At 45.4% G+C, this 67,423-nt stretch overlaps 6 protein-coding genes and 2 long non-coding RNA genes across 26 annotated transcripts; 3 read left to right on the forward strand and 5 right to left on the reverse strand.

The window, feature by feature from the left end:
- Positions 1–5,616: 5,616 nt before the first annotated feature.
- On the forward strand, positions 5,617–8,232 carry Slc16a11 (solute carrier family 16 member 11). Of its 7 annotated transcripts, none has more exons than XM_047545464.1 (6): positions 5,633–5,706; positions 5,979–6,072; positions 6,313–6,520; positions 6,784–6,927; positions 7,094–7,861; positions 7,949–8,232. In XM_047545464.1, exons 3-6 carry the CDS (start codon positions 6,319–6,321, stop codon positions 8,176–8,178), a joined length of 1,344 nt encoding a protein of 447 aa, XP_047401420.1. In that variant the 5' UTR covers positions 5,633–5,706; positions 5,979–6,072; positions 6,313–6,318; the 3' UTR covers positions 8,179–8,232. The 7 variants fall into 7 exon arrangements, with proteins under 7 accessions (XP_047401418.1, XP_047401420.1, XP_047401421.1 ...); XM_047545465.1 differs by lacking the exon at positions 6,313–6,520 and adding an exon at positions 6,174–6,292 and having other exon boundaries at positions 5,635–5,706; positions 5,979–6,077; XM_047545460.1 differs by having other exon boundaries at positions 5,688–5,706; positions 5,979–6,077.
- On the reverse strand, positions 5,938–12,370 carry Slc16a13 (solute carrier family 16 member 13). Of its 2 annotated transcripts, none has more exons than XM_047545468.1 (4): positions 11,793–12,370; positions 11,567–11,644; positions 10,117–10,854; positions 5,938–9,421 (listed from the first exon to the last, which is right to left on the reverse strand). In XM_047545468.1, exons 1-4 carry the CDS (start codon positions 11,989–11,991, stop codon positions 9,213–9,215), a joined length of 1,224 nt encoding a protein of 407 aa, XP_047401424.1. In that variant the 5' UTR covers positions 11,992–12,370; the 3' UTR covers positions 5,938–9,212. The 2 variants fall into 2 exon arrangements, with proteins under 2 accessions (XP_047401424.1, XP_047401423.1); XM_047545467.1 differs by having other exon boundaries at positions 5,947–9,421; positions 11,501–11,644; positions 11,793–12,368.
- A 1,888-nt stretch (positions 12,371–14,258) lies between these two features.
- On the reverse strand, positions 14,259–20,908 carry Bcl6b (BCL6B transcription repressor). 2 transcript variants are annotated; one of them, XM_047545080.1, is made up of 9 exons: positions 20,804–20,908; positions 20,058–20,248; positions 19,618–19,839; positions 19,162–19,509; positions 18,749–18,873; positions 17,937–18,101; positions 17,722–17,852; positions 17,487–17,624; positions 14,259–17,125 (listed from the first exon to the last, which is right to left on the reverse strand). In XM_047545080.1, the coding sequence occupies exons 2-9, from the start codon at positions 20,234–20,236 to the stop codon at positions 17,009–17,011; spliced, it is 1,425 nt and encodes a 474-aa protein (XP_047401036.1). In that variant the 5' UTR covers positions 20,237–20,248; positions 20,804–20,908; the 3' UTR covers positions 14,259–17,008. The 2 variants fall into 2 exon arrangements, with proteins under 2 accessions (XP_047401036.1, XP_047401035.1); XM_047545079.1 differs by having other exon boundaries at positions 20,739–20,829.
- Positions 20,909–24,205: 3,297 nt separating this feature from the next.
- LOC124979060 (uncharacterized) lies at positions 24,206–30,025 on the forward strand. The gene is made up of 3 exons (XR_007107623.1): positions 24,206–24,450; positions 27,797–27,878; positions 28,559–30,025. It is a non-coding gene; the product is annotated as an uncharacterized LOC124979060 (long non-coding RNA).
- Positions 26,285–29,112, reverse strand: C3H17orf49 (chromosome 3 C17orf49 homolog). 4 transcript variants are annotated; one of them, XM_047543247.1, is made up of 6 exons: positions 28,896–29,112; positions 28,612–28,706; positions 27,934–28,035; positions 27,087–27,277; positions 26,775–26,879; positions 26,285–26,538 (listed from the first exon to the last, which is right to left on the reverse strand). In XM_047543247.1, the coding sequence occupies exons 1-6, from the start codon at positions 28,914–28,916 to the stop codon at positions 26,534–26,536; spliced, it is 519 nt and encodes a 172-aa protein (XP_047399203.1). In that variant the 5' UTR covers positions 28,917–29,112; the 3' UTR covers positions 26,285–26,533. The 4 variants fall into 4 exon arrangements, with proteins under 4 accessions (XP_047399203.1, XP_047399202.1, XP_047399204.1 ...); XM_047543246.1 differs by having other exon boundaries at positions 26,285–26,542; XM_047543248.1 differs by lacking the exon at positions 27,934–28,035 and having other exon boundaries at positions 26,285–26,542.
- Positions 29,272–31,041, reverse strand: Rnasek (ribonuclease K). Its single transcript, XM_047543250.1, has 3 exons — positions 30,849–31,041; positions 30,076–30,152; positions 29,272–29,561 (listed from the first exon to the last, which is right to left on the reverse strand). Exons 1-3 carry the CDS (start codon positions 30,924–30,926, stop codon positions 29,420–29,422), a joined length of 297 nt encoding a protein of 98 aa, XP_047399206.1. The 5' UTR covers positions 30,927–31,041; the 3' UTR covers positions 29,272–29,419.
- Positions 31,042–31,295: 254 nt separating this feature from the next.
- LOC124979059 (uncharacterized) lies at positions 31,296–39,714 on the forward strand. The gene is made up of 3 exons (XR_007107622.1): positions 31,296–31,792; positions 33,336–33,417; positions 36,787–39,714. It is a non-coding gene; the product is annotated as an uncharacterized LOC124979059 (long non-coding RNA).
- Alox12 (arachidonate 12-lipoxygenase, 12S type) lies at positions 32,088–45,189 on the reverse strand. Of its 8 annotated transcripts, none has more exons than XM_047543237.1 (14): positions 44,989–45,189; positions 44,226–44,427; positions 43,024–43,105; positions 42,799–42,921; positions 42,580–42,683; positions 42,187–42,347; positions 39,405–39,548; positions 38,409–38,618; positions 35,609–35,695; positions 35,207–35,397; positions 34,552–34,673; positions 33,643–33,743; positions 33,350–33,520; positions 32,107–33,230 (listed from the first exon to the last, which is right to left on the reverse strand). In XM_047543237.1, the coding sequence occupies exons 1-14, from the start codon at positions 45,121–45,123 to the stop codon at positions 33,051–33,053; spliced, it is 2,013 nt and encodes a 670-aa protein (XP_047399193.1). In that variant the 5' UTR covers positions 45,124–45,189; the 3' UTR covers positions 32,107–33,050. The 8 variants fall into 8 exon arrangements, with proteins under 8 accessions (XP_047399196.1, XP_047399198.1, XP_047399199.1 ...); XM_047543238.1 differs by having other exon boundaries at positions 32,122–33,230; positions 35,207–35,376; XM_047543240.1 differs by lacking the exon at positions 39,405–39,548 and having other exon boundaries at positions 32,088–33,230.
- Positions 45,190–67,423: the final 22,234 nt, after the last annotated feature.

Genomic DNA, 67,423 nt, shown 5'->3' on the forward strand with positions numbered 1-67,423 from the left:
GATGAGGGGATGATGGATGACCTGTGACCAGAAAATGGGCTGAAATGAAATGGTAGGGAACGTACACTGGTAGAATGTCAACCATGTGCCTGGATTTGTGCTGGGTCCTTTCTAAGTGTTATTTCACTGAAGTCTCACCAATAATCTCTGGAAGTATTATCCCATTTTTACAGATGCATAGGGCCTAGTGGAGTTGGAACTCAAGAATGATGCTTTTAATAATTCATCAGGTCCCAGTTGCTTTTGTAGGATGCATGCACACTTCTGCCAAAATTTGAATCCCATTCTCAATGTGTTTTACTTGGACTAAGACAGTTTTAGGACATTTTGAGCTGCCTTGCGTCTGAACTTGTTCTTTGAGAAATTTCCCACCTTGCTGGTATGGTGGTACATGCCTATCTACAATCCCAGCAACTCAGGAGGCTGAGGCAGGAGAAGGGCAAGTTTAAGGCCAGTTATAGCAACTTAGTGAGACCTTGTCTTGAAACAAAAATAAAAAGGGTAGAGTGCCCCTGGGTTTGATCCCCAGTACCTCCCTCCCCCACCCCCCCAAAAAAAAAGTAAAAGAAAAAAGATAAAGAAATTAATTTCCCATATTATTACTTTTTAAAGTTTAATTTTTAAAGACAGGAGGACCTCATTATGTTGCTTAGGCTATCCTTAAACTCCTGGTCTCAAGCAATCCTCCTTCTCAGCCTCCCAGTAGCTGGAACTTCAGAACTTCAGGCATGTGCAATCAGGCCTGGCTGCACCTTGTTATTTTTGAGGCGGAACTCATTTGCCTGTAGTCAGTGAAAACACCAGGTGCTTGCTTTTCTGCTGTCCACTCCAGCGAGGATGAGAGAGGTCCAAGATTCAGGTGGTTAGGATCACTGCCCTGGACTTGGATTTGGGAGCTAGTGGTGCAAAGAAGAGAACATTTCTGAGCAGTAACAGCAGTTTCTAGGCCTAGGGGGTGTGGAGGGCTTGCAGCAGCGACATCTAGTGTCCTGGCAGTGGCTTTAGCAGCCCACGTAGGGTTGTGACAGTTTATGCTTCTACCAAACCTAGTTCTGGTGCTTTCTTGGTAATTTCGTGAGCTAACCAATATCCTGTAATAAATCATTTCTTTCCTTAAATAAATCAGAGTTACTTCCTATGGATTCCAACTGAGAAATTTGACATAGACATTGGCCAAATTCCCATAATAATTTAGATAATGCATTTGTATAGAGACTGGGTTTTCATGAGAGATCTAGATCTAGATCTAGATCAGAGCCTCTAGACAGCCCCCTCAGTATGTATGGGAGGATAGTGGTAGGGTGAAGAGGGGAAGGATGGGAATTGGATAGAAGGTGGCCGTGGAGAGATTTGATAGAGGGGGTAGTGGGGAATAACATGGGGTAGGACCTCCATCCTATCTTAGGCATCGGCTCCAACCTAGTTCCACCCTCAGCTGCCTCATCTGTGCCAACCTCACTCCTATCACCAGCTTCCTACAGTCCCAGGTTCAGCCAAGTCCTTACCCCTGTCCCAGTCCCAGGTCAAGGCTCAGGGAATTCAGCTTGGTTCTCCATCCAGTCAATTGGTGTGGCCATACAAATGGACTTGTTCCTATACACAATGAGCCCCACCACTTCCCTGCTTCATTACCCATCCCAACAATGGCCCTGGATTACCCATTACCCATCTCCCCTGACCATGAATCATACACACAGACTTTTATGTCCTTATACCCTTCCAAGATTATGTTCTTTTCCACTTTTCCAGGCTCTGGGTCTGGGCTTTGAGATCTGTGCTGACTTCCTTTGGAGGTCTCTGGGTGAACTGGGAAGGAGAGGGTCCTGGGAAGTGACAGAGTGAGAGGCAGTTCTATATGATCTTAGAAGCCTAAGATCAACCAGCCAAACACTGGAATAAAGGACCTCAAGTATGGCAATGTTTCCTGTGGGTGATGCTATTCAACCTTGCCTGTTCCCACCCCTTTTCCTATCCACATTATGCAGAGAGAGCTCCCTGGTGGGTGTACCCAGGAATAGTTAAACTCAGCACAGAGCTTGCCTGAGGTTGCAGGCCCCAGAAATCCCAAGAGCCTCCTGCAGGAGCTCCCATGGGAAGCCTCAGAGTCATTTTAGAGTTGACAAACACACACACGCTCCCAGATCTCATGTCTCCAAAACAAATCATGTCCATACATTCCTTGATCCTCTCTTATGATCTTCCTAAAGACTCCTCTGGTTCGGCATCTGCTTCTGGGGTTTTCTTCACTTGAGCAGGCATTACTAATTTGGTCTATCAGCAATTCTTTTGTATAATATTGCCACATGTTGTTGGAACACAGGGCACAAACAAAGTGCACTCATTCAAAGATTCTTTTTCTCCGTGTTTCTCTCATTCAACAATTTATCACTCAACTTTGTTAAATCATTGAACAATTTATCATTCAGCAATTTATCTTTGGATGTGAAATATCCAGAGACTTATAATATAATGTCCCACCTCCAGGGCCTGATGAGATAGGAATGATATGGGGAGTGAAATAAGCAATTTCACTGCACACTATAAGTTTTCAGATGGAGGTTAACAAGGAAGATTAGGTACAGTCATAATTGGAGTTACTTCCCAGGGAAGGTCTTCTGCCCCACCAGTCAACCCTAATGGCAGGATACCAGGAGAAACAAAATCTTGGAACAAATATGTACATCTTCCTGAAGAATTATATTTTTACTTAAAGATTTAAGGAGAAAATAGTAAATTTATCTGGTCATTTAAAGGATTATTTTCCTATGAAAACATGTATCAAAGATTGTTATACATAAAATGCAAAATTTCACATGAGTTTTTAACATAAAACAAGATATTTCAAAGAAATTTCCCATACACAAAAGCCTTGTCATGGAAGTTCTCCTTTCCCCTCCAACTATGGCTAAGTCCTCTCTCTTTTGCATCCAGCTTTCAATATTTGTGAATGCTACTTCAGTGGAAATTTGTGGGAAGTAGCAGTCTTTAGAAAAACATCTAAATTCTTTTATTTGGCCTTCAAGGCCTTTCAGACAGGACCTCTGCCCCTATATCTTCATCCTACAGTTTTCTCCTACACACTGTCTGATTTCTACAGCAGCTATTTAAAGCTCCCTAAACAATAAACAATGTGCCAAGCTACTTCATGCCTTTGTGATTTTCCACAGGCTGCACCCTTTGCCTGGAATGCCCCTGCCCACACATCCATCTGGCAAACTCCTACTCATCCTTCAATACCCAGCTCAAGGGCTCCTTTTCTGTGAGACCTCCAAGCAGCCCCAAGCTGAGTGAGTCAGTTCCTCCCATGCACCACTCTGCAGTGTCTATGTCCCTCTCCTGATGCTGGCATTTCTTTTCTTTATGTGACTCTTTCTCTGATTTGATTTGGCAGCTGGGAGAGGAGAGATTGTATCTTATATGTGTCCCCAGTTTTAAAGCACAGCACAGGCATGCTAGGTGTCTATAAATACATTGTATAAAATAATAAGTAAAACTTTTAACTCTTTGTTGTTGTTGTTGTTTATAGAGTTGTGATAAGGAGACCAGCAATTTCTCAGAAACTTTGAGAAACACCACAAAGAAAAAAAAAAACAAAACACATTTCCTGTATTCTTAGCTAAAATTGCCATCTGTTGTTCATGGAGATAATTAATATAGCTTAGAAATTGGAAGAGTGGACTCCCAATTTAGATGTCCTGGGTTTGTATCAGGTTCTGCCACTTCTTAGCTATGTGGTTGTAAGCAAGTTACTTGGCCTCTCTGTGCTTGTTTCCTCATTTCTAAAAAAGGCATAGTAATAGTAGCTACCTAATAGGGTTGTTACGAAGATTAAACAAAATCTTGGGGGCCTAGCTTAGTGACAGGAGCACTTGCCTAGCATGTGCAAGGTCCTGGGTCCAGTCCTCAGTGCCATACACACACACAAAATTCAAGGAAAATTATGTGAGTCACTGTATATACATGTATAAGTGAATGACATAGTACTTGAAAATATGTTAGCCCCCAGTGCTGCTGCTGTGACTCAGGGGAACTGAGTTAGACTCTCCTGGAACTCCTGCTTTTCCCACCTGACTGCTTCTATCAATGGCTCCAGGTCAAGGAACCACACTGGTCTGGTGAGTTATCAATAGAACCATGTGGTTTAAAAAATGCGAATGTCTAATAAGAGTTTAGATGGAAATGTGAGGTAAAAGAGGAATGTGCCTTTTCATAACAAATCACCCCACTCCTAGGTTCTGGGATGTCCTTCTGGGTTCATAAGCATCTTGCAAAAGTGTTTAGCATTCCTCCCAGACTCAGAGGTCCCAATTTTCTTTCTACATCACCACGGGGAGACAATGATTTGTTTCAGTTGGCCTCATTCAGCTTACTGTAGAATCTTCACAAGCATTCTTAGGAAGCAAGCTCCCTGGGTGGCTTGAGGACTTGCAGGCTCCACCACCCTGGTGGCTTTCATAACAGCACTCCCAGCTGGGGAAACCGGTGGGGCCACTTTCCCAAAATATATGTGGAAGGACTTTAAACCTTTGTGGACTCCTGTACCCCATTCAGAACATTTCAAACAGATGCATGACATATGCCAAAATCCAGAAGTGAGAAAAAGCAAGGCAAGTCCACAGAGCAGTTAAGTAACTAAGGGCTGGTGGGAGCATGTAAGGCATGAGGAGTGAGATGGAATGGAAAGGTAGCTTAGATCTACCTTTGATTATTATGAAAAGTCCTAGACATAAAGTAGAGAAATTTGATTTTTCCCCTTATAAGTAATGGTGAGTCATTGAAGGTTATTCTGTTTTGAAGGTTTACAGTCTTGCAACTTAAGCAGTTGTTTTTCTTTTTCTTACAGGCACTTTCTCAGCAATTAGGAAACACTGCCACCATGTGGTTGTCGGTTGATACAGGCTCCAACCTGCAAGTTGCTGAATTTTCAATGGTATTGTTTAATAATTAAACCAAAGAAAACATCTTTTGATTCAAACAGCTGAAGTAATACAATGCTGACCTGTTAAAAAAAAAAGATGCTTATAAAATTTTTCAAGAAATCAATAGTTGGGTTCAATTCTCTCATCTCTTTGCTTTTGAAATTCTAGGCGGTCTTTAGAGCTCCTGGTGGCAAAGATCTCTTCTATTCCCAGACACCTCTATTTTAGAATCATAAATTCTCTGGTCCTGCGAAGGTTCTGCTCTTTCCAGGGTAGTTTGCATCAAACTGTCTTCAGGCTATTTCTCTCAATTGTTGACGGCTGTGTTTCACTCCTACGTCTGTTCTTCCTGTATAGTCCCACAATTTTGGACAGACCCAAATTCAAATATTTCCACTTTTTTCTTTTTTAGTTGAGTGGTTTGGGACGAATCACCTAACCTCTCTAAGCCTCAGTTACTGCAGCCGTAGAAAGGGGACCACGGCTTTTTCATAGAGTTATCGTAAGGATGAAATGATAACGTGTAAAAAGTGCCGGGCACATCCCTCGTCCTCATCTCAGGGAGTCCTCTCCTTTCCCTTCCTCTTTGAGGGCAAGCCGCAGGCGCCCATTGGAGGTCAGTGATTTGCTATCCCAGATTTACCAGATCCTCAGTCACGTTCGGGTGAACAGAACTACTCATTCCTTAGCTTCCGGGACCATCCCTATTTTTCACCTGTGAGCAGCCGCCCCTGAGTTTGCGAAGGATTGCAATTCACGCATCTCTTCCGTGCACAGCTGGCGGCAGGTGCGTGGGCGTGAGCCGGGCGGGGCGAGGCCAGGCGACAACCATTCCTCGCCGCTCCCTATCTGGGGCTGGGGGTTGTGTGTGGATAATTCAATCCCCGTGGGACTCAGCGTCTGGCCTCACCCGCGGCTTGGCGGATTGGCTGACAGTTTCGGCCTGCCTCCGCCCTCGGTACCCCCCCCCCCCCCCCCCCGCATCCCAGGTGGCTCAGGCCCCTGTGGTGATCTCTGTTTACGAAGAGAACCCGTCCAAGTTGGGCTCCATCTCCGCAGTAGCTCCATTCCGGGGCCCCGCCCGCCCGGGAAGCGAGGAGAAACCCCGGCCGAGCCCTTCCTCGCCCTTCCCTTTCCCTCACCGCCCAGAGAGGTCGGGTAAGGCGAAAGGGGTGTGTGGGAGGGGAGCCCGCGGCTTGGGGGATCCAGCTGTCCCCCATCCACCCCGCGAGCACCCAGGAGTTCTGTCCCTAGGCCTGGTTCCCTCGCCCACGCTCTGGGTGACGTGCCCGCCCTGGGAGAGAAGCCCGAGAATGGATCTCAGGAACGCCAGCTCCTTAGCGGAGGCTCAGGAGTGGAGACCTCACTCACAGGTGTTTCCCCATCCCCGCAGACGGTGATGACCCCCAAGCCAGCCGGACCCCCGGACGGGGGCTGGGGCTGGGTGGTGGCGGCCGCAGCCTTCGCGGTGAATGGGCTCTCCTACGGGCTCTTACGGTCCCTGGGCCTTGCCCTCCCTGACCTCGCCGAGCACTTTGACCGAAGCGCCCAGGACACTGCGTGGGTCAGCGCCCTGGCCTTGGCCATGCAGCAGGCAGCCAGTGAGGGAGGGCCCGAGGTGGGGGGCGGGAAAGGGGTGTAGGGGACCATGAATATAGTGATGGCAGATCCACTTAATTACTAGACAACCCGAGAAAAAGTGACTGACTGGTGAAACCAAGTTCTAGAAAAGAGTGGGTCTTGAGGTCAAGGGGAGGAGCTAATAGACCCAGGGAGTAGTTTGAGGCCAAACAACTAATGAGAAGTGTTGAAGAGAGTTTGGGGGTCCAGGAGCGTGTCTTCCGTTGATTTCGACCCCTTCTAGGCCCAGTGGGCAGCGCCTTGAGCACACGCTGGGGGGCGCGCCCGGTGGTGATGGTTGGGGGAGTCCTTACTTCGCTGGGCTTCGTCTTCTCGGCTTTCGCCCAAAGCCTGCTGCACCTCTACCTCGGCCTGGGCCTCCTCGCGGGTGAGGGGAGTGGCATGCCCCAGTCCTTCAGGGGTGAGGGGGTGGGGATAGGAATTTGTTGGGAGTTGGGGTATGGAGGTGGGGGGCCTTCTGCGAGAAGCAGGGCTGGGAATGCTGGGGCAGGCATCCCTGGAACCTGCCTTTAACCCACCCTATCCATTCGCAGGCTCCGGCTGGGCTCTGGTGTTTGCCCCTGCCCTTGGTACCCTCTCCCGTTATTTCTCTCGCCGTCGGGTCTTGGCTGTGGGGCTGGCACTCACTGGCAACGGGGCTTCCTCCCTGCTTCTGGCGCCTGCCTTGCAGCTCCTCCTTGACACTTTCGGTTGGAGGGGCGCCCTGCTCCTCCTTGGCGCTGTCACACTCCACCTCACCCCTTGTGGCGCCCTGCTGCGACCCCTGGCCCTTCCTGGTGACCCCGCGGCTCCACCCCGCAACCCCTTAGCTGCCCTTGGCCTGGGTCTTTTCAAGCGCCGGGCCTTCTCTGTCTTTGCTCTGGGCACAGCTCTGGTTGGGGGTGGGTACTTTGTTCCCTACGTGCACCTGGCCCCACATGCTTTAGACCGGGGCCTGGGGGGATACGGGGCAGCTTTGGTGGTGGCTGTGGCTGCAGTGGGGGATGCGGGAGCCCGGCTGGTCTGTGGGTGGCTGGCGGACCAGGGCTGGGTGCCCCTTCCGCGGCTGTTGACAGTGTTTGGAGCACTGACAGGGCTGGGACTGCTGGCAGTGGGACTGGTGCCGGCGGTGGGGAGCGAGGACGACTGGGGGGGTGCCCTGCTGGCTGCATCTGGGGCCTACGGGCTTAGCGCTGGAAGTTACGCCCCACTGGTTTTTGGTGTGCTCCCGGGGCTGGTGGGCATCGGAGGTGTGGTGCAGGCTACTGGGCTGGTGATGATGCTGATGAGCCTCGGGGGACTCCTGGGCCCGCCCCTGTCAGGTAAGGGTCTGAACCAGCAGATCCTCTCACAACTGTCCTCTGTCTGTGGGGTACAAGACCTCTAAATTCCTTTACCCCTCCTTTCAGGCTTCCTAAGGGACGAGACAGGAGATTTCACTGCCTCTTTCCTCGTGTGTGGCTCTTTCATCCTCTCTGGCAGCTTCATCTACATGGGACTGCCCAGGGCCCTCCCCTCCTGCCGTCCAGCCTCACCTACAGCTACCCCTCCACTTGAAACAGGAGAGCTGCTTCGGGTGCCCCAGGTTGCTCTACTGCCCCCAGGAGGCCCTCACTCCACTCTGGACACCACTTGTTGATCCTTTTCTTGTTTAAGCCCCTCCCCCAAATAAAGAATTTTTATCTGATTTTTCTGAAAGCTCCAACTGTCGTCATTCTAGAACCCCCAAAATATTCTACTTTAAGATATTCCAAAAGTCTGGTTGAAATAAACAGGACTGCAGTAATCCTGGGGGTGGGGAAGGGTGTCTAGCTGTCCAGTTAGTCCATTTCTCTTTGCCCAAGTCCTTGCCATAACAGGAAGTCTTTGAAAAATTGTCTGCAGTTTCACTTTGTTGGGGGTGAGGGAAGAGATGCTTATGGATGCCACCTGCTTCATCATCATTTACCTTAAGTATCCAGACCTTGCAGAATCTTTCTGGCATTTCAATTTCCCTCTATTTTTCTGAGGGAGAATTCTAGGTCTAGACCAAAGTTCTATCAAGTCCTTATCTCCCTCCTAAACAAGGTACCCACCCATATATATACACTCTGTGATCTCACCATTCTCTTAATTTCTAAGTCACAGGTGAGGAAGTGGGAGACAAGTGGACAGGAGGGAGGAACTCAGGGTCATCAGAGCTCCTGGACACCTCCCCTCCCCTGCCCAGCCATAATTCCAACCCACACATGGGCCCGCCTCTTTTTGAGGTTACAATTATTGTCCAGTTTCCTTATTCAGTTTTATCTGAGACAGACATCCTTGCTTCTCAAACATCTGTCTTCAGAAAGGACACTTAGGAGGACACTAGAGATCACATGTAAAACATGAGAAGTCTCTTGGTCTTTGATTTTCACAGTTGATTCACAGCTCAGTGAAACAGGATCTCCTGGATCCTTCAGAAAAGGTTGGGAGAGCAAATGAGAAGAAATGTGAGTCCTTAACAAAGGTTGGCACACACGTCGGAAGACTGAGTCCTCAAAGGGTTGGCACACACATCGGAAGAGACCCAGGCCTACTCTGGGGGGAGAAAGATCAAGAATCTTAAGGCACTGTGGTTCTGTGGATACCTCCTTCAGGCAGGAGAAAACCTGGAGCTGTCAAGATCTGGCTTTTGGGTACTCTTAGTGGAATTCAGTCCTCTCCCAGCCCCTCCTCCTTCTTGGGCAGGGGGACTTTGGTATCCACTGCCTCTATCACAAGGTCCTGGGGCCTGGAAGTAGGAGCTGAAAAGCAGGAGAAGAAGTGGGGCAGGGTGATGAGAACTCCACTCCCTGCAAGAAGGAAGGCCCCAGCCACCACAAATGAAGCTGTGTAGTTGCCTGTCACATCCCGGAGGTAGCCTAGGTCCAAGAGAAAAAAAGAATACACATGGGTGATCTGTTCACTGGGGCTGAGAGCTCAGACTCCTTTTGTGGGTGAAGGGAAGGCCCACTATATTGGAGGAATTAAAACTCTCAAGCAGGCAGGATGAATGTAAGAATTCTACTTTCCCAAAGGTCCTCAAAGGCAATTTGAACCACATTTGAGCCTTCAGAAAGGATCTCCAAACCATCCCATGAAGATTTGGCAAGCCAGATTAAATCAGGTATACCTGTAGGCTTCTTTCTGGCAACTGTGGCCCTTTGACACCTTCAGTTAATAGTTAAGAGGGAAATGTTAAAGATCAGAAGGTTCCTGAAGCTTGAGCCTGGAGTACTTTGACCAGACTGCTCAGATACCTGGGCTGGGGCCCAGTGAGTCAAAGGAAAATAGAAGACACTGGAATGTTATATAGGTCCAGGTCTGGTCATGTCCTCTGAAAATCCAGGCTGTTGGCTCCCTGCCAAGGTGTCCACTTAACTCTTCTTTGTCTTTCCACTTAGAACTTCCCAGTCCCACCTTCTCTGCACATTAGGGCTGCTATGACTGATCATGCAGTCTGTGTACTGTACCATACCAGAGGACAATATTCACATACACTATGATGGGAATCGTTCTTTCCCCCAATTATGCAACATGGCAGCCCTAGCCCACCTGGCAACTCCATTCCCCTTACCTGACAGAGGAGCCCCAAGTAGCCCCCCGATGCTCTCTACCATCTGCACCAGTCCTAGGCCACAGTAAATCCTTCCAGTTCCCACCAGTTCAGGCAGCACGGAGAAGGCCACTGGGGTCAGGGCTCCTGATGTGAAGCCGTAGGTCACAGCCAGAACCACCAGGGCTGTGGGAGCCTGAGCCACAGGGAACAGGGCCAGTGATACCCCAGTCAGGGTAGTCCAAAGCATCAGAAGCCGTGCCACAGGCCCTGGGATTGCATCTCCCAGCCACCCAGAGGCCACACGCCCTACAAGGTCAGCAATAGCAGCCACAGAGAGTAGAAAGGCAGCAGGTAGTGGATCCCAATTCAGGTCCTGGAGATGGGCCACCAGGTGGACGTAGGGAATGAAGTAGCCAGTGTTGATCAAGGTGAGGGCAACAGTGTAACGGAGGAAGGGGCCATGATGGAGAAGGGAGGTGAGTTGAGCTGCAGGGCCACCCATAACTGTGTCCTCAGTCAGGGACAATGGGCGGAGGAGAGCACCACATGCCACTAGGTGGAGGGAGATGGCAGATACCAGCAGTAGAGCGCCCCGCCAGGCATAGTGGCTGAGTAGCCACTGGAAGAGGGGGGCAAATGCAAAAGAGGAGAGGCCCACTCCTGTCAGTGCCAGGCCTGTGGCTAGGGATCGTCGGCGAGAGAAGTAACGGGACAGGCAGGCCAGGGTTGGAGTGAAGGTCAAGGCCCAGCCAGAGCCTGTCAAAAAGGAAGAAAGGGGGCAACTTGAGGACTTTTGTGGAGCTCAGGGAACCCAGTATCCCAACACTGCCCAGCAGCAGAATGTAGCCCTTGTTCTGGAGACCCACAGACCTGGGTGTAGTCCTGGTTTTGACAGTTTGACCTCATGTGTTTTACTTACTCTCCCAGCCTCAATTTCTTCATCTGCAAAATGGGGTCAATACACTTTATGGGACTGGGGAAGGACTAGAGATAATGTTTGTAAAGTAACTAGCACAGAACTTTGGAGTTAGACCCCTGCTCTGCCATTTCTGGCCATGTAATGTTCCTTTGCCAAGTTGCATAAGATTTGAAAGTCTTTCTTTGTACATAGGTTAATGATTCATTTCACAGTCACAGTACCCAGCACAATTTTACAGAAAGTTTTCCCTTTATGCTTCAGTCCACCTAGCCTTGGGCTTGTACATAAGTTCTTGGATGAATTCCCTTTGACTTTCCCAATTTCCCCACTATGTTTACCAACTTAGTCATTCTCTTAAGAATTCCCTTCAGGGCACAGGTGCTAGTCAAATTTTCCCTCAACTTTTTTGGAAGGAGCAGGAAGGTGAAAATTCTGTGGCCAAAGAGCAATATATGACTCTCCTGCCCTTGGCCAGGGTCTCACCTGAAAGCAGCCCAATACTCAGGTATAGGTGGGTCAAGGAGGTAGCAAATGAGGCGAGCAGCATACCCAGCGCGGCCAAGATGCCCCCTGTCATCACCACAGGCCTGGGCCCGAACTTCGTGCTCAGGGCGCTTCCTATCGGGCCTGGGGAAGTGGAAAGGGTTCTGTGAGGTCTCAGGCATCTTTCCCTAGCATCCTCCAGACCCCTCCTTCTTCCCCTTTCGGCTCCTGTATCCCCTTTCTCTTCAGAGGATGAGGATCACAGGACACCGGACCCGGGCGCAGCACTCACTCCCAAACTGCTGCACTGCGATTCCAATGGAGGCGATCCAGGAGACGCGCGCTGCCTGCTCCTCAAACGCCGCCACAAACTCCACGAAGAAGACTCCGAAGGAGCGGAGCACCCCGAACACCAGAGCTGATTGGAAGAACGCTGAGAGCACCACCATCCATCCCCAGCCTCCATCGGGGGGCTCGGCCCCGCGCGCCATCTGGGTAGGAACAGGGCTGCCTCCAGTAAGAGCCCCTGCGGGAGCTGTGCTCTAGACGTTCCACTAGTGTTTACCCACCCTGCCGGGAGGCTCGGAACCAGCTTTTGGGGTGCAAAAGCTGGTAAAGAGGAATGTACAGATGAAGCGCCGTGAGGCGCCTGTGCCTTTTCCCAAGAGGTGCGGTCTTAGTTGGGGCGGGGGGCGGGCAGGCCCGCGCTGGCCTCGGTCACAAGCGAACGGAGGCGCGGTCCGGCTGGCTTGTAGCTAAGGGTCCAGGAAAGGGCCAGATCACTAGCGACAAACCCCAACGTTCGGTTAGGAACAAGGAGGCAGAACTGGAGACGCGCAACAGTCGGGGTATGAATTATCTATTTTATCTTTGGGGATGCCTGCACCTGGTCAAGTGGGCCAACATCCAGTCCGTAGCTAGCCAATGAGGATGCGGGACTCCTGAGCGGGAGGTGGGACCAGAAGGGTTGGGCGGAACTTAGAGCATTGTTCCAAACCGGCAGTGATTTGGGCGCATGCGTAAGGAGGGTCCTGAGGCGATTGACTGGATACGGCTACACGTGATGCAGGGACCTGTAGCAGGGGTGCCGAGGTACCCTTTTCACGTTGTGGGCCAAGACATCTGCATTTCAGCACCAAAACCCGCACGTAAGAACTGGTGGTGGGCAAACTGGTTCTGGAGAGGCAAGCATTCACTTGTTTTTGAGGGATGCCAGGCCCACGTGGGCTTCCAGAGGAGAGGTTACAAAATTCAAAAGAGGCTGGAGTTGTAGCTCAGTGGTAGAGCGCTTGCCTAGCATGTGGGAGGCACTGGGTTCGAACGTCAGCACCACATTGCACGAATGGTATGAATCTACATCGTGTACAACCATAGAAACGAAATGGTGTACCCCATTTGTGTACAGTGAATCAAAATGCAGTCTGTAAAAATTAAAACATAAATTATAAAATAAAAATAAAAATAACATTTAAATAAATATAGTGTGTCCGTCTACAACTAAAAATATATAAAAAAAATTAAAAGAAATAACCCGAAGGAGTGCCTCCACTAATGCAGTCCCCAAAATCGAGATGACTGGATTCTTGAGAGGTTCAAGGGTCAAGGGAAAAGAGAAGGGGAATGGGTTGTTGGACTCCTGGCATTCATTTCTGTGATGAGAACTCTTTTCCGTTCCCACTAACAGGAAAGCTTGGGTCACAGAGACCCAAGTTATTTTTATAACTGAGAGGAAGGGCGGCTGTAAGGTCACACAGGGCTCCACCATCACCACCTATCCCTTCCTCAGTGGGGCTGGAACCTTTTCCTCTTCTATCTAGTAACAGCCATGTCCTAACCACATTTTTAAATCTCGAGGTGGAATAGAGAGAGAAATTATGACCTTGGCAACCGGAGCAATCAGCCCCTCCCACCCAAACAGTACTTAGGCCCCCAGAGAGCACTCCCTAGTCCTCCCCATACTCCATAGCATTGATGCCTTGGACTTCTGTCCCTTCATTGTAACTCAAACTCTGGAGGACCCCAATCTGGGTACCCTGGGCTCAAGAATTCATACCCAGCCAGGTGTGGTGGCACAGGCCTGTAATCCCAGCCATTCAGGAGACTGAAGCAGGAGGATTACAAGTTTGAGGCCAGTCTCAGCAACTTAGCGAAGCCCTAAGCAGCACACCTGAATTAAACCCCCAGTACAAAAAAACCAAAAAACAAAAACCACCCAGACCAGTGGGGAAAAGAGGCAAACAAGGTGGATAGGCTGTGTAGCTTTTGATTTCATATATGGAAAATAAAAATAATCATACCGAAGTTCCTGTGTGTTTGTGTATGAACATATATTCAAAACATTGGTGGGGAATATGCAGTTGGTGTGCTCATATATTAGTGGTTAAGAACTCAGTCTTTAGAATCAAATTGGTTCCAGTCATGACTTTATCATCTATTTTTTATATATATTTTTTAGTTGTTGATGGACCTTTATTTTGTTTATTTATATGCAGTGCTGAGAATTGAACCCAGTGCCTCACACATGCTAGGCAAGGGCTCTATCACTGAGTTACAACTCCGGCCTGACTTCATCTTTATTAACTTGGTCAAGATATTGGCTTCCCCATCTGTAAGTTAGCGATAATAGGCTATTTTTTATGGTTGCCAGGGGGGTTAAATTAGAAAACCCATGCACTAAAATGCTTAGTTTAGGGCATACCATGTAGCAGGTGATAAGTAATATTAGCTTGTTTTCTTTTCAACAGGGGATAAGCTTTAGTGAGAAGTGAAGAAAGGATTTAGTTTAGTTTTTTTTTTTTTTTTTTTTTTAATCTAATTCAGGTCATGGGTTTTAAAAGATTAAGAAACACAACCACATCCTGTAAATGTTGTAGGTAATTCAGAGGTCATGTTAACTGACTTTCATCACAGATGAGAACTTTAAGGGAGAAAGGGAGATAATATCAGAATTAGTGACCACTCTGCCTATGGGCCAGACCAGAGTTACGCATCCAGGTCACACAGAAGACAAGGGAAAGGGTAGGAGAGGCACATGCACTGGACGCTGGATAGATTCCAAGATGTCACTGATGGGAGACAAGGGTGGAGGTGGCATGCTGGCTCTTAACTACACAGCCTTCTTACTGCCCCCTCCTGTTGTCCTTCTGGGATCCAAGTCCTATCTATTTTCCTTGATGGTGGTGGGGTGTCCCAAGCATTAATATCCCCAACACAGATGCATCTTTCAACCTCTTGTTATTACTAGTGGTTTCCTAGTTTCTCCCCCGCTGCCTCCGCACCTCAGGCAGGAAGTGACTTCACACCAGCAGGATGCAGGTGGCTCCGGAGAAATTTCATGAAGTCACTGGTTCCTACACAATGAACCGGAAGGCAAGGGCAGGGAAGGGGAAAATAAAGACCATTTAAGATGTGTGGAGGGATGGATTAGAGAAATGAGTACAGAATCCAATATGTTATTTAAGAGGGAAGAAATCTCAGTCCAAGTCCCCAGATCCCCTGAGGCAAGAACCCAAAACACAACAAGTTGCACTCAGAGGCTTCTTTATTCCAAGGATCATATCTTGAAAGATCTAACATCTCCACCCCCAGGCACTTTCCACCGGCTCATCCAGTCTGCTAACACAGAAATCATAGTTTCATTTTACATGTCTCCTCTGCTTTCCCTCTTCTTCAATTCTGCAATGGGGTAATGGGGTTTAAAATAGAAATAGGGAGAATAGCTTTCTCACTAGTCCCCAAATGACAACTAGTGCTGACCTATCTTGAGGAAGTTCTGCCCCACAAATTCAAAAGTGCTTACCCTCCCCTCAAATCCTATAATCAAATAGGTCCCAGGGTAACAAGGATCAAGACTATAAATCAGGGCTCCAGGGTATTATCTAACATTCCAGATAGTAGCCAAGAGGCAACTGAACTTTTCCCCTACTTGGTCAACACCGGAAACTGCAGCACTCAATCAACTTCTTAATCCTACCTAGCAACTTGGTCAACTAGAGGGGGCTTTGATCCATCAGTCAACCAGTCTTTTTCTATTAAATCTCTAATCCCAACAATAATCCCAATCATAATTCCAAACTACAACAAACCCAGAATGGAACTCAGCCTCTTTTTTCTTTCTCTGGAAGGTTCTAGTGCACTCACTGATTCCAGACAGGAATGCAGTGATGGGAAGACAGGGTCACAGACCCAGTTTTTCTAAGGTAAGAAAGTTACAAAGCATCTGTGACTTAAAGAGGCAAAGAAGTTTCTGGAATCTGGACACTTGCCAGAAGATGTCCAAAACCCATTAAAGGAAGAAGGAGCTCATCTCGGGTATAGAGAACCCCAAGGAACATTCAAACCTGGATATCGCTGCAGTAATGGGTGGGTCACGACTCTTTAGTGAGGGTAAAGAGTTTCATATTTCTCCCTTAGGTCATAATATTCTTAGAGACTGGGTAGAATCAGAAAAGGTCACTTCACCTTTGATAGGAAATTTCAGATCTTTCTCCCATGGAGGAAGGATCAACTCAGTGCTAAGAACTGGCCTAGCAGGAGAATTATGAATCCAATTCAAACCCTTGGGTGGGCTCTATTATGATAGATGGATATGGTGTAGCCAAATCCAGGTGATTGGATTAATGGGACAATTTAGGTTCTGGACCATGTTGAAGTAAAGACTAGTGGCCTCCACTTACAGTGACGTAGGATACAACCTCCCACCCTGCCACCTTCAGGAGTCATTTGTTACCTCCATTTCAGGCTCATCATAAAGGTTCCTATCACCCCTGAAGAGCAAAGAAAAGTCTACATCTAGTTCTAGCCTGCTAGAGCACCTAAAAGTCCAGAATACCAGAGAGGGTTCCAGACCCAATTCCATAATCCCACATGTTCCTAGAGCTTGCCCTAGAATGAATTAAGGTTCTAGACCTAGAATTGGAGGGGTAGGAATGGAGAATCCCTTTCTCCATTTTAAGCAAACCAACATCAAACAAACAGGAGAGAGAACAAGTGTAAAGACAGAAGTTATAACAATACCAATACAAAACACTCAAGCCAAAGAAAGGAGACAAGTGCTAATAATCTCTGCCAGCAGAGCTGTGACCTCACCTTCTATGTTTCAGGTCACTTTTGATCACACTTGTGGAATAAGGAAGTGGGAAATGCGACAGAAGGAAAGCCCTGGTACTACCCAAAGGCTGTAATAAATTATATTTACAGATAAACCAAATGAGATGGGGGCTGCAGATAGGGGCTCTTCCCTTAAGGAAACCAGGCCTCCAGTGTCTCCCTGACCCCAGCCTCTAGCTAGACAATCTGGATTGTGGGGAAGAGGTTTTGACCAGCAAAACAGAGGCAGATCTAGCCCGGATCTGCCACCCCTGCTCTCCCCAGCAAGAAATTAAGGTGGCAGGGTTCCTGATACCAGAGTGGTCTTGCACGCCCCCAAAACAAGACCGACAGGGAAGCCAGGTCCAAGCTTGTGGGCTTCCTGGCCCCCGGGGAGCGAGTGGGGTCGGGGGCACTTAGCTAGGGTCCCCCGAGGATGTGGTAGTGTACTTTGGTGTTCGTAGCAGCTCCGTGTTTCTGGCGCAGATGCAATCGCAGCTGACTCTTGTGCCGGAAATGCAGGCCACAGGGATCGCACTGTGGGAGGACAGCTGAATCAGGTCCCACCCATTAAAAACACCTTTTAGGTGTTGAGCAAAGGGAAACTGTCCAGTTCTCGACAGAAAATTAGCTTTTGGCCCTCACATCCTCCCAAATCCTCAGGGGATCCCGGGAGATAGACCCTGCCTTATTTTCGCAAAGGTTTTCCTATTCGTTAATCCCTCTCTGGAAAATGAGGCCCACTTCAGAAGTGTAATACCTACTCCGGCCTCTGCCTATTATGCACTTAGATTCTTAGTTTCCAAGAAATCTAGGGGTAGTAAGGTCCCTCCTCTCACAGCGCCGCCCCTAGGTGAATGGAAGGTAATTCTAAGGGTTGATCCCACGGGATACCCACGTGGTAAGGTTTCTCTCCCGTGTGGATGCGAACATGGCTTTTGAGGGTCTGCAGGTGGCGGAAGCGAGTTCCGCAGGTGGGACAAGGATAGGGCTTCTCTCCGGTGTGGATCAGCACGTGCGCGCGCAGGTGCGCCACCTGGGAGGAGAGGAGACTTCAGACCACACCTCTGGGAGGGGCAGGACCCTCTCCACCCCGCCCTCTTGAACCCTCTCGGAGGGAGCTGACTTCGTACCTGTACAAAGCGCGAACCGCAAGTCTCACACTTGTAGGGTTTCTCTCCCGAATGGATGCGGCTGTGCGTTTTCAGGTTAGCTGGCCGGTTAAAACGGGCTCCACAGATGGAGCAGTGGTAGGGCTTTTCCCCTGCAAGCAGGGAGGAAGAGAAATCAGGGACGTTGCCCTAAGAACAGCAGTGGGCAAGAAGGCCAAAGCCCTTTCCTCCCCTACCTGAGTGCACCGTGCGGTGACTGGCCAGGTTGCCTTTGTAGCGGAAGGCAGATCGGCAGAGCTGACACTTATAGGGTTTGTCCTCGTCCCTGGGAGTCAGTGGGTCCAGCCCTGATGAGCGTCCAGCCACAGCCTCACAGTTCTGGCAGCTGAAAAACTCACTTCCTGGGAAGGGGTTGTGGGGGTTAGGGTGTGGGGGTGAGTAATGACAACCATAGTTACTAATTGAGTGAATTCTCAAACCGAACAGTAAGTAGGTAAGGTGTTTTCTTCCAATTCACTGTGAAGGATTCTGGGACCCATTTAACTTGCCAAAGGCCATATGGTTAGTAAGATCTTATTCCACATCTGATTCCAGAGCATTCTGCTAATTTCTTCAATAGTAGTGATGGTAGGTGGAAACCCCTGCTAGTGGGCAGAGGTTTTGGTTTCTTCTATCTTGCACCACTCTGGATGACAGTTCACAATCGAGGCCCTGCCAAAGTCTGGGCAGACTACTGAACCCTAAATGGAGATAAGCCAGAAATTCCCAAACTTTGCTGCTTATTGGAAGCACCTGGGGAGACTTAAAAATTACTGATTCCCCCTCATAAATAAAGTTCCATCATGATGTAAAAAAATTACTGATCCCCACTTGTAGATATTTTGATCTCTGGGTAGGACCTGGGAAATGGGAGTTTTAAAAGCTTCCCAGGTCATTTTAATTTGCAATAAAGTTTTGAAACCACCAGAATAGGTCTTTCCTAAGTCCTTTTAACCCAGACTGGCCTGGAATAGTCACAGAAGAAAAACTAGAAAAGAGGAGCTCTTACCTGGTGGTGGACAAGGCCGCTCAGCGGGTGATCCAGTAGTCTCTTGAGCCCGGGATGTGAAGAGATAGGGGGCGGTGGTTGGAGTTCCACATTTGAACTGTCTAGTGGCAGCAGTTGGAGAGAGCCTGAGCAGATCGTAAGGCCCATAGAAGAGGTTAGGAGAGATTATAGGGAGAGACATTCTCTCCAAGAGAACTTGAGATCAAAGGCCTATCCTCTGGAGGTGAGCTAATATTGACCAATGAGTCACAATAATAGCCTTGTCAAAATCCCATCCCGCTGAGTTACTCTGGTCCCTGGCCAACTCCCTATGGTGGGCTAGTATCTTTGAAAGGCAACCCCCCCCCCCCCATCTCCCTGCCTCCTGATAACAGGCTAACCTCTACAAAGTTTTGGAATTCCAGATCCGGTACCTGTTCTGGGGACCAGGAATGGGTCCTTCTTCACTGCTGCTGTTGTTGGAGGCCTCATCTCCACTGGGGAGTCTGGTTTGGGGGCAAGGTTGACCAGAACTCCTCTCCCCAATCAGGCTCCCTGCTTGGGAGGTCTGAGAGTTTAGCACGATGAACTTGTACTTTTTCCAGTTGCAGGCCTTGGGGTCTGGGCTGACTGGACTTGGGGGGCCTTGATTGCAGCTTCGAGACTCAGTAGGTGGGTCTGGGTGCCCTTCAGAGCACCGGGGACTGCCTGGTGGAGGGGCTGTTGGGAGTGTGGGGGGTTCTGCCTCCAGGGGTCGCAAGGAGATACCTAGAGGTTCACAGCTGGAAAAAGCGTGATGGACATTAATTCTATTTTCTAATTTTGCCTTTGCCATTGATAACTGGGTCGCCACCTCACCCAGGAAGAACACTGAGCCATGATTCCCTCACCTAGCCTGGATGAAGCGGTGGCATGCCTGAACTACGTGTTCCATCTGCAAGTAGGTGGCAGCTGCAAGGACAGCTGGTGCAGTGGCGGGAGAGAGACGCAGGCGCGAAGTGTACATGAAGTCCAAAAGAGGAGCGAAGCCTCTAGCTTCGGGGCCCCCGGGCAGGGAGAGCACGTCCACTCCCACTCCTGCTCGGCTCCGGAAAATTGAATAGAAGAAGCCACTGGAGAGAGGATAGACAGGTCATGTTAGACCAAGGGAGACACGTGCTGCTTTAGAAAGCCCCTTCCTTTAGAAATCCCGCTTCCTCACCATCATACCGCGCTCAATTCTGAAATTCTTCCTTCATTTTTCAGCAAGTTTTGGCTTTGAATTTCCACCCTATGGCCTATGGCTCCGCCCCCTTCCCCATTTGGTTCCCAATAACCCCACCCCTCGAACCTGCAGGCGATAAGAACTGCTTTATGTGCTCGAAGGGGTTGCCCGCCAACCAGTAGCGTGACATCAGTGAGGATCCCGCGCAGGCGCAGTTCATTCAAATTGCCAAGCACGTCCGAGGAGTGGCGGGTGAATTCGCGGACATAGCCAAGCGCTCCGTCTGGGGCAGTGGTGGAACCCATTGCGACACAGGCCTGTGAATGCAGTGGAAAGGGCTGAGGGATTGAGGCAGCCTTAAAACACCTTCCCTTCTCTGCTTGCTTTTTCTCCCAAGGTGCTTCTAGAGCGAGGTTCACTATCTCCGGCCCCAGCACACGCAGCCTCACTTAATTCATCTCGTTAATTCTGTCCTCAACCATATCGTCGCTCTCTTCCAGACAGCTAGATCCCAGAGCGCTTGGAGAGAGTTGAAGGTTCCCAACCGCTGCGTCGATGGAGAGCGTGCGAAATATCGCGCACTGAGCCTTTGTTGGATTCGTTGTGTCCCTCCACCACCTACCTCCCTTTGCTTCCCTGCGCGCCTAGATCTTAAGTGCTTGACCCTGTCTGGGGACTCCAGAAGAGCTGCGGTCCACACCCCTCCAAATCCCAGTCGAAGCTCCCTTCCGCGAACCGCAGATTTTTGCTACTCCTATACAGCCCTCATCCTAGTTTAGCGCAATTTTTGGGACTCATTCTCCCTACCATCAATGAGCTCCAACCCTCTTTGGGGTCCCAGGAGTCCGGCTCCCCCAGTGTCTCGTTCTTACCCCCGTCCCGCAGGGGCTGCGGCTTCTCTTCTCAGGGGGGCGGGGTCTCTTTCAATCTCGGCTCCTTTATCCGGCCGGGATGTCGGGGGCGGGGGTGGAGGTGGGGTGAACGCCTGGGTCTGTATCCTTCCTTCCTCCCTTGCTCTCCAGATGGTGAACCTAGGGCGGGGTCACCGTCTCAAAGGCGGGACCTCAGAAGCACCAGGTGATCCTAACGTGGGGGTTTGGGGACCACTAATGGTGGAACTGAGGATGTGGGTATTGGAATTGGGGAGATTAGGGATGTCCAGGATGTGAAATAATAGGGGCTCTGGGTGATAGGAGGACCTGGGACAGCGAAAATTGGTGTATTGACTTTTGGAAGAAGGTACCATTAGTCAGTTATAGGAGAAAGTGGACACACCAAAACTCCCCCTTCCGATATACTGTGTTAAGGGTGAAAAGGGGGACACCAGGTTTGGGGAGGCGCTAGTGGTCTTAGCTGGGGTCTCAGATAGTGGAAGGGTGTGGTGTGAATGATAGACTCCTCTACCAGGGCCCACAAAAAGCGGGGGCTCTGACCGGGCGGGGTAGGGAGAGGGCGGATATGATTTCTAGTTCGTTTCCTTCCATTGTCCTGCGACCGGACGGCTCTGCCAGCTGCTTCCCCTCGAGGAGGTGGGGAAAGCCCCGGGTGGGGGCCTAGAGACGCTCAGGAGACCTAGGCGTCCGGCCTCTGCTCCCAACTTTCTTCTGAGTCCTTTTAGGGATCCAGAGAGGCCGACTCCCGCCCAAAACCCGCTCGCTTTCCCCCAGTCCCAGCTCAATACGTCCTCGAGCACCCGCCGGTCCGCTACGCTTTGAGGCTGGCGGGACGCCGGGGTCCAGCGCGGCAAGTAGGCAAAGCTCGGCAATGTCTGGCTCCTTCCACGAGGGGGCGGACGAGCACTAGCCTCGCCTCTCTCCGTGGTTTCCACCCGGCTGGGGTTGTGCTCAGACTGGGGCGTTGGATGGATTCGGTCTTGGCGGCTGAAACCTTGGGCTTCCTCCCCTTTGCGATGGTTTAGTTCGTAGTTATGTCTCTTAGGGGAGTTCTAGGCAAAGAGGTAGAGTTAGGGACCCAGGGACTCTCCGTCAGGCTTGGGTTCCTACGGAGGTGGTCCTAAGGAGGTGGGAAATCCGGTAGGGAATGAGGCATGTGGGTGGGACAAGGAGTGGGACTTGAGCCTGGGAGCACAAGTTTTTCTTTTCTAATCAAGATATTCACATGTTTTTGGAAGTGAATTTTTAGTGAACATTAATATGAAAATTGGGTAGGGTAAACAGAAAGACAAACAGAAGACTGAGGAAGAGGGCAGGAGGGCCTGACAACCCTAATTTTAAGACACCGATCTTTGAGAACATATGCTCATATTTGTGTGGTGAGACTTGGGTGGGGGTCAAGGCTTACTTGGAGAAGAGGGACCAGACCAGCTGCAAAGGAGTACCTCTTTGGATTTGGTCTCAGGAGGGTATACAGTTGACCAGAAATAACCAAGTATTGATCATGGAGCTGTATATGCAGGCTTGGGGCCTTCCGGTTCAGTTTCAAAGTTGTCTTTACCTGAGTTCACGAAACAAGTGCTGAGAAGTGGGAATTGGGAATGACTAAGGACATAGAATTGTGATGTGGCTTTGGCATATTTGGTCTCTGTCCAGTCTGGAGGTGAGAATTAGAATAGGGGTTCCCTTTGGTATCAGGATAGAATGTTATCTGGTCAGTTGTGGGTTGCCATTTGTTAGGGGGTGTTGATTTTACTGTTACAGCCAATGGGGCCTATGGTATGTTTGAGGCATGGGGCTGACTTTGAAGTTGCATTAGTTCTGGGGATTCTGGTGCCTACATTTTGGAGTCTCTGTCCATCTCTGTCATCTTGGATTATCAGAAGAGCCAGAATGCTCATGCTGATTTTAGGGTACAGTCTGTTTTGAGGTATAAATTTCAAGAGTCAGACTAAATTATTGGGGACAAGAAATTCAATTTGGAGTTTTTTGTTTTTAAATTACTTTGAGGAGGCACATCATAGGAAACAGATCAAGTTTGAAGACTTTGTGTGGTTGTGGGGGTTTTGAGGGGTGCAAAGTTGTGTATTTGAATCAAGTGAAGACTTATTTTGAGGAGGAGGTTATTCTGTGTATGCATGAATAACTAGGAAACTTTGTCCAGGGGGATCGAGAAGGTGAGGGTCCCCAGGGTAGAAGACTAAATTTGGGGGTATCCTCATTTGGGGGTGTTTTGTTACACTTTGGGCACATTTGGGTGAAGCTGAATGATAGACCATGAGGTGAGATTGATTTGGAGGTTCACGTAATTTGGAGCACGTTTCTGGGTTGGGGGTATCTTTTGCTTAGAGCTCCCTCTGACCCCAGATTCTAGAAACTTCTTTCTTTAGTGAACCCCTAAATAAGCACACGAATTGGAGGGAGAAATTTGGAGAGGGCATGATGCCTCCTCATGGACTTAATACCATGTGACTTGGATAGATCTGAAAGAGAAGAGGTGGTTTTGGACTCCAAACCCCAATTTATTTAGGGAAAAACACTTAAGTTTGGGGGAAGGTGGAGGAAAATGGGGTGTCTTTTGGTAAAGTGGACACCCCTGAGCAGGGCAGTGCTGCTGGAACTGTGGCAAGGAGAGGTGGTAGTGGGTGAAAGGAGGGGATTCTTGTACCCTGATTTTTTAGATAACAGTCCCAAACAGAAAGCAGGCAGAATACTGGAAATGTGGGTGAACTGAGGGGGAGGGGTTCCCAACGGCAGCAGGGGCTAGAGGGTGAGCCAGGCCAGCTCTTCCCGCTTGGGTCCCTGCTCTCTTCGGTTCTCCTCCCCTCTCTCCCTCCCACCGCCCACCCCCCCAACCCAAGGAAAAAAAAAAAAACTGCCTGTGCAACAGCAATGGCAGATTCCAATCCTCCAGGCTTTCCTAAACCACCACCGAGACCAGCCAGGGGGGAGGGGAAGGGAGGATCGGGCTTTCCTGCTTCCTTAAGACAGGAGCAATGAGCTTGACCTCCTGGCCCCTAGCCCTTTGAGGAGTGCCCCCCTGGTCTGGAAGCCAGGTGTCCTGGACCCTAGCCCCCAAGCAGGGGGGGGGTGCCTGGAGAGACGGGGAGGAGGAAGGAGGGAGTGACTTCCAAAATTGGCATCGGGACAGAGCAGGGCTGGCGGGAGACAGGAGAAAGACAGAATTTTCCTGAAAAAACGGGGGTATCTAAGGACCCCAAATTTGGGGATCTAGTCCAGGACTGTCTTCCCAACATCCTAGATTTTTTTGGGATTTTTTGGGGGCCCTGGGACCCCTCTAGATGGGGTGAGGAATGTAGTGTTGGGGGAATCTGACTGGGGCATTGCAGCTGCCTCTCCCGCCGAGTTGGAGACGGATGGGCTGGGACGGGTTTTGGGGGGGTGTCCCCAATTCTGACTGGGAGTGGAGGAACCCCCTTCAGAGCTCTCTTGTGGGGGTCCCCCCTCCCCAGGGCACTCCCCAGTCCCTGAGCCAGCCGAGAGGAAGGAGGCCAGCGATGCGACTGGGGCGGCTCCTTTCTCCTGCACCCCAAATGTAAGGGATGCACCCCAAAATTTGCTCCTTTCAAAATAGGGGACCAGGATCTCAGGGGAGAGTAGCTGAGGTAAGTGGGGAGGAAAGTGTCCCCTGTTTTCAGGAGAGACGTGGCGGTTGTGGGGGAGGTTTGGAGGTGCGTGTTGGGGTGGGGTTGGGCTTTGTCAGTCTTGGAATTGGGGGAATGATTGGAGAGTCTTTCTCTTATACCCCTAAACTGCAGCCCCTCAGATGGAGACTGAAACCTGAGAGCAGAGAGCTCCCCAACATCCCCAACCTTTAGAATAGTGTTTGATTTCTCTTTCACCCCCACAAAGGCTCTGCCGAGGGTGGGAGCTGGGGACGGCTGCTGTTTTGGGGCTCTGGGGGTTCAATGAGGAGCAGGAGGCCTTGGAAGTGTTTGATGTAGGACTGATAAGGGTCTCAGGAGGGAGTCTGGCATCACCAGGGGCCTAAAAAGACTGCTTACTTACACCATCTTAGATCTTTTTGATTGTTAAGAGTTTTGGGGGTGTGTCGGAAGGGGGTTGGTAAAAGGTGGGATGGGATATGACATGATAACATTTGGGTTTTACAGGGTACTATTTTGATTTGCAGAAGGGATTTGGGCCCTTGGATTTTGCTTTCTGGGAGGTACTTTTATAAATTAAGTCCTGGCCAGGAGGAAAAGGCTAAGGGAAGGCCTAGGGTTGGGGGTGGGGAGAGGCATGTTTGTCTCAGCTTAAACGTGGCTCTCTGGGGTGGGCCCGCCTGCCTGGGCCTGGTGGATAGGCTGGTGGGTGGTGTTGTGGGGCTAGGGCATGGGCCTTGGAGGGCCATGGGGGAGTGGGAGCAGCACAGGGGGATGAATATCTGGCCCTCAGATCCTGATAGCCCCCTTCCTGGGCCCTGCTGCTCCCCTTTCCCCCTGGCCTCCATTTCCTGCCTTTGGCCTCCATCTTGTGGCAGGCCCAGGGCCCAGGGCGACTTCCGGCCCCCCTCTCCCAACCATGTTCCGGCCCCACCACCTCTGGACTGCCAACTCCCAACCCTGCTGTCCTTGGCCCTCTGTCTCTCCTAGCGTTTCTCATGGGTTCTGACCCAGGGAGGGGAGGAATGGACACAGAAAGCCTTGGGTCCCTGCCCTTGCTGAGTCAGGAGGCAGTTTGTTGGTCCCCCTAGTCATTCCCTATTTCCTCTGCCCCTGATCCCACCCTAGGGATCTGCTGAACTGAGTTCCTCCAGAGGGAAGATGGTTCCAGTCTTATTACACTATGAGCTCATCCCCTAGGCCCCTCTCTTTCCAGTCGCCTGCTCAACTCCTGTCCCTGGTTCCTGGTTTTTCCCAACCTTTTTGGGGGCCATGTTTGCCTTTTATGCCTTCTCTATTTCCCTGCTCTTGTGGGGGGGGTGTCTTCATAGCACCATCTTGTGCTCTAGTCCTCTCAACCCACCCGTCCTGCCCCCGCCCCAGCAGCACACTGTGGTTTGTACGGCACTGTGGCCACGTCCAAACCACACTGTGGTGTTAGAGCGAGGGTGGGGGAGGCACCGCTGAGGCCTGACCCTGGGAGACCACCCTGGAGAAGCGACACAAATATCTGGGGCCTTGTGGCAAAGTTCTTGTGAGGTGGGGAAGAAAGGGGTATGAAAGCCCTGGAACAGCCCCTTTAAAATCTCTAGGGTAGTCTCAGGAATATTGACCGCCAGCAACCCTGGAGTAAGTTCTGGATGCAGAGCAAAGTGGAGTTTTTGTTGCCCACACCCAGCTCCCCTGGCTCTAGCAGCACAGAAATATTGGCACTGGGAAGCGAGTCTGCCAATATTGGCTGTGCTGCTCCAGGCAGGGTGGCGAGGACTACTGAAGAGGGGCTGAGCCCCTGAGGGATAAGGAGAAGTGAAGGAACAGCAGCTGCAGCACCATGCTGAGAGAGAATCTTTATTTTCTGTATAAAAATGTCCATCAGATGGAGGTCAGGGATTGAGGGCAGATGGTTATCAGGGACAGCCAGGTGACAGTCCTAGAAGCCTTCTGACCCTCTCGCATTCAGGCCTTGCTGAGTCCCAGGTGATCCACAGGTCCAGGGTGAACAGTGAGAGGGGTCAGAAGTGGAAGGCTCAGCAGGAGAGTAGAGGAGCATCAGCAGAGGTTGTGAGAAGGCCAGAATCCAGGGTCAGGCTGTCTGGAACAGGAAGTAAAATGGACAGAGATGGAGCAAGCCCCAAGTAGTTTCCAAGATAACTCCCATCTCTCCAAATACCCTGCTTCTTACTGATCCAATCCCTTGCACTGTGAGAGCACCTTCCCTTCAAAGCCTCTGAACAAGGGAGAGGCTCCTGCTGACACCCGCCCCTGCCATCAGGTGAGCACTTCCTCCCCCACCCCAGCCAGTGTGGGAGGAGGAAGACTCCTACCCTGGTCGAAGTTGAGTTTCTTGGCTGGAGGAGTTTCTCCTAACCCTTCAATATCCACCAGGTCACTGTTGGCGTCGGAGTCATTCAGAGCACTGAGTGTCACATCTGGGAGGGGGCATAGGCTAGGTTCTAGGTTCCCTGACTCTCCCCTCCCCAGTTTTCCAAAGCTTTGTACTCTACCTCCCCCACTCTGGGAACCACCACAGGGAGAGAAAGAGAGATCTGCCTCTGACTCAGTCCCAATTCTCTCACTGAGCCTCAGATGGGACCTTCAACCCCTACCCTAGACAGTAACAACTCCACAGCCCTCACCAGACTTCTGTTTCTTTATGGGGGGACCCCCGGCCTCAGGGACACTGGAGCTGCTGGGTGGAGGGGCGGCTGGAGGAGGTGACAAGACACCAGATGCCACCTTCTTGGGCCCTTTTTTGGGTGATTCAGCTGGAAGGGGGATGCCAGAATCTTCATATACCTTTCTCTTTACAGTGGCCTTTATTTGAGCCCTGAAGAGAAGAGACAGCAGATTAGGGAAGGAGTCATCAAGTGAGGGGAGAGGAGAGGGCAGGGGTAATGGGCCACTCTGAAGGAATTCTGGGAGCCCTACATAAGAATCCAGGTCAGGGCCCCAGGCCTTTGGTAGGATTCTTATTTTCCTGAAGTTCTGTACTCAATTAAGGCAGATGGAGTGTGAAGAGTGGAGTCCCAGAACTGAGTAGCAGGAAAGGCCCATCCCCTAATCCTCTTCTGGGAGAGGTGTATGGATGTATAGTGCCAACAGGTAAGGCTTGGTGATTTACAAGTAGACTGAAATTTAGTTGATCTGGATCAACTACTTCAGAATCACAGTACCCCTGGAAACACTAGAGTCTCAAAAGATCTATCTAAATCATCAGGGAACTCCCATTATCAAATATAAAAATTAAGTATCTCAGGCACCCTAAAATAAAATTCTTGGAAGGTTCCGATTACCATGGCATTTTAGGAACTTCTGACCAACTGTGACAATTCTTATACTCTTTCAGTCCTCAGGGGGAATGCTGACAAAACTAGCACTACAGTAGGAAAGATGCTGAGCTGGGAGTGCTGAGGAAGATGGAATAATGGGTAAGGAGGAAGAAAGCTGCCCACCCCCCTTTTTCTGCCAGTCACCCTCCCTCACACTGTCCGTTCCTTGATGACACAGCTGATGTGATTAAGATCGTCCCCAAATCGCTTCACAGCAGCCCTCAGCATCTCTATTTCCGTCTCCGTCCACTTCGCACTGTCGGAAGGGGAGAGGGGTGGGGGTAGCAAAAATGGGAGAAGGGGGGAATGGAGCCAGCCCACGGGCTGTGCATTCCACAGCCAATCAGTCTTCTGCCCCCAATCTCTGGGTCCCCTTCCAAGGACTAAAAGGGGTCCTACTTAAAAACAAGGAAACCTCTGGGGACCCCCAACCACATAAAATTGCACCTACCGCTACCTTACAACACTTTTCTCCTTCATCAATGTGCAATTGCTGCAGACGGCCGGCTGACACCAGCTCAGAAAGTAGAGGGGTCTTACAAACAAAACCCTTGAACACGGTTTGCAGCAGTTTGATGGAATTTTATATATGATTTGGTGCGGGTGATAGTGGTGGTAGTTTAGCTGGTTCGCAGCAAGGGACAACTGAAATGAGTCCGGGTTGTGGACCTGTCTGTATCTTCATCTGTCATTCATTCAATCATTCAGCGAACATTTATTAACACCTATTCTGCGCTGTGCCAGGCACAAAGGGAAACTAACATTTGCCCCTGCCCTAGAGAGGATCTGTGTCTGTGACTGAGTCCAAGCGTCTGCGCCCGGGGTCACGTACCCCGCGGGGGAAGAGTCGGCCACTGGATGCAACTGCATCGTCAGCTCTCCGAGCTTCGTGAAGGCGGCGCCGGCCGCAGAGAAGATCTCTCCGACCTGGGGGTGGGACAGCATTACTGGGGGCCGGCGCACAGACCCGGCGCGGTCCCGCCCGGGGACCCTAGCCCCACCCCAGATCAGCTCCCGCTCGCCCGCCCCCAGCCCGGCGCCAAGGAGTCGGGAACCAAGCGGGGGGCCCGCCCTCCTGTGGCCGCCAGGGAGCGCTGTCCGCGAGGGAGATCGAACCTTTGTGGACGCTGACGTCATGGCCCCGCGCACCTCCTCACGGAGACGCTCTGCCGCCGCCACCACGCGAGCTGGGACCACGGAGAGCCGGGCGACCGAGCCGCTCCGGCCCGGGAGCAGGAAGTCCCACCCTCCCCGCAGCTGATTGGCTGAAACCCTGCCGCTCTCCGCCCGACCAACCGCCGTCGCTTAGGCGGTCCGGGCGCTGGGATAAGGAGTGGTGGAAGACGTCGCCTCACTTCCGGCCGGCTTCACTCCACTTCCTTGGAACGGTCTGGACTCTGCAGCTAAGAGGCCGACCTCCAGCCTTGGCCCGGCCCGCCCTGTCACTCAAGCAGAGACGCGAGGCTTAAGAGAGCAGTTTCTCTTTATTGTGATACGCGTCAAGACAAGGGGCTGGACGCCAGAGATTGGAGAACTGGGGATACAGACTCTCACCAGGGGGACCCAGTTTCCCAGAGGACACCAGAATGGGGTGGGGAGTTTTTAAATAGAGGGGTCTGGAGAGGGGAAACGACCGAGCTCTAGCGCACCATGTATTCCTTGCGCTTGTTAAGCCGAACTTGGCAGAAAGAGAAGCCTCCAAGGAGGAGGTAAAGGCCCGCGGCGATGAAACAGTTGTAGCTGACTTGCTCGTAAAGGTTGTAAATGTTCTGAGGGCCATTCCTGAGGATGGGGATTAAGCAGAGAAGTGTCAGCCATTAAGAACATCCAACAGTTATTGGGCATTTAGTATGCGTCAGGCACCATCCTAAGCGCTTTTATGTATATTATCTTATTCAATCTTCTGGACTGTAGGATTTATTCCATTATAATACCCCCTTTGCAGAGATGAACTGAGGCACAGAAAGGTGAAATTACTTAAGAAGCCACATCTAAAACCGGCGGGTTTTGGTATAGACGCCAAGGCCTGATTTCCAAGATCACTCCTAAATGCATTCCATTTTTCTTTTTTGGTGCTAGGGATTGAACCCAGGACCTTGCATGTAAAGCGCGTTGTACCACTGAGCTACAGTCCTCAGCTTCTAACCACATTCAAAATAGAGCACTCTCCTTTACCAGTACTCTAAATGTCAGGGTCCTAAACATCCAGCCTCCGGCAATATTCCGCTTATAATTCTGACCATAGATCCAACCAAGTTTCACCTGCACCCGGCTCCTCTCTCCCCAGACTACTTACTCAAAATCTTTCTCCGTGAGGGGAACGTCCTCAATTAACACAGCGGAATGGACATTGAAAAATATTCCAAGCATTATCTGAAAAAAAGGGAATATGTTGGTTGTTGAACTCAGGCAACTGCTGGTCACTCCCTAAACCCCTTTCATTTCTAATGTTGACACAACACCTGCGCCTGGGATTAACCAGAATGAGCTAGTAGTAGGTGTGGTTGTAGCTGGATTCGGACTCAGCCACCTGCAATAGGGTGAAAAGTGGGGACACTGAGACGCATGGCTGGGACAAGGGCGGGAATAGTTAGTAACTCGTCTTTCCCAAGAACCCAGACTATATTTCCCAAAGGCGTCATTATCACGGGACAGGGCGGAAGAGGTGAGGGAGAACAGGCACTTTATATTATTTCTGGAAGTGGCCACAGACAGTCCTGGGGGAAACAAGACCACAGCTACCCATTTCAGGAAGAGGCACTCCTTTTCCCCTCCTAGTCTCCATTCAACTCATGCATCTCTGACGACCCCAGTTCTTCATTTTCTTACCTTGATAGGTCCGCAAATTTACCAGCCCTGGCTCCCATTCCAGGCTCTAGCCCTAGCATCTTCTCGTCCAGTCCTCCACCTTCCAATCTCAATTCTGTCTCATTCTCCAGCGACTAGTTATCCCACTAGCCCCACCAGCCTGCCTACTGCTTTCTAAGACCTGGAGTTTCCTGGCCTTCCAGCCCTCCAACCCCGGAGCCCCTCAGGCCCTCTGCGACTTTCGTCCGGATGTCCCCTCACCAACATGATCACTCCCCAGGCGCTGAGGACGATGCCGCAGGCGGCTAGCTTGGGCCCACAGCACAGGAGCGATGCCATGAAGAAAGGAATCGGGGATTGCTTGAGTGTGAGCTGAGTGGGAAGGTGGTGAGAAGCAACCCTGGATGCTTCGGGATCCAGAGAGCTGGATTTGGGGGCTGGAGTCGCGGAGGGCGGTAGAGGGGGGCGTGGCCTCCGGTCCCAACCATCCCGCTGGGGGGCGGCAGCGAAGAAGGTGGCGCCTCGGGGCCCTTCCGAAACTTCGGTGGGAGGAGGCGGTGTCCGAGACAGAAACAACCCCTCTAGAAGCCCTTTTTAACCTGTGTGGCTAGGGTGTGAGTATACAAGAGAGAGGGCTTAGGGTTTTTTGATCTCCCTTACCCCTCCGCTTTGCAATGGAGGTAGCTGGCATATCACGTGATCAAGTTGCCGCGTCACGTGACGAGGAACTAGCAGTACCCTTACCTCCGGAAATGTCTAATTCTGGCAGGATCCTGGTAACTTGGGTAACTAGCGGTTAGGATGAGAGGCTTGGAATCATCTCGTTTTGCGCCAAGACTCTTTAGTCTCGGGTGGTCTCCTGTGATGGGGAAATGGTGAGACGTGGAGATTTACTCCTGAGAGCGCGAGCGCGCGTGTCTATCGCTTTTGTACTCACCTCTCCCTTTAAAAATTGTTATTCTGATTCAGCCAAGGGAGATAGGAGCCCTGTCCGGAGGCCAAAAAGCATGCTGTTGTGGCTAGAAGGCTTTACAATTGCTGAGGGTTGTTGGCATTAGAGATGGTTCTCTTAAATAACAAAGCTTGGAATACTGTATGGTTTTAATCATCTCACTTGGAATACTGTATACTTCTGGATACTGAAGCCAGGAAAAACGGGTTAGAAAAATTCCAGGGAAAGCAGATTCGATGAGCAAGTTGTGAAGGTGAGTAGTCCTGCTACATATACTGCAGAAAAGAATAAGTACACAAAAATGTCACTTTGCTTCCCTGTTTACTAGGGAAAGTGATTGTAGGCCCTTTGAGTAAAGTAGGATGCAAGATTTAAAAACATGAGTAGATTGCTCTGTCCAAAAAAAAGTTTTTGTATTTCACTAGAGAGATACAGGTTTGTAAATATCATTCAGGAAGATAGGGATGTTTGAAGAATGCTTATTTTTTGGATGCCGGCGTTGGAACCCAGTACTTGGGTGAAGAACACAATTTTGCATTAAGCTTGTTGTATCCATTCTAGTGATGTCAAAGAGTACAGAATAATTGAGAGAGATCATTTTGATGCTGAGACCCCAGAACCAAAGAAACACTGTCATGGGCTAGAATAACTTTGTGGTATTTTCCCATTTATTTTGTGCATAGTATTATTAAAAGGGTTGTGAAAGAGAACTTGGAACCTAGGAAACACAGTGAAATCACTGGGTATTAAAGGAGCTAAAAAGTGGCCTTGAAATATGAATTTTGTATATCTCATTTGGGACTGTCTGGAGAAGGAAGTCATTTGGGGGCAAAGATTTTTATTCTGGGCTAGAATCACCATTCTTATCCAGGGACATTTGGGGTACATGTCTAAATAGGAGAAGTAAGGGTGAAGGGGAAGTTGCCAACGAACTGTCAGGAATCTGTGGGTTGGCCACCAACCGTGAAGTCTGGTTCCTGGGAAAGGAGAATTAACAGAGGTAGTGAATTTCTCTAAGAACTCTCCTCTCCCTATCCACATCTGTGCTCTTGGATGTTTTGGAAATAGGGTCAGGGACTCAGGCTAGTACACTGTGTAAGGACCACGTCTAGTCTGCAGTCTCTGCATGTCCCTCAAGCAAAGTACTTTTTTGTATTTTTAAATGGTTGAATAAACCAAACTAATATTTTTTGATATGTGAAGTTCATACCTAAGTGTTCATAAATGATTTTTATTGGAACATACTTATACTCATTTACTGACATATATTATCTGTGGCTACTTTCATGCTACAGTGGAAGAGCTTAGTAATTGTGGCAGGGACAATTGTGGCCTAAAATATTACCTGGCTCTTAAATTTAGTGCTGTCCAGGCTAGTGGTATACTGATGTAGTGGGTTTAGTTGGGGGAGGAATCAGAGCCCCAACAAAGACTTAGGAAAACATATTCAAGATAGACATGTCAGTCTTAAAGGCTGATGTGACATCTTCCTGGTGGGGACACCTTAGGTCTCAGATAGTGACACTGTTTTCTATGCGACTGGGCTTCAGGTATTCATAAGGCAGGTCAAGTTGCTTATTCCGAGCTGTAATCTCTTTTTCCAGGTTTTCCAGATCTGTTTGGAATTGGCTCAGGACAGCTTTAGCCTTGGGGTCTGAGAAATATTCTTCTTTGTGATGCCCCAGAGGTACCTGAGATGGAACAAAGGATCAGCTTCTGGTCTGAAGACAGAAACACCTAGAGCCCATTCCCTAACTCCGATGTGTCCTTTCCAACTGTCGTTTTCCTCTCCCTAGGGTCCCCTTCTCACCATGTCTGGCTGGCGGCGACCCAGATGCCATGTGATGGTCATTTGAAGACAGGACTGCCGGATATCAGGTAGTGACCCCATCACCGTGGCCAATGTCACATCTTCCTTGGTGGTGGGTGGGGGCATCCGCATTGTGCAAGGGGCATTAGGGACCCAGGCATACCAGTCCAGCTGGGGGAAGAAACTGTAACCCTAGAACCCCAGTACTTAGTGTTTGAGTCCCTCTCTCTCCCTTGAATCTCCCAAGGCCCAGACACTTGCATTCAGGGACCTGGGCTTTCAGCTGTCCATACCTGACCCTGGTTGATGGCCCCATGCTGGGCAGTGCATGTGAAGACACACATGGTAAGGAAATGGCATAGTTGAGCCTGGGACTGGAGAGAGAGAGGGAAACCTGGGCAGGAAAGGAATAGGATTTAGAAGCTTCAGCATAACAGGAAAGAAATAAAGGCTGATGCCTTAGTAGGTCTGCATTTTAGAATTGATGGGTGTTTGTTCATTTATTTATGTATGTTTGTGTCAGACATGGGTTTCTAGGAAGAGCTCAAGAAAGGCTATTTCTTCCCTGGAGAAGAAAATGCAGTGTGTGTGTGGGGGTCGGCAGGGTGGGGGAATTGAGATAAACCAAGGTACTGTCTAGAGACAGGACCAGATTGACCAAGAAACCTGAGTCCCAAAGATCATGGCACTAACTTCAGGTTTAAGCCCCAACATATATAATATTGAGGTTGCATCTGGAAATGTCCTTGCACTCTGGTGAGTGTGAAAATACTTGGCCCTTCTGCATGGTGGATAGTAGCAGACAGGAAAAGGGAAGGGAAACCAGGTTGGGTTGTTACAGGTTTTAGTGGGAAACTATTTATATCTTCAGGCAGGAAAATGGGGGACCATGAAGACAGTACATGAACCTGAGCATGGACAGAACCCCTCACTGGCTTTGCCCTTGTTGGGTCCCAGGCCATGCCACTTTATGGGCATCCATTACTGGGGTGGGGACTGGAGTAGGGGTTGATGGCCAGGGTCTCTGAGGAGGAAAAGGTATCTAGAATTGCCCTGAACCTTAAGAGGTGTGAATGGAATTTGGATACTTTAATGTATGGAGGAGGGTATGATACCAGGCTGAGGTTCTGTCTTAGAAAGGCAGGACTGGGAAAGGGCTTTTGCAGTGTCTGAGGAGCTCCTGTCTCTGAGATGGATCTTACCTCTGTCCTGGGCCTGGCACAGCCCCACCTCCGTGATCTCTCGACACCAGGCCTGCAACTCAGGATCCCCGCTCACAACATCATCCCTCTGGTAGAAGAGTTGGATGATCCCTGCCACGTACCTGCCCAGAGAAGGGAGCTGAGCTCTCTACTGGCAGAAAGCTCTAGTTTCTGACCTCTGTTCCTCTATGCTGTGGCCTCAAATCAGCTGATGTTTCTGTACTTGAATCAGATCCTATCAGTCTTGCTTTGGAACATTCTCCAGGGTTAATTTATTTTTTTAATATTGGAGGTGCTGGGGAGGGCCTCAGACAGGCTTGGCACGTGCTCTACCACTGAGCTATACCCACAGCTCTCCAGGTTTTTGACATACTAGCATAAAGGAAGAAGATGTAGTTTAGTAGTTCTAGGTATCCTCTGTACATGGTTGCTATCTATTCTTCCTAGCAAAATCCTGATTCTTCCAGATCCCTGAGTCTCTACACATACAGCTCTCCTCACTTGTGTACCATGCCCCTATCTCTTCGTTTTTAGACCTCACCTACCATCTCCTTATTCTTCCTTATCTCTCCATGGAGAGATGCTTTTGCCCCGTGCTGACCTGAAGCCAGAGCCCTGCCCTCCCTCTCCCACCCATTTCTCAGCTCCTACCCACCGGGCAATGATCTCCCAAAGCTGTAAAGCATCATGGGCATAGAGGGCACTTGGGATTCCCAGAAGGCCCCGGTCAGCCAGGTCATCAGGAGGACACAGGGAACTGTAGGTCAACTTATTCACTGCCCGATGAAGCAACTGCACATGGCCCCCGCCACCTGTGCTTGCTGCCTGAGACAAGAGTTGACAAGGCTTGAGGGATGGAAGCAGAATTAGAGAATGATGGCATATTATGCAGGAGGTTCAAGATGGGGTTTATAAATTTAAAGACATGTATATAAAAGGACAGGTCTTATAGGTTAAGGGTCAGGACGTTCTCATAGGTTGTCTGGGATGCTGAAGATGGCAGAAGATTGTAGTGAACTGGGTGATTAGGCAGCTAGGTACTGTATTCCTTCCTTACCTGATCAAATATTCCTCCATCTGAAATGAGCTGGGTCCGGGCCCGGGTATTGATTTCCATAGTGTAGCGGATATGGGGGACCAGGAGCTAGGGTGGAAGAGATTGGAGGGATAGTTAATGGAGGTCCTTTGTTGTAGAGCTTGGCACCAAACATGGTGGTCTGCTTTTCTTGATGATTCCTTGACAGGTTGGTCTCTTTCTCAGATCACTTTCATGTTCTCTAACTTCCTTGTGAGTCATACTCTGGAGCCACACTGACCAGGGTTTCAACCTACACTGTACCTTTGGTACTAGGCCAAGTTTATACCCTCTAATCTGCAATCTCCTCATCTGTCAGTAGGGGGCAATAATAGGATCTCTTATCTCAGGGAGCTTTGGTGACGCCAGTGATTATGTGAGTGAGGTATGAAGAGTCACTAGTACACCCAGAAGTTCCCAGAAGTTCTCCAATAGTAACTGTTATCATTCTCTTTATTATTTCCACCTTAATTATAGGTGTCCCTTATGAATCAGCCCCTTTGACTTTCTTTTGTATTCTACTAACCACATCCTCATAGCTCAAACTAGCCTCTACTCCTTATCAAAGCTGTACCACCATCTCTTTGTTGTGTCACTGTTGGTTTTGTTTTGGGGGCAGTTTGAGCAGGTATTTTCAGTCAGAATTAGATGGGCTATATTGATCTTCCTGCTTAAAGCAGCAGAGGGGCTGCTGTCAAATCTGTTCCCTCTCCAACCTGGACACTGTTCAACTTCCTCTCTTCTGCTTTTTCCTTGCCTATCAAAATAGGCTGCCTGAGGGGCTGGGGTTGTAAACTCAGTGATAGAATGCTTACCTCAAAGGTGTAAGGCACTGGGTTAGATCCTCAGCACCACATAAAAATAAATAAATAAAATAAAGGCATTGTGTCCATCTATAACTAAAAAAAAAAAAAAAAAAATGCTACCTGAGCCTGGGGCCTGCCTTTAATCTCAGCAACTTGGAAGGATTGAGAAGCATCACAAGTTTGAGGTCAGCTTTATCAACTCTAGACTATATCTCAATATAAAAAATTAAAAGGGCTGGAGATATAGCTCAGTGGTAAATCCCCTGCCCACCCCCCCAAAAAGTACTTGATCCTCATAAATGTTTCTTTGTATCTTAGATTATTTGTCTTCCTTTCTACCCAATTAATTTGCAGGTTTCATCCAATTTTGGTATGTATCTGAATTGTTGATGCTGGACAGAGGAACAACACAAGTGATCACTATGGTGTTAAGATATCAAAGCTGCTTACATTAGTGTGAAACCTTTCAGAAGGTTCATGAGAGATGCTGAATGTCATGGAAGGCCCAAAGTCCACATGAGGAGAGAAGATGCCTGAGGACAAATAACCCCAAATAATAATAATTGCAAGAACTAATGTTTTTTTGGTAGCATGTAGTATATGTCACATGATTGTCTTATGCCATTTTATCCTTTAACAACCCCACTATGGACATGCTGTTTTTTTCTCATTTAAAGGTATAGACATTTGGTAAGTATTGAGGCCAGGATTCAGAATTGAGACCCTGTCCATCAAAAGGTGGGCCATTTTGATGATTGCAGGCTTCACTCTCCTATGTATCCTATAACAACTCAGCTATTTACTATGGGAAGAAATTTTTTAAAACTAGATTATAAGTTTTATTGAAGCAGAAATTGTTAATGGTGAGTGATGACAGTGTAGGACTGAGCTAGAGAGGGGAATTATAAGTGTGAATTGAGGTTTCACCTAATCATGTTGAGCAGCTGATGATGCAGAAGGCATCATGTGAGAGATAAATTCCAAGATCCTTTTAAACACACTGGTCTCCATTTTGTCTGTGTTACTGAAGAGGTGACCTCTAGGGATCACAGCTGTATTGGCCAAGTTTGGGGGTCCAGATGGAGGTCCTCCACTAAAACTGTTCAGTTATTCTCCATACCAGGTGCTTACTTATTTTGCCAATACTGCAAACTCCTTGTTGCTAAAACCAGACACCTCATTTTTGCCCTTAACTTAGCTTCTTCTAACTTTACTATTTCTGACAATTACTTTGGTTCAAAGCTTCTGTCATTTTTGTGCTCTTCTCTGCCATGTTCCCTATCTTAAAATGTCATTGAGATTTTTAGAACATTTTCAAAGCAGGCATAAGTCTTGCTTAGGTGTCTTCTGCCTAGCAATAAATACTACACTGTTTCATAAAGTTATAGTATCCCTACATCAGTACAACACACGGCACCCACCCTGTGGGTTCCTGTGAGTCATAGAAGCTTGGACTTTTGACTTTTCTCTCTCCAGTCTTGCACCCAGACATGCTGTAACTTTTCTGTTTCCTTTCTTTACCATGCCTTTTATTTTTCATTTTCATTCCTGTATCACTACCCAACTAATGCACATTTTTACCTGCCTTATTCTTGGGCAGATCTAATTAGTCTGCTGGGCTTGTCTCCTTCCATTCTGATCTGTTCCTACTTAGCTGACTACCCTTTTGGTGTGGAACATTCTCCATTAGTTCTACACCATTTATAGATTGTCTCTTGTGATTTCTAACTGTAGTTCCAGATATTGTTCTCTGGTTGGTTCTTGGGGTACCATTTTTCTTCCTGGTGTAATATTAAATCTCCTAAGTTAGGAATAAAGCGTTGTATTACTCCAAGTTACAAATAAGTCTTTTCTTTTACTAACAATATATCAGTTATAACTCAAGCCCATTGCTAGGCTTTTAGATCTTTGACAGTTTCATAGGGCTCCCTTGTAATGTGTCTGAAGAGGAGATAGGATAAGAGTAGAGCCTGTACCTTGAAAACAGGGTGCAGTCCTGGTAGGCACCTCATGGTGGCAACAGCGATGACCTCAGCCACCAAATGAGTGTTCAGCAAATGATATTGGAGCTGGTGCAGTTGGAAATCTGAATTTCGAACCCAGGACTTGGCCAGGAGCCAGGCAAGTGGAGGATCTGATGGCAGGAACAGTGTTGGAGTTGGGAAGCTGGGATTGGGAGGTTGAATCTGGGAGAAAGAAACATCAGATATTTATTGAACTCTCATCCTGTGTATGACATGGTTAGCATTTCTGAGGAAGAAGATGACTAAGCAAGACTGTTGCCTTCTAGAGGGTTATAATGTAGTAGGAGGAAAAAGAAATATTCCTTTCCTTATTGGCTATGGTGACTTGATGGTCATGCTGACTGCAGGAGAGACTGGAAGCAGGGAATCCAGTAAGGAGGTCCTAGCAGTACTTTGGGAGAAATAGGATAGGAGTCAGGTGGCAGAGAGGGAAGTAGAAGCTGTATGTGTACAATTATTGACAATAATAATTGACTGTTTGATGGGAATGGTGAGAAAAAAGGTTATCTAAGAGACAATGGATATTCAGAATCAGAGGATGCTTAGAGATTAAATAACAGTTCAAAAAGTGTGCTCCTGAGATGCAGCATCAGCATTACTTTGGAACTTGTAAGAAATGAATTTTCTCTGTGGCCACCCCCAGACACACTAAATCAGAAAGTCTAGTGGTGGCATTGAAGACCCTGCATTTTAACAAAGACTTGATGTGATTTGGAAGCATAGTAATGTTTGAGAACTGCTGGGTATAGGATGAGGATTCAAAGAGGCCATTATGATTCTTGAATAAGTGCTTCCATTAGGTGAATCAGGGGAGACCAGGCTGTGAGCTGTGACTTGAAGATAGGTCTTGGTGTGGATGGGATTTGGGAGGCAAGAGTCAAGGGATTGGGTCCTTAGGAACAGGTTGATGTGAACAGAGAAGTGGGAATGAGATGCTTAGGGCCTCACCTGGATGACCATGGGTAACAGCTTCCCATTGGGTTCCATCTTCAACATGACAAGAGGGGCAGCAAGGTACTGTTTCTCTCCTCGAATCACATTGGCTGGAATTCCATCCAGCAGGATAAAATCAGCCTCAAACAGGGAACCATTCTAAAGAAAGGAGGAATGTATCCATTTGTAGAGTTCAAAATCTATCCATAAAGCAAATCAGTCTAACAAAAGAGGTGAAAGACCTCTACAATTAAAACTACAAAACACTAAAGAAAGAAATTGAAGAAGACCTTAGAAGATGGAAAGATCTCCAATGTTCTTGGATAGGCAGAATTAATATTGTCAAAATGACCATACTACCAAAAGTACTATACAGATTCAATGCAATTCTTATTAAAATTCCAATGAATTCTTCACAGAAATAGAAAAAGCAATCATGAAATTCATTTGGAATAATAAGAGACCCAGAGTAGCCAAAGCAATCCTTAGAAAAACAAAGCAGAAGGCATCACAATACCAGACCTTAAATTATACTACAGAGCTATAGTAACAAAAATGACATAGTATTGGCACCAAGTAGACATGAAGACCAATGGAACAGAATAGAAGACACAGAGCCAAACCCACATAAATACAGTTATCTCATACTAGACAAAAGGTGCCAAAAACATACAATGGAGAAAAGATAGCTTCTTCAACAAATGGTGCTGGGAAAACTGGAAATCCATATATAGTGGAATGAAATTTAACCCTGTCTCTCACCCTGCACAAACTTCAACTCAAAGTGGATCAAGGACGTAGGCATTAGACGAAAGACCCTGCACCTCCTAGAAGAAAATGTAGACCCAACTCTCCATCATATCAGCTTAGGAATTGACTTCCTCAACAAGACTCCTAAAGTGCAAGAAGTAAAATCAAGAATCAGCAAATGGGATGATACCAAACTAAAAACTTCACAGCAAAGGAATTAATCAAGAATGTGAAGAGAAAGTCTACAGAATGGGAGAAAATCTTTGGCACCTGCACCTCAGATAAAGCATTAATCTCTGATATACAAAGAACTAAAAAAACTTAACACCAAAAAAACCCAAATAGCCTAATCAATGAGTAGGCACTTAACAGAAGAAGAAATATGAATAGTCAACAAATATGAAAAGATGTTCAACATCTCCAGTAATTAGAGAAATGCAAATTAAAAGTATAGTGAGATTCCATCTCACTCCGGTCGGAATGACAATTATCAAGAATACAAGTATCAATAAATGTTGGTAAGGACATGGGGACAAAGGGTACATTCATACATTGCTGATGGGACTGCAAATTGGTGTAACCACTCTGGAAAGCAGTATGGAAATTCCTCAGAAAACTTGAAGTGGAACCACCATTTGACCCAGTTGTCCCACTCCTTGGTATATAGCCCAAGGATGTAAAATTAGCATACTATAGTGATGCAGCCACATCAATGTTTATAGTGCTCAATTCACGATAGCTATGGAACCAATCTAGGGGTCCTTCAACAGATGAAAGGATAAAGAAAATGTGTATATATGGAATGGAATATTGCTCAACCATAAAAAAAATGAAATTATGGCATTTGCCAGTAAATGGATGGATCTGGAGACTATCATGCTAAGTGAAATAAGCTAATTCCCCAAAACCAAAGGCTATTCTTTCTCATATGTGGATGCTAACACACAATAAGGGGGGATAGGGAAGACTAGAAGTTTAGTGGATTAGGCAAGGGAGAATGAAGGGAAGGGAGGGAGGATGGAAATAGGAAAGACAGTAGAATGAATAGGACATAATTTTTCTTTGTTCATATATGAAAACATCAATGAAACTCCATAAGAATGGAATCCTAATTAGAATAAGTTATATTCTGTATATGTATAATATGTCAAACTACACTGTACTGTAATGTATGTCTAAAAAGAACAAATAAAAAATTCTGTCCCTAAGGGGTCATGGCAAAAAGCAAAACATTTGAAGACATTCAGTCCAACTTAGCATCCTGCATCAGTTCTACAGCCCTATTGGCAGAAGAGGAGTACCTGGTCCAATTCTTCATTTTAAAGTGAAGAAACAGCCTAGCGACTGTAGATGTCTTGTGCAGCGATATGTGGTAGCAGATATGGGTTCAGAACTAGGCCCACTTAATCCAGTGGCAAAGGCATTATCAATTGATCCCTTGTCCAGGTGGCCAGACCCCTACTCTGTCATTCCCTAAATGTCTGTTCTCTACTTTTGGCTCCCATCAGCTAAGCCATCCCTCTTCCACTCCCTATACAGATCTCACCTCCTCTGCCAAATATTCCACAGAGCTTCCCCTGGCTACCACTCCACTGAATACAGCACACATGCATGTATCATGTATCCTGCCTAGACTTGGCCTGCTCATGTTCAGTTCATCTGCCCCAAATCCATCTCTCTCTTTCACCCCCCCCCCCCCCGAAAACCTCCCTGAATGTCTCCACCTGATGGAACAGGCTTTGTCTTTTTTTGTGCCCATGAACACTGGAGTCCAGAACATTGACATCAGCCAGTTCCTCTTAACATCTCTGGCCTCCATCTGTGCCCTGGAGATACATCCCATTTCCTTGTTCATGCTGGGAGTTCTTTAAGTTTTCCCCCCATTACTTAGCCATTTCTAGATTTTTTTTCCAACACCAGAGTCTGCATCAAGTGGCAGTCTCCTTTCCTCTGACTTATCTTTGGTTTCTCATCTTCACCAGTTCTTCTCACCACACCACTAAGGAGAGAACAATGCCAAGTGTGTGTGTGTGGGTGTGTGGGGTACCTGGAGTTCCTTCTCCAACCGAGCCTGAAGTTCCTCTGTCCCTGAGGGCAGCACCAGCCTGGAGGGCAGAGAGGTAGAGCGTCTCAACAGCATGGGGTTGGCACCATTGAGGAACTGGTAGCCAAAAAGGTCATCGTCCTGCCAGCACTGGTGGATCTTCTCTGTGAGGTGGAGTGGGGCAGGGAAGGGTGGATAGTTACTTGGACATCCTTTTAAGGTCTCGGGGATTCAGACTACCCTTTTCAGAGCCCCTTTTCATTCTTAAGGCCTCTGTGAGATCACCAGGAACAATATGTTTTCATTTGGCAAGGAGTTGTGGAAGACCTTGAAATACAATGGATGGGTCATAAAAAGGGACCATCAAAGGGTTTAGAGACTGGGGGAAACACTGACCAGCCAGGGAACTCTTCTGGCCCCAGAAGATCTGATCAAAGTCTTCCAGGCGGTTCCAGTGACTCAGGAGGGTGTAAACACGTTTGAGGACCATCTCCAGAGCCCTAGAATAGTTGTTGGGGCATAAATCACTGGATGATCCCTCGGACCCTCACCATATACCACCATTCTTGCATCTCCCAACCCTGATGCCACTCTGAGCTCCAGCCTCTTTCTCACCCTGCCTTCAGTGCCCATTCGAAGTCTAGCCTCTTCTCCTCATGGAATCTCATATTTGGAGGTAGGTCATCCTTACAGTTTGCAGCTATTGTCAGGGGTAGCCCTTCCTTCCAAGTAGCCCAGCTAGAAGTTGGGACAAAGCATTGGGGAGGGTGTTGAGGTCAGTGATAGGGGCAGGGGCAGGGAAAGGGTAGGACAACTGGGAGGGCTGTGGTGGGTGATTACCAGTAGATCTGTTGTCTTTCCTTCACTTCCTTTTCTCGATGCTTCTGGAAGACATCCAAGGCATTGTCTCCTGCCAGGCGGGCTGGGGAGACATTAAGAAGATTGGCCATGTCACTTTGATACTGTGCTTCCTCTGCTTGTCCTTGTATTTCTTTTTGTCATCAGATTCCATGTTTTCAGTCCTGTTCTGTTGCTTTTATCTCTGACTTTCCCGGACTTGGTTGATTCCCTCTGCACATTTATCCCACTGTTAACCAATCTTGTATTCCCATTTTCACTTATTTCAGCCTTCATTTCTTGCCTGAATACAAAAATCTCACATTTGCCACATTTCTTGTCCCTTAACTCATCTCCTATCTGACCCAGTTTCACTTAATTAAGGTGATAAAATCTTAATCACCCATAGGTCCACACCTATGTGCTTCTATATTGGTCTGGCTTATTTCACATGTCTTATACCTAAACTGCCACATCTTCGCCTGTCCTTCAAAGATTTTGTCTGCTTTAGTGACCTGATTTTATTTTTCTTGGACTTACTATCATAATCTTTATTTATAATAGACTTGCTCCTGCTGTTACCTGTACTTAGACTCACTTATCTCAAGTCATATATTTCAGTTTTTCATCCATGATCACCTGGCCATTTGCCTATTCATCTCTCTCTTACTAGTTTCCCATAGTAAAAAGCAATTCAATATCTGCTGTCCTATTCATCCCCACCTCCCGCCAAGTGCTCCTTTTCTCTCACAGTTGTCTTCCATTTTATTCCACTCAAACCAGCTCTCCAACATCATAACTTGTTTCTATAGCTGCCTCTGCACACAGGTCACCTCCATCTCCATTCCATCGGTCCCTCACCTGTCCCTACCCTAACTTGTTCTGAGTTATAGAGAAATCTTTCTATTTTGCTTCTCTGTTTTCCTTTATTGCTGTATGTTCTACTCCCTGTCCTCACTTGGGAAGAGGGAATCTCCAGATCACTTATCCCTCTCCAGCCTCACTTGCAGCATCAGGCATTCTGAGTAACATTGTGAGACTTCATAACTTCTTCCTGTCGTGCATCCTGAAATCCCTACACTTCACGTGCCTCCGGTCTGTCCTTTCTCTAAGCTCCTCGGACCTTTCTATCCCATCCTGCCCCCACCTCTCCCAGCACTTCCTGAGGAGACCTTGTGCCTACTTTTCCCACCCTGCCCTCTCACCAGTGCCCTCGGGCAGGCTCAGGACGCCTGTGCCTTGCACCCAGCGGTAGCACGGGAACTCGGTCTCTGTGCTGGTTCCGGGACTCTGCACCGTGATGCGCTCGCAGAACCACGCATCGTCCACCAGTGAGTGCTGTTTGCGCAGTTTCACGAATTGCAGTGTGCCTAGGTCCTCCGGAATGTCCAGAACAAACTCCTCCTCCTGTAGGGGCCAGATCCGCCAGAATTATCAGAAGGGACCCGGAGAAGCCGTTTTGAGGGCGGAGCCGGCCCTTTGTGGAACCTCAGTTTACCAGGTCCTCCGAAGACAGCATCACCTCCCTCCCTTCCCCACATGACCTGCCCTGGGCGTCTCAGCAGTAGGGCAGAAGTCCGCAGTGTGCCGCCCTCTGTGACTTGAATTGATGATGGAGCATCATCTTCTAGATCACCCCATCACTGAGCTGTCACCACGACTGTGCTTGGAGGAGCTTCGTGGTTGACCACAGATTGTATAGCTACACTGACTCAGGGGCCATTTGGAGAAGGAGTTGGAGGCTGCCGAGACCAGAGTGTGGGTAAGGGAGAAGCCTAGATGGAACCTATGGCTCCCAACCCTGTGCCTGACTTCGCTCTGGGCGTCCTAACGCCGTAGAACTCCCAACCCCGTAGAACTCCCAACCAGCGCGGTGGCGCTGTCACTGGCCCCCAGGCTCCTGTCCCTCGCCCGCGTCTGGTACCCTGCCGGGCCAGGGTCCCGGGGTCCCCGCTCTCGCCCGCTGACCTCGCCCCGCACGGGCCGCAGCTGTAGCTCCAGCTCCGCTTCCCCGTGCTCCCCGACCAGCCACAGCTGCACGCAGTTGTGTGACCCCGAGAAGAGCCAAGCTCCGGTGGCCACGCGGATGCGGTAGCGGCCCATGGCGCCCCCGCGGGAGCTCAGGCGAGGGGAGCCGGGTCCTCCGCGATTCCTGGGACCGCCCAGAGCCGCCGGCGCCTCAGGGCCAGTTCCAGATCTTTAAAGATGGGTCTGCGTCCCCGCCCTCCTAAGTCCCCGCCCCAGACTAGCCCGAACCTGCGATCCAAGCTGCAGAGCAGGCTGTGGGTAAGGGCTGTGCCTTCGGGTCGGGTCGGAGTGTAGTTGCTGGAAGAGAAAGAGACCCTAGCCAGGGCGAGGCTGAGAGAAGGGGCGCAGTGTGGCCTCTCTGGGCCTCCAGGGGGAGGCCTGAGGGCAGGAGCCTCCAGATTGAACAAGAATGTGGACATTTCCCAGGGACACCAGGTCTTTGGGGTAACTAGGAGAAAGAGGGGTGAGTCCATCTTCCAGACCGAGGGAAAGTCCATGCTGTTCTGGGATGGGACCCGGGGAAAGTTTCAGGAAGGCTGGCCTTGCAGGCTGTACTGGTGTCTCCTGGGGATGCTCTGCTGTCAGACCCCTGTGGTCCAGTAAGTCCTCCGGTTCCTCATCTTTACTGCTTTTGAGAGCTGTCCTTCAATAAATGACCAGGGCTAGCTACTCAGAATCTGGAAGAATAACAGCTCAAGACTCCATACTCCACTTGTCTCCCTCTGCCTTTCCCTTCCCCTTCCCTTTGTAAGATGAGTGTAGCCCTTTCACCCTCAGTAGGTTCCAGGTTAATTTTTATTCCCAAACTCTTTTCTGGCCTTTCAGGGTCTCAGGGTAGGAAAGTCAGGAACAGCAGATGGACTCTGGTTAGGGTCTTTATACACAGTGAAAGGATGGTGCAGGGTTCAGGCTGATCACCCATCCAGGAATCTATCAGAGGAAGCCTCCTGCACATGTCCCTATCTAGAGCTTCCTGAACCATTTGACTCACAGCCTATGGATGTGTCCTGGTGGCTTAGGCTTTCTTGAGGCACACCTCAAAAAGGTGTGCTGGTTTTTGGTGGGGATAAATCATGGTGGGGGGTGTCCTAGTCCCACCTTCCAGCTTCCCAACCTTACATCAGTGTCCAGTCTTTACTGAATACCATTTCCCACATTGCAGGGCCCATTCCTGCCACACACTTTGTGCTTGGGACAGAGCCATTGGTCACCCCTCTTTTTTTCAGTTTTCTGGGCTACCCTACTCCGTAATATCAATAAAATGTCTCAGATTCTCATTGTTCATAATAGCAGGATCTGGCCTTTTCCACACACATTTTCACGGTTTACTTTTGCCTTCCAGAAAAGAATTTGTAACATATATATTTCCAAAGTTATTCTATACTTCAGCCTGCTTCTCTGCTGTTTTGTGACTCTTTTTCTGCCCACTCTAGTATACTGTGAGGTCATATGCAGAGAAAGGGAAAAAAATAAAACAAGCTGTGCCTAAGTTAAATGAGTAAATATGTTCAAACTTCTAGAACAATGCCTGGCACATAGCCCTCTGTGTGTTAGCTGCTATTAGTTTATTATTTACAGTTGAATGTCAGCATCATTTCTCCTAGAAATTCCTTTACCATTCATTACCACATACTACTTCCCCTTGGCCTACAGGTCCCAGCCTCCCACTAGGGTTCTTGCCCTCTGAAGACCCCTCCCCCACTTTTTTATTTTTTAAGCACATGTACTATGTTGGAAGAATACATTAAAAAATATTTTTTTTCCATACTGGGTATTGAGCCCAGGGCCTCACATGTACTAGGTAAGCTCTCTACTATTGAACTATAGTCCCCAATCTAGGGAGGGTTTATTTTTAAAAAAAAATCTCCCAATCCAGAAAAACTTCTTCACAAAGGTAATAACAACAACAACAGCAAACAAACAAACAAACAAAAAAACAAAACAAAACCCAGTTTTATTATTGAATAAACCTCAAATCAGAATGTGACTCACTTCACAGGCAATTGCTAAGAGATTGAGAAGACAGAAATCTCACTCTTATAAAGATAAGCAGATAGAACTCATTGCCCACATGTGCTTAAGATAAATCACAACTAATTCTTAAGTAAAATGACTTTATGGTGCCATTTTTCACCCAAAATATATCCTAGATTCTCCTGGTAATTGGAGTGACCTTCTGGGTTCACTTAATTGGCTTAATCAGAGGACAAACTTCTCTTACCTGTATGATAGGAAATAGTTTTGCAACTTAAACAAAGTGCCCATCTAAGTTGGGCTCCACCCTCCAATAGAAACTGGGAGATGGAGGCTCTATTTCCCTTGGTGTGTATTTTAGAAGAGGTTGCTCTCAGGTCCTTGAGAAAGACATTCCTGTGTAATAAAGCTTACAAGAGGCTTGTGTAGCTTCAAAACAGATTCACACACATTTCACAGAGACAGAAAAGAACATGCAGATTTCCTGAAGCAAATTCTCTCAAGAAAAGGGAGAGGGGTGGGGAGAAGTTTCTTCCCTTATTTTCAACAGGGAGAATGAAGCCTCTTATTTAAAAATTTTTAATATTTTGTTTTTATATATACCACAAGAAGAAATGAGGCCTTGACTTTGGGCCCTTTTCAGTAGGGAAGTCCATACTGGCACAGATGCAACCAGAGTTAACCTCTCTTTGTCCACACTTCTACTGCCCCGCTGTCTGCCAGGAGCTCACTCCCACATTCCCATTACCTCTCTGCACAGAGTGATTTAACTTCTTGATCAAAGCTTCTCTCACTAGGTTATGCCCAGGGGGTGGACCTTACATTTCATAGCCAAAAAGCTCTGTTAAAATATTTTCTAAGGCTGGTGCTGTGGTGTACACCTGTAATCCCAGCAGCTCAGGAGGCTGAGGCAGGAGAATGGCGAGTTCAAAGCTGGTCTCGGCAAAAGCAAGGTGCCAAGCAACTTAGTGAGACCCTGTCTCTAAATAAAATACAAAATAGGGCTGGGATGTGGCTCAGTGGTTCACTGCCTCTGAGTTCAATCCCTGGTACCAAAAACAAAAACAAAAACACACAACCAAACCAAACCACCATTTTCCAAATGTAAGAATAATTTCATTCTTTTCCTTTTTCCTGTTGCCAATATGACTCAAAATGCAGTCAGTTTGGATGGTTGTCTTTATATTATTGCTTGGAGCCCATGTGTGGCATGGGGCTATATAAATTCATATTTGGTCCTTGAGGCACTTACACAAAAGCATGGCTTTGTAAACCATGTAATTTTAAACTGTGTACTCATAGGATATGATTTCGGGGCAGACACTGTATCATGTATTTTTCCAATTAGTAATTTGGGCACCCCCATCCCTGTTTGCAGGAGGCCCAGCACTTCCCTCCCTGAGTGCTGTCACTTGCTTCTGTAGCTGTACTATGGTTAGTTGGAGAACTCTTGTTCTATGCAGCCTAGTGGGCCATTTTCTAGTGCTGTGTGGAGGTCTTGCACAGGCCACAACTGTGACATAGACTTGGGTTTCCAAACTCTGTTCACACATCCAAGCATGATTGTGGTGCTAGGGGACTGTGCCAGGGCTGTGCCAGGGCTGTGTCTAGCCTTGACCTCCTGAACTTTAGTCTTGGAACTGAGCCTGGTCATTAGACCAGACCACTTTCCCTACAGAGGGTTCCCTTTTGGGATCCACATGTTTTTTTTTTTTGTTTGTTTTTTTCCTACTGGTGGACATCTAAGGAAAGATTGATCTTTCAGAGAGGACTTAAGACTGAACAATGTCAAAAAGTATCAGAGTCTCAATCACTTTTCTTTCATGCAGTGTCTTGAACCATTTAATCAAATTTACCCTCTCTCACTCCTCTGCCAACTCTGGGTACCTAGGGAGTGCTGGAGTGAGGAATGGGGGTGGACAGGGTGGGAGTGGAAGGGGAGCCTTTATGTGCCAAAAAATGGTGCCCAAGTAGGGATACTCTGGCTCAGAGAATTTTGCCCCCAGAAAGCTAATTCAGACAGATAGAGAGGTAGAGACAGATAGATAGATAGATACATAGATACATAGATAGAAAGAAAGAAAGAAAAGCTGTAAGATTCTTTTTTCTTTACCCTTTGCTGCTTAACCCCTTTTCTCTTCCTTCTCTGCCACCTCAACCCTAGCAGGTGTTCCCAGGTCAAGCCCAAAGTTTCTATGGATTCACAGAATCGTCTTCAAACATGAATGCAACTTATAGAAATGGTTGGTTTGGGTTGTTTAAAAAGAATCCCAGCAGCTTGGGAGACCGAGGCAGGAGGATTGCAAGTTCCAGGCCAGCTTCAGCAACTTAGGCTCTAAGCAACTTAGCAAGACCCTGTCTCAAAATTAAAAAAAAATAAAAAATGGGCTAGGGATGTGGCTGAGTAGTAAAAGCACCCCTAGGTTTTATCCCAAGTATACACACACACACACACACACACACACACACACAAATCTGTACTATCCTGTATACATTTTTCTGGATCTTGCTTTTCTTACTTAAGTTGTGGCTCCGTGGTGGAGCACTTGCCTAGCATGTGTGAGGCCCTGGGTTTGATTCTCAATACCACATATAAATAAGTAAAATAAAGGTCCAATGACAACTAAAAAAATTAAAAAAAAAATTTTTACAGATAGATCTGACTCTTTTAAGCAGATGAATGTTATTCCACTGTATGATAGCTTTACAGTGTACTCAATTTTGCCTCCATTCATGAACATTGTTTCCATTAATTTTTACATATGCTGAATACTACAAAGAGCATGTGTTTGCCTATAGCCTTATGTTTTATTTCTATTGGTTAGAGTCCAAGGAAAGGGTGAAAAGAATTAAAGACCAGAGGTAAAAGAAACTGTGGCATATTTATACAATGGAATATTACTCCGCAATGAAGAATGATAAAATTATGGCATTTGTAGGCAAATGGACGAAATTGGAGAATATCATGCTAAGTGAGATAAGCCAATCTCAAAAAACTAAAGGACAAATGATCTCGCTGATAAGCGGATGAGGACATATAATAGGGGTTGGGAGGGGTTAGCATTAGGTTTAGGGTTAGGTTTAGAGTTAGGCTAAGGAGAGCGGTAAGAATGAAGGAAAGAAGGACTGTATAGAGGAAAAAGAGGGGTGGGAGGGGTGGGTGGGAAGGGAAAAAAAATAAACATCATTACCCTATGTAAACGTTAAAAATAAATAAATTAAAAAAAATTAACAAACAACAAAGTGGAGTTTGTTTATATGTCAGGCCATAGTAATACACCCAGAGAAGATATTTGACTGCGTAGTTCATGGAGTCATGGGATAAGTTGGGGATTTTTAACTGCTAAAAGGGAGTGTTGAGATTTGAAATTTGGGTCTTGCCCTCCACACTCAGCTGCTTGTGAATAAACTCTTTGCAAAAAAAAAAAAAAAAAAAAAAAGAGAAAAAAAGGGTGGGGGGAGTGTTCATAATGATTATGCTAATTAAAAGGTGAAAGATGATATACTGGAGAGGCTAATGTGAGTCCCTCTAGTGAGACATATGTCTGTCAGTTTTCTGTCACTGTGACCAAATACCTGAGATAAATTAACTTATAAAAAGGAAGGGTTTATTTTGACTCACAGTTTCAGAGATTTCAATTCAAGGTTGGCTGGTTCTATTGTTTTGGGGGCTGTGGTGAGGCAGAACATTATTGCAGGAAGTACATGTTGGAGCACAGCTGCTCACCTCATGGAAGTGGGGAAGCAAAAATGAGGGAGTCAGGAAAGAGTCAGGGTCCCAATATCCCCTTCAGGGTCAAGCCCCCGAGTGAACTAAATTCCTTTCACTGGGCCCCACTTCCTAAATGTTCTACCACCTCCCAGTAGTGCCACAGGCTGGTGACCAAGCCTTTAGCATATGGGCCTTCAGGAATATTTAGGATCCAAACCATAATGCCAGGTTTGCACACAGCTGGGTGAAACAAGTCCCATTGTCTGTACTTAGGAGAATACATTAGTTCCAATACATACCTGGCATGCTTAGATCACTTCAAGTCCATGTTCATTTAAACTTCACTTGCTCCCATATGCATTGCAGCATCATCCACAATAGCCAATACATGGAATTACAAATGTTCCAAGCATACTGTTTACTGACTCCAGTGAAAGAACTCAATGGAGAGGTTTTGGACACTTTATTACTCATGTACTCCTTGGGAGTGGTGGCCAGGATACAGTGGAAGGCTGCACCACTCCTACAAGCAGGGAATACATATGGGATAGGTCACATGCCCATTGTAGAGATGGATTTCTTTGGATGTTTTATGAATACATTCTTTTACTTTACAACCAAGGTCACTTTGCTTTGATTCTCACCTCAAGATTGAAAGTAAGGGAAGCAGCCAGCTTCTCCCTTTGCTGCCACATTTTTTAGAGTCATTTTAATCTCACTGTAAGCTTTTCTAGACACTAATTACAGTTTACTCCACCAGAAAACAATGTGTCCACAGATGAATAGATAAAGAACATGTGGTACATATAGAAAATGGAAATACTAGGCAACCTTTAAAAAGAAGGAAATCCTGCCATTTGAACAACATGGATGAAACTTGAGAACTTTAAGCCTAGTAAAGTGAGCTAGTCACAGAAAGACAAATACTGCATGGTCTCACTGATACGCAGAATCTACAGAAAAGGTGAACACATAGTAACAGTAACATGGTGATTACCAGTTGGTAGAGATTGGGAGAAAGGGGAAATACTGATCAAAGAATACAAAGCTTCAGTTACAAGATGAGTAAGACCTGGAGGCCTAATATAGAGTGTGGTGATTTTAGTTAATAACGTCTTGTATACTTGAAATTTGCTAAGATAGAAGAGCTCAAACATTCTCACCACAATTAAAAAAAGGTGAGATGGTAGACATGTTTATTTGTTCGATTGTGGCAATCATTTCATGATGGACATATCCATGTACCAGAACATTAAGATGTAGCCTAAAAATATAACTTTTATTTGTGAATCATACCTCAATAAAGCTGGGGTAAAATTTTCAACTGTTTATAAACCTTTGTAAAGAAACACTGTATTTGGTTTAGCTCCCTCTTGGCCAGGGCCGCAGAAGTTCTTTCACATGGGATTGCTGGGTAAGAGTCTGTGTGTGAGGACCCAGAGTTTGTCGATGGCATCAGAGAGGACAGTTTCATAGAGAGATGGAGGCAGGATGCATACTGGAGTGTAGCATGTCTTCCTTTCCATGAAGGGAAAGAAAGAGAACCAGAGTTGAAGAAGGCAACCAGGAGGGCAGGAGGGAGAGGCTGAGGCACCGTAGAAGCCAGCGTGTAAATGATGAGGGGAGGATCCTGTGGGAGGAGAAAAAAATCCTAAGAATGTGCAGAGGAACTGGTCTTCCATGATGCATTCTCAAAGCAGGTGGGACAGCAATATCTTAGGTATTATAATGGTTTCTATCTCTCCATAAGGCCACAGCATGTAAACAGATGTTAAGATATTAAGATACTATGGGGAGGGTAGGGGACTATTATAAAAATGTCACAAAGGCTCCATAAAGGGGACAATAATGGAAAAAAGGTAGAGAAAGATGGCCTTAAATAGTAGAGACAACTCTTCCTTTTTAACAAAAGGGAACAAACAAGATTGGCAGCAAATAAACCAGAAAATTAGGTGTGGGGAAATATCCTATCTGTTGATTTGTATTTATTCTATGAGGTGGTTGCCAAGGAGCTGGCTTCTGAGGGTCAAGGGAGCTGTGGGGGCATTTCAGAAATATAAGGAAAATGGAGAGACTGAGGAAAGTAAGAGAGAATCTGGGTGCAGTTGTGTACCCTTTTAATTCCCAGCTACTTGGGAGCTGAAGTGGTAGGATAGCTTGAGCCCTGGAATTCTGGGCCAGCCTGAGCAACAGAGCAAGACCTAATCTCTTGAGAAAGAAAGAAAGAAAGAATGAAAGAAAGAGGGAGGAAAAGAGGGAAGGGGCAGGAGGAAATGAAGAAAATAAGAGAGAGAGTTGATTGGGCATGTTGGAGACTCTAGAGAAAGTTGGTGACCATTTAACTGTCTCTCCAGTAGTGTGATCTTCCTAGGGGATTAACTGCTTGATTTGTGTCATAGTATAAATGAAAAATCAAACTTATCAAAACATTCATGGTGGAACAGTGGTCTCAAGGCTTTGCCTGGTGGAGGTTGATGTGGCCCCTCCCTCCTCCTTATCTCCCTGGACAGCAGTGGGAGAGCAGGTATGAACACTGGGCCCTGTTCTTATTTGTTACTATGTTGTTTTTAAGCAACCATGGTGTCAAAAAAGTCTTCCTAGGTACACTTCTCACCTAATGTCATCTCTAAAGCACTTTACTTACTTGTTCTGGAGCTGGCTTTCCTTGACATTTCTTTATTTTCTTTTTTAAGTATTTTGTTTTAGTTGTAGGTGGACATAATACTTTTATTTTATTTTTATGTGGTGCTGAGGATCAAACCCAGGGCCTCACAAATGCTAGGTGAACACTCTACCACTGAGCCACAACCCCAGTCCCTCTCCTTGACCTTTCTTTAAAGAGGTTGGGAAGTTCACCCTGGCCCTCTACTCCAGACCCCACTGCTAGTCTTCACTTCTCAGGGACCCAACAGCCAACCCTTAGACTCTCTTTTGAGGAAGAGAAAAGAAGGCCAGGGCCAGGGTATATTAAGCTTCTCATTTTATTTTTGGAGAAACCAAGGTTGCAGGACAAGTAATGGTATGGAATCTACCAGAGGACACAGAGAATAAAAATCTCCACCCTTCTCTGGGACCCCTGCCAACATCCTATATCAATTCCTGCTCTGTTTATATTTCTCTTTGCTCTTATGTTTACCTTATAATCTGACATTTCTCAGGTTTCTTATACTGGCTTCTAGAGAATTTTCATGTCTTGCTTAGCTGATGGTCTCTTCGTGCCACCCTGTGTTGACTGGAATTGACAGTCATTCCTGACACTGAACTGTGCCATGTGACACTGAAGGTCTGCAAGAGCAGGAACTGGGGTGAGGTGAGTGAGGCACTTGATTTGAGTGCCACATTTAAGTGGGTCCCAAGAAGCTCAGTAATCAAGATAAATAATACTTTAATGCACGATTTTAAAAGTAAAAATGAAAGCAAAATACTCATGATGGACGAACTGAAAATTTTAAAGTAAGGACAGGATTTGAAATAAAACTTGATGTTATCTATTTATATTCTTAAGACACCTCTGACTGACTAGACCCACAGCATCCCCATTTCCAGGTGTCTTGTGGAAATGTTTTACCTTTTGTAATTTTTAAATTTTATGGTACATGGGATTGAACCCAGGGCCTCATGCTTGCCAGGCAAGTGCTATAACACTAAGCTACATCTCCAGCCCTTTTATATTTGTTCCCTTTATTTCCAGGTCTTTCCCCCAGCAATCATAATATAGGCAAGTCAGTCTTCTTTTTTTTTTCTTTTTCTTTTTCACTTTTTTATGGTGCTGGGAATCAAACTAGGACCTCATGCAGGCTACCACTCATTCGACCACTGAGTCACATCGCCGATTCTTGTGTTCTTTTAATTTTATTATGTAAAACTTATCACTCACTGTCTCATCTCCTTTCCAAACTCTGCTTTGCCTCCTGGCTTTCCAAATCAAAATGGCTCTTAAAGATACTTTGTAAATAATGGGCTATTTACTTCCTACTTTAGCTACATAAATAATTGACAAATAATTGATTTTCCAAGATCAAATTCTCAGACATCACTGTCTTTTCTAACTGAGTCTATAAACCAAAGAAGGCAGAGGTTGACTATTTTATAGTCATCATTCATTCTGTGTGTGTGTGTGTGTGTGTGTGTGTGTGTGTGTGTTTGTGACTGGGGATTGAACCAAGTAGGGCTCTACCACTGAGCTACATCCCCAGCCCTTCTTATTTTTTGAGACAGGGTCTCCTAAATTGGAAGACTGGCCCCAAACTTGCAATCCTCCTGCCTCAACCTCCTGAATAGCTGGGATTACAGACCTGTGCCTCTGTGTCCAGCTCATTGTTCGTTCTTTCTTTGACTTACCAATGTTGTTTTCTGCCTTCATCACTACAATGAATCCACTCCCAAAGCTTATTTATGATTTCATCCTTAAATCCATTGGTTGTTGTAAAAGACTTATCACTCACTTCAGGACTGTCCTGAGGGTATGTGGAGTCTCAGGCAAATGTTTTTGGCAGACCCCTATTAATGTAAATTATTTGTCCAAAAATGTATGATACTTTCATGGGCCCATATGAAGTATGATGATTTATCAGTGAATATATAGAATAATGGGTAGTGAGGCAGTACTTAAATATTTGCTTATTGGATGCTCATTGCATCTGGAGCTTGGCAAAAACTTTTGTCCTAGTAGACTTTTTTTTTTTTTTTTTTTTTTTTTTTTGGTACTGGGGATCGAACTCAGGGCCTTGTGCTTTCGAGGCAAGCACTCTACCAGCTGAGCTATCTCCCCAGCCCCTCTAGTAGACTTTTGAAAAGGTATATTTTTTGAGATCTTGTATATTTGAACATGCCTTTATTCAAATCACACTTGATTGGTAACTTGCATAAGAACAGAATTGTAGATGGAGAAATAAACTTACCTTAGAATTTTGAGGGTATATTTGTTTGTGAAAAAAAGGCAAAGCTCTTTAACAAAGAAACCTCAGAATACAGCAACTTAAATATTTGATTAATAGTTCCTATATTGTCATTGTGTCTTCTAGTCTTCATCTCTTGTTTTTTTCCACTACTTTCTTGGAGAAGTCTCTTTTTGTAGAATTCAGTTTTTTTTCTGCTAGGAATCATCTCTGTCATGTTTTTCATTACTTTCAGAAAATATCCTGTTCTTGTTTCAAAAATGTTAAATCTTCTCTAGTATCTCCAAACAGAGTAATTATAGTTTTTAAAAAATCTTATTCCTGTACTGTCCCAGCTTCTTATGATCCTTGACTTTTTCTATTTAAGAGTGAGGCACCAAAAAAGGTAATTGTGATCATTGGTGGGGATTTTCAGAGTAAAGGGCAGAGACCTGGTCATTTGGCATGGCACCTTTTCTGGGCAGTAGCTGTAGGTTTTTTTTTTTTTTTTTTAAATCAGGATGCTTGGTTTCTCCAGAGACCAGTCATTCAGTTTCCTGTTTGGGTGGATAAAGCCTGACCATCCATATTTAGAAGATGACTGGGGACTCAACATTTAGCGTGTTGTCTTCCACTAGACTGTTTTCAACAAGACACATCCACCTGATGTCCCAATTCCAGAGTCTTTCTGCTCCATCATAGAATAAACTCCTAGTCTTCTGTTGGAGAGAAGCAGGGATAATTGACTGACTGAGTGAGATGATTAAGGGATAATTTGCTTTTCAGACAGATTTTCAATCAATTCTACTGTGTCCAGATTCACCTGTATTCGTGCCTTCGTGGGTTATTGGTACTACAATTCCTGAATCTTACTGAGTGTCTGTGCTTATTGGCCCATCCGTACATTGCAAGCCTATAACTTTTAACATTTTCTGGTTTGCTAAATTACCAATTGTCCATCTGCTTTTAACTTCCAAAATGCAGATGTTGTTTCTTATCTACTCTTGTATCACCTCCAATTTTCTTTGTACTAGTGAGTGTACACCTTCCACTTAAAATCCAGCAATTGGCATTATAATGGGGGAGGGAGGAGAGAAAAAAAGGAGCAGAGGTTTGAGTTTTCACAATTAACTAGAAGGGCAAAAGATTTTGTCAAATGGTTCCCATTCTCCATTTTTTCCCCTAGTCTTCTCTTTTTGGACATTTAGATGGATTTCTAACTTTTGAAGTTACCCTTCAGTGTTTTCTTCCTCACATTATGAAGATTTATTTTTTAGGTATTTCATTTTCAGAGAATTCCTTGGTCAAATCTTCCAACCTGCAAGTTGACTCTTTTCCCATCCTGCCACTGGGTTTTAATTCTAGCAGTTATCATTTTTCTACTTCCAAGGTCTCTGCTTCATCTATTAACTTCCTGTTCCTCTTTCATCATTATACTACCCACCCTTGTCTTTTTTAAGATATTAATTACACTTATTTTAAAGTCCTGTCTGATACTTTTTCAGTTTTTTTTTTGAGTCATTATTGTTTGAAATTTATTTTTATGTGGTACTGAGGTTAGAACCCAGTGCCTTGCACGTGGTTGGTGAGCACTCTACCACTGATCTACGATCCCAGTTCACTTTTTCAGTTCTATTTCACTGAGTTTATATTCTTCCAATTTTTTGAGCTCGTGTCTTTCTTATGGTGTTACAAACTTCTCAACCATTTGGTGATTCTTTTTTTGTGCACTCCACTTCATGACTGATGCTGCTTACTAGAATGTCTGACATTCTGGCTTTCATAGCCCAGTTGGGTAGAGGGGCTGCTGCCGCTGTCAGGATTGCATACCATATGTGTTTTCACTGAAAGCTTGAAGTGAGTGAGTTGTGCTGCTAGTGAGGTATGTGGGAAGTTTGTGTGCAGGGTGCAATTGCTCCACAGTCCATGTGGATAGCTCCCGTGGCATAGTCTTGATTCCTCCTGAGGAAGTCTTCTATATATTCATATTGATGTCCTAGGTTACAATTTCCTATTTCAGTTTTCTCTCGTGTGATTTTTGTCTTTTAGCAAGTTTTCTCTCTCCATTCCAATGAGAATTTTTAGTTTTGGAGCACAGTTATTAATTTATTTACAGTATAGTTTCTGCTGTTTCTATGGTTAGAATTTGGTGTAAAAGGGTAGACTCCAGTATCTAGTGTCCTACCATCTTGTAACCAGCACTGAATATGTATTCTATATCAAATACTGTTGTTTTTGTAACTGAAAAGATATTTTAAAAGTCTTGTGATTCTCAAGCTATGAATCAAAGAAGAGAAAAGTAGTTTAACCAATATATCCTGCTTTACCAGTTTGTTACAAAATTAGGTTACACTACTTCTAGAGCTGTTTGCTGTCTCTGCTCTAACTATTAGGATATGCCTTTTTTCCTTCTCTAGGATTCATTTTTCAATAGTGCTAATTAAAATTTGTTTATACTTATTTTGGTTTAGACATTATTTTGAGTGTTTTTAAATTTCTTTTTTAGTTGTTGATGGACCTTTATTTAAGTTCATTATTTATATGTGGTGTTGAGAATTGAACCCAGTGCCTCACACATGCTAGGCAAGCACTCTACCACTGAGCCACAACCCCAGCCACTCTAAGTGTTTTTTATGTATATTAACTCCTAACAATTCCAGATTCCAGATACTTAATAATATCTTAGGAAGAATGAAATCTGAAAACATGCTCAGTCAAGCAGATATTCCTGTTCTTTTTGACTATTGTTGCTTTTACTTGCATAAGATATTGCTGGTGAGTCTCAGGCTGCCTGATGATTTCGTTCCTTCCCTACTGCTAAGCAATCCAATCAAGATTAGTAATGAGAATATGCTCTTGGACAGTGGTTGGCTCAGAGGTAGATAAATGGTCTGGGATGGGTTAATCATAGCCAAAGAGATCTTTTCTGGAAGTTTGCTGGAAATAGAATGAAATCTTTGTGTTCCTATGGTGTCTGCTAACCTGTAGGCCTCTTTGAAGAAAGCCTATCAGAGTATAAAGCCAACACAGAGGAAAACAAAGCTAGGTTCATGGAAGGCTAGAGAAGACAGAGAGTGAGCTTGAGTCCTGATAATATTGTTTGAACAAGTTATAAGAACCATTAAGTGACTTTTCCTCTTAAAAAGCCACTTTGAATTGACAGTTTCATCATTTCCTAAATAAGGAAAGGGGTAAGGCAGAGGTATAGTCTCTAGGCTGAGGCACCTGTGGACTGGGTCTAAATGATAGTGGCTTAAAACAGTGTGCATGGCATTTCCCCCCAGGCAGTCCAGGATCTGTGTAAATGAATTTGGATGTGGAATGATTTTCTTGCTGTCCTCATACGTGGATTTTTTTTCCAGGTGACAAGTTCTTCTGAAGTGCTGTGTCCTTCTCTCAGGTGTGGGAACTTGACATCTCCTAGATTTTTTTTTCACATTTCTAGAGTTTCTTTGGGTGAGCCAGCAAGTTTAAAGGGTACTATGTGTGGGTGTTGGAAGAGTATTTTTTCAGTGATTGGCCATATAGTTTTATTTTCACACACTATTTAATATTTCCTTTTTTATTCCTAATGTAGTTGGAAGTAACAATCATCTGGTTTCTCTTCCCTGCTGTGGAGAACTTATTATTTGGTTGAATTTTGTCCCAGTACCTGCCCATGAAGCTTAGGAGTGGTGGCAAGACAATGCAGTCAACGGTTTTCCTATGGGAGGTACTTTAAAGAAGGTCACCTTGATTTAGTATTTTCCATTCGGTTTGTGTTTGTTCACAGGTAATATTTCATATTCCTGTCACTATTTACAGGCAACATTCCACTGGCCAGCTAGTTTGTGTTAGCTTAGAGTAATATTTATTATCTTTTCTGTAGTTCCTAATATTTGTAGTGTTTTTGTGTGCAGCAGCAATAGTTAACAAATGCTTTTTTAGGGTTTTTTTTTTTTTTTTTGGGTGGAGTTTTCTATACCTTTCTTCTAGAAATCTACTCTAAATCATTAATCTGGGAGCAGTTGTGGTTTCTACCTAACATCAAAAAATGGCATGTCGCTTTGGTGACATTATTTCCAGAAATTCCTTCTATTCAAGCTATAGTGTCACCAACTCTTTTTTTTAAACCAGTGATTTCAGCAGAGTGCTGTGGTGCACACCTGTAATCTCAGTGACTTGGGAGTCTGAGGTAAGAGGATTTCAAGTTTGAAGTAGGCCTGAACAACTTAGTGAGGCTCTAAGAAACTTAAGAGCCTGTCTTAAAATAAAAAATAAAAAGGGCTGGGAATTTAGCTTAGTAGTAAAGTGCCCTTGGGTTAAATCCCACCCCTGAAAAATGATTTATTTTATAATGTAATGCTTTTTTAAAAATAATCTTTTAATTTTAGAATAGTTATAGATTTTCAGGAAAGTTGTGAAGATAGTAGAGAGAATTTGTCACCAACTGTTTCTTTCATAATCTGAGCAGATTATATCAAGAAACCCTTATATTGAAGAATTGTTTTCTCCTCATTGAAACCTGTGTGACTGAGGTAGCTTTTGGGTTTCTGGTGGGATATACTTCTGAACTGTCAGTGGAATGATTGATCAGTGCAAATAATCCTGTAAGGTTTAATGATAATATAAGGATACACAATGTAGGGCTGTTACTTTAGAGTGTATATATGAGGTGTCAATATCAGTAAGACTTTGTGTATGTCTTACAATGGGATTTGACCTTCTATCATCTTATACTGAAATGGTCAAGTATGTCATACTTTATAACAAAAATGTACATTGAAATATTTCCTGTCTTAATATTTTCATCTTATTTATAAGATTATATGATTTGATTATTTTTTATTTTATTGTGAAGGAATTTTAAATCAACTTTATTGAGGTATAATTCATGTACATTAAAATGCATTAATCTTAAGTGGATATTCCCAAGTTTTGATGAATTTATGTACTTACGTACCCATTACCACATAAAAATATGGAATGTTTTTATTACCCCAAATATTCCTTTGTGCTCCATAGTAATAACTCTCCCTGACTTCAGGCAACCACTGATCTACTTTCTGTCATTATATATTAGATTTTTATTTTCTAGAGTTATATACAAATAGAATCATATATCATATATTCTTCTGTATATGGATTTATTAATTCAGCATAATCTTTATAATTTATCTATTTTATTAGTAGTTCATTTAAATTTTATTATTAATAAATCACATAGTAAGCCAACACATTATTTAATAATTACAAATAAGGAAATTGTAATAGAAAATTAAAATTTAAAATTTACAAACATAGTTCTTATACTATACTTTGTTTTTAAATTATGCAAATACCAGTTTCAAATTCTTTCAAGATAAACCATATGCAAAATATCTGGTTTCTGAAGGAGCATTTACAGTTCATTACTTTTCCAAAACTTTAGATTCACAGGATATTGCAAAGGAACACAAAGGAGTGCCAGGTACATCTTAATGTAACCATGCTCTAATATCCAAATAAGGTTATTGGCATTGATACAAATTGTGAGTATAGTTCTCTTTCTAAATATAGTTTTGTATATTTGCTATTTTATTACACATATAGATTTGTGTAGCTAAAATTGCAAGGAAGACACAGAACTATTAATCCATTACCACAGAGATCTCCTTATTTCCATACTGTAGTCCCTCCTCTCACCATCTCCAACTATTGGAAACCACCAATCTGTTCTTCATTTCTATAATTCTGTCATTTATAGAACATTCTATAAATGGGTTCATATGCCATGTAATCTTTTGAGAATATTTTTTGTCAATGCTGTTTGATACATTGAATCTTTTTTTTTTTTTTAGAAGTGATTAAACCCAGGGTTGCTTCACCTCTGAGCTATATCCCCAGCCCTTTTTATTTTTTATTTTTGAGACAGGGTGTCATATACACAGCCCAGTTGTTCTAGGACAGCAGGGTAGGTTGTGAAAGTACCCAGAGACAGCCTGTGAGACATGAGTTTTTGGGAAAGCTTACAAGAGATCAAGACTACTCCAACAAGAGTTCAGAGGTGATCGACTAACAGATGGTATCTCCAGTCCTCAAGGTTCTTCACCAAGCAGTGCCTCCTCTCCCTCATTTTGTCCAGTGGTGACTGACTGGACAAGTGACATGTATCCTTCCACAGGACCCTCGTTTCTGCGCACATCCCCACTCAGGGAAGAATTTTGCATATTAGGTTGCAGAAGCATTATCTTGCTAGTCTGACTAGCATACCAAGGAGCAACTGTTCCAGTGTATATGCAAGAAAGTAGCTTGCCCTAAGCCCTAGGGTGCATGAGAAAAAGTCAGTGTCCTTCAAGATAATATGTATCTGGACTTTCCAGCTCCTGCTTGCTCTCAGTATTCCCTTAACTTGGCTAGGTTTTTGGGAACAGAAAGGGGCATTCAGGAGCAGGTTGTTTTTCTGTCTTCCTTTTCTTTAAGGACGATGCATGGGATCTTGCCAAGTTCCTTAAAGTGGCCTCAACCTTGCAATCCTCTTACCTTAACCTCCCAAGTAACTGGAATTATAGGTGTGTGCCATTATGCCCAGTTTTGTTTTTGTTTTTAAAATCCACTTTGCCAACACCTCTCTTTTGACTGGTTTATTTAAACCATTCATATTTAATAAACCACCAATATATTAGCTCTTCCATTTAATTTTTAATTTTTTTCATTTTTATTGTCTTTTTCCTGCCTTCCTGTGAGTTTCTTTAACAATTTATAGTTACATTTTGATTTATCCATAGTATTTTTGGGCTCATATTTTTTAGTGGCTGCATTACCTTATATTTATATAAATCACAGTCCACTGGTGTTGATATTTGACCAGCTGAAGTGTAGAGAACCTGCCTTCATTTAAATATCTTTCCTTAGTTTATAATATTATTATTTTAAATATTTATTTCACATATATGGAGACCCATATCAAACAATAGCATACTTTTTGCTTTAACCATCAAACATAATTTAGAACATCCAAGAGCAGAAGGAAAATCTATTTTAGACCTGCTGGTAACAAATATTCTTAGTTTTCCATTATCTGAGAGTGTCTTTATTTTTTCTTTTTTTCTGGATGATAACTTTAAGAGGTGTAGTATTTAGCATTGTTAATTTTTTTAGTATTTGAAAATCAAAATGTTTCTTTTTCTTTAGTTTCAATAAATTGATTATAATGTCTTAATATAGATTTCTTTGAGTTTATCCTGTCTGGGTTTTGCTCCAGTTTTTTATCTGTAGATTTTGGTCTCTTACCAAATTTGGAGAAATTTGAGCTACTATTTTATGAAATAATTTTTCAGTCCCAACCTCTTTCTTCTCTTATTTTGTAAATAAAATGACATAAATGTTAGATCTTTTGTTATAGCTCCTCAGGCCCCTAAAATTCTATTCCTTTAAAATCTGAACCTTTTGGGTATTATGTTATGAAATTCTGGATCTTATTTAAATCTTTTGTTTTGGTAGGCCTTCACTGATGGTGGTGGAGGCTGGTGGAGGAAGAAGAGAGATGGCCTCATTACTGTCAGGTGGAGTTGGAAGTCCAGCAACCCCAGTAGGCCTCTATGAAATGAAACTGCTCCCCACATGGCCTTTACTGACACTGCAATAGTTGGGAGGAGACCTTGTTACTACTGGACAGTAGTGAAAGTATCAGATTCCTTCTATCCTCCCTCTGTCTCCAGTGAATAGAGGGAATGGCACCTTGTTACTGCTTAGTGGGCGTGGAAGTCCATGATCCCCATGTGGTTTCCCCTGACATTTTGGAGGAGCATGCCTCATCACCACCAAGTTGGGATGAAAGTCCTGGATCTCCACTTAATCTTGTCAAATGTCACCCTGTCGAGGATTAAGGGTGCCTGATACAGCCAGGTGAGGGAAGAAGTCTAGGCTCCTCACTCAGCATTTGCTGTTGGGGGTGACAATGGGATTGTGGTCCACAGTGATTGACTGGGATGGGGTGATTATGGTCTAAAAATTTTCTGTCTTGCTGGATTGCCCCTTTCCTTGTTTTTAGTCCAGAGAAAGGAGGTCTTTGGGGAGATTTGTTTGTGCCCATTGGTGATTACAGAAGCATCTCCAGCATCCAGTGCCAAATACCTAAGAGTAAAAGAAAACCCAGGGAACTCACTGCCATGCCTTTCCTGAGATCCCAACAGTCCCCATCTGGCTTGCCTTCTTCTCCTCACTTTTTAGAGTCTTCTCATGTTTGTCTTATATTTAATTTCCATAGTTTAAAAACTATAATTAGTGGGAGATTTAGAGAGTGATTTCAATTCATTCATTCCTCTTTATAGATGAGTAAAATTCCATTATAGAGAAATAACACAACTTGTTTATCCAATTACCTCTTGATGAATATTTGGATTGTTCCCAGCTTTTGGCTTTATGAAACAGTGGTGCTTTGAACAGGATTTAACGCTATTATGCATATATATTGTCAGATCTTTGTGCACACCTGTATTTTCATTTCTATGGATAAACACCTAGGTGGTATTTCTGAGTCATGTGGTTATTGTGTGTTTAACTTTATGAGAAACGGTCAAACTGTTTTCCACAGTAATTGTACCATTTTACCTTCCCACTAGCAGTGTTCCAGTTGCTCCATATCTTCAATAACATTTGGATTTGATTTTGACAGTCTTTGAGTTTTGGTAGTTCTAGTTTTAATCTGAATTTCCCTGGGACTGATGGTGTTGAACACCTTTTCATGTACTGATTTTCCATTCAAACATCTTCTTTGATACAGTGTCTGTTAAATATTTGGCCTAGTTTTTCTTTTTTATTGAGTTGTTTGTCTTGTTATGGAGTTGTAAAAGTTCTTCACATCTGAATACTGCTCTTTTATTAGATATATATTTTATAAATGTTTTCTCCCAGTCTATACCTTGTGTTTTCATTGACTTAACAGGTATCTTTTGAGAAGCATAGGTTTATTATTTTGATGAAGACTGGTTTATCAGTTTTTGTTTTGTAGTTCATATATTTGTGTTCTAAGAAAAATTTGCCTAAGTCAAAGTCATGAAAAATTTTCCAGTGTTGTTAACCTTAAAGTTTTATAGGTTCAATCATGTTTTGAACTTTATTGTTTGAGTTATTTTTATGTGGTGTGAGGTAAGCATTGAGATCTATTTTTTTTGCATATGGAGATACAATTATTCCAGTACCTTTTTTATTTGAAGATTGTCCCATATTACTTTGACATTTTTGTTGAAAATCAATCAACTATTCATGTTTGGGTTATTTCTGAACTGTATTCCATTGACCTATATCTTTATTATTATGCCAATACTATACTGCTAATAGTATGTATTACTGGATATATAATCATGGAGAGTGCTAGTTTTATAGTTAGCTAGTTCTCATTAACTCTTCCTTTTTAAAGACTGAGATTCTGCTTGTCTATTTCTACAAAATATCTGCCTGAGATTTTGAGTGGTATTGTGTTAACCTATAGATAAATTTAGGGAGAATTGATATTTTAACTCTACCAAGTCCTCCAATCCATGAACATGAAATTCCAATTCATTAAAAAATGTTTCTCAGTGTTTTGTAGAATTTTTTTTTCAGTTTTGGCTATTTTGTGATTTTTTTAAGGACAAGTTTTCCCCCCTTCCCTTATCTTCTGTATCAGTATCCTTTGCTATTCCTCTCCCTCTCCCTTCTTTCTTTTAGTTTTTCATTCTTTTTTCCTTTTTGAATTTAGTCATACAGGACATATCTTGAATCCTTGGTGACCTGTCATCAGTTAATACAACTTAAAATGTATTCTATAGACACATATGTTTGGGAAACTTGAAATAGAATTAGACATTGAGCCATGCCTTACTGAGTCCTGGCCATTTATGCCAGTGAAAGGTTGATTATGATCTGACCTTCACTGGTGTCCACAATCTGATGTAGCTAGGAAAACACACACTGTGTATACCTTCCTGGGAAGTTCTGTCACAAAGTTGATGGAAAGAGTTTCGAACCAGGGAGGAACATTTTAGAAATTTCACTATGACAACTATGTAGATTGGAGGATCACAGTCGAGTTAGGGGCTGTCAAGAGACTGTTGTGGAAGTTCAGGTATGATTACAGCACTGTATAGGGAAAGGGATTAAGAGACACATATTAACTTCCAGCAGACCTGTGTTCCAGGGATGAGACACTGAACAACATTGACTGCTATAGATCAGCTTTAAGGTATTAGAAGATATCTTAAACTCAGCATATTCAACCTGACCTTCTTTCTTAAACCTGATTCAGTGTCCCTAGTTTCTCTAAATCACTTCCATTCTATATCTAGTTATCTAGATGTCACCCATACCTTTCCTTTGACAGGCTTTATTGATCTTATTTCTTAAATGTTTCTTGAATTCTTCAGCTAATCTACAGTTTGAATCTCTTTTCTCCTGTTGGGAGAAGTTTAAACAATTGCAATAGAATCTTACACTGTCTGCCTTTGACCACTCTGACCTGCTTCCAGTCCATTTCACACATTCAAAACAGATGGACCTGAATTATTCAGAATTCTCATGGCTGTATCCATTCTTGAGAATGCTTTTTCAAGCACCTCCAGGCTTACACCATGTTGAACAAGTAATCCCACTATCCGTATATATTTAAGGCATATTTGTATAGCTAAGCTTCTGCAGGTATAGTAATGAGAAGAGATAATGAACCAGGACAGAATCTTGGGGACACTTGCTGCACCTGATTGTTAGGTATGGAAATAGTCAGGGTGCTTGTTCCTTCTAGGACATAATCCCAACTTCATTCATTCAAACAGGAGTGTCTAGAACATTTGGCCAAATCAAAAAGTTTTCCCCTTTCCTACTTTTTTTTTCTTTTCTAAGTTTTATTTCTATAAGTCTTGGGAGCTTTCGTGAACCCAAAGAAACCACTTATCTATTGCTTTGTCCATATTCCCACATTTCTGGGAATTTGACCACCTTCTAGTTAACAGAGAAGCCAAGTTCACACTCTTTTCCTGGTTGTTGATTGCTCCAGAGATACGCACCAGATGGTTGCTGGGTCAATTATAACCAGGATTTGGAAAGTGAGGCAAGCTGGATGTAGTGGTGCACACCCGTAATGGGAAACTGAGGTAGGAGGATCAAAAGTTCAAAGCCAGCCTTAGCAACTTAGCGAGGCCTAAAGCAACTTAGCAAGACCCTGTCTCAAAATAAAAAATAAAAAGGGCTATGGATTTTGCTCAGTTGTTAAGCATCCCTGTGTTCAACTCTGGTACAAAAAAAGTGAGGCAAGAGATTTTGGGTTATACTGCTACTCTCTTGAATAGGAAAGTTGTGAACTTGGGACTATTAGTGGTATTGATTTTTTCAATAAGTGGATCAGAAAGTAAAGAAAGCCAAACTCAGAAAATAAAGGTTTGTATATTTTCTCTCATGTGTGGAAGCTAGAGAGAACAAAGGGGAAAAAAGTGGGTTGTGATCTCTTGAAAGTAGAAGGGAACCAGCAGAATAGGTGAAGGAGACCAGTGGGAGGGAGGAAGAAAGGAGAGGTACTGGGGAAGGAAACTGACTAAATATATTTTTATGTCCTGCATATGTACAGATATATAACAATAAATCCCACTATTATGTATAATTATAATGCATCAATAAAAAAGCTGAATTATGTGATGATTTATGTGATAGAAAAATAAACACAATGTACAGAAAGAAGCAGAGATGATCATGAGCCTTAAGACTACCTGGTATTAGTCATAAAATAGTTTTCTTTTCACCCTTAAACAAAAAGATGAAAGTAACAGACTAAACACTGAGCAAGTTTCACAAAATCCTACCTTAGTACATATAATCCTACTCT

Source organism: Sciurus carolinensis, chromosome 3, assembly GCF_902686445.1.
Source record: "Sciurus carolinensis chromosome 3, mSciCar1.2, whole genome shotgun sequence".
Classification (NCBI taxonomy): domain Eukaryota; kingdom Metazoa; phylum Chordata; class Mammalia; order Rodentia; family Sciuridae; genus Sciurus; species Sciurus carolinensis.

Bases quoted from the DNA above. Each gene is read 5' to 3' on its own strand.
- Slc16a11 (XM_047545462.1), top strand. From the start codon at position 6,319: ATGACCCCCAAGCCAGCCGGACCCCCGGACGGGGGCTGGGGCTGGGTG. The intron at 6,521-6,783 runs GTGAGGGAGGGC...GACCCCTTCTAG, and splicing joins GGCCATGCAGCAGGCAGCCA to GCCCAGTGGGCAGCGCCTTG. The intron at 6,928-7,093 runs GTGAGGGGAGTG...ATCCATTCGCAG, and splicing joins CGGCCTGGGCCTCCTCGCGG to GCTCCGGCTGGGCTCTGGTG.
- Slc16a13 (XM_047545467.1), bottom strand. From the start codon at position 11,991: ATGGCGCGCGGGGCCGAGCCCCCCGATGGAGGCTGGGGATGGATGGTG. The intron at 10,855-11,500 runs GTGAGACCCTGG...CCTTTTTGACAG, and splicing joins GAGTATTGGGCTGCTTTCAG to GCTCTGGCTGGGCCTTGACC. The intron at 9,422-10,116 runs GTAAGGGGAATG...TCTTGGACCTAG, and splicing joins ACTTGGGGCTCCTCTGTCAG to GCTACCTCCGGGATGTGACA.
- Bcl6b (XM_047545079.1), bottom strand. The intron at 19,510-19,617 runs GTGAGGGAATCA...CGCTTTTTCCAG, and splicing joins CACCGCTTCATCCAGGCTAG to CTGTGAACCTCTAGGTATCT. The intron at 18,102-18,748 runs GTAAGAGCTCCT...ACCCCTTCCCAG, and splicing joins GCGGCCTTGTCCACCACCAG to GAAGTGAGTTTTTCAGCTGC.
- C3H17orf49 (XM_047543246.1), bottom strand. From the start codon at position 28,916: ATGACGTCAGCGTCCACAAAG. The intron at 28,707-28,895 runs GTTCGATCTCCC...TCCCACCCCCAG, and splicing joins TGACGTCAGCGTCCACAAAG to GTCGGAGAGATCTTCTCTGC. The intron at 27,278-27,933 runs GTGAGGGAGGGT...TCTTCTCTTCAG, and splicing joins GTCATCAAGGAACGGACAGT to GGCTCAAATAAAGGCCACTG.
- Rnasek (XM_047543250.1), bottom strand. From the start codon at position 30,926: ATGGCATCGCTCCTGTGCTGTGGGCCCAAGCTAGCCGCCTGCGGCATC. The intron at 30,153-30,848 runs GTGAGGGGACAT...CCTTTTTTTCAG, and splicing joins CCTGGGGAGTGATCATGTTG to ATAATGCTTGGAATATTTTT. The intron at 29,562-30,075 runs GTAAGTAGTCTG...CCCCATCCTCAG, and splicing joins CTCACGGAGAAAGATTTTGA to GAATGGCCCTCAGAACATTT.
- Alox12 (XM_047543237.1), bottom strand. From the start codon at position 45,123: ATGGGCCGCTACCGCATCCGCGTGGCCACCGGAGCTTGGCTCTTCTCG. The intron at 42,684-42,798 runs GTGAGAAAGAGG...CAACTATTCTAG, and splicing joins GAATGGGCACTGAAGGCAGG to GGCTCTGGAGATGGTCCTCA. The intron at 35,398-35,608 runs GTAAGGAAGGAA...CCATCCCTCAAG, and splicing joins ATGGAGGAATATTTGATCAG to CCTTGTCAACTCTTGTCTCA.